Raw genomic sequence first — 72,089 nt, 5'->3', positions numbered from 1 at the left:
TTATTGTTCACCACTTTGAGATGTTTTCGATGAAAAATTTCAGAAAAATGAGTAAAATTCATAAAGAAAATTTGAATCACAATTTTTGGTGATTTTTACGTCTGGTATGTTTTGATTTTGAAGAACTCTACTGCTCTGAACATTTAGTTTACTAGCACTTTGAAGTACTAGGATGTACACAACATAAAATTGAAACCTCCCAAGACAATTGTTAACATATCATGGCAAAATATTTACAGTTTCAAAAGAACGGACTACTAGCCAAAAGCACCTCACGCAGGAGGGAGACCAAACCAAAAGATCAGGGGGTCATGCAGCAGAAGAGATGATCAATCCACCATCAGCAGGACTCTGTCGACCACGATCTTGCGGTAGAGCTCGTACGAGACCCAAGCATCAATGGCTGCATACTCGATGTCCATATTTGGAAGTGGGAAGTCCCCCCACAGTCTGTGCCGATGGTGGTGGAACTTCTTCTTCATATCACCGAACCATGAATCAATGAGTCTTGCTGCCATGGTAGCCATGCCAGCCCTCGCATGACCAGTGTACTTGAAGTACTCGTCCTGGAGATCGACGTAGTACTCACAAGGAATCTCCATGTGCCATGTCCTCCACAGAACTCTCTTGTCACCACGGATGTCAACACTCGGAAACGTAGCGCCTTCTCGAAAGAAATCGCAGATAGCCGGAGACTCCCACCAGTTAGCACTGCAGTAAACAAAGTAATGTGCTAGTCACAGATCAGTTACAAATATGCAAGAACCTACAGAGGAGACGAAGATGAAACAAATTAATAAATCGGGAACAATGTGTAGCAGATTTAGATTGGGAATGTACTGCTTTTCTGGAACAATGTCTAGCAGATTTAGATCGGGAATGTACTGATTTTCGGGAACAATGTCTAACGAAAGTCAAAGAGAGACAGAATGGCGGCAAGTAAAAAACCCCAATCGAAAGATTAAAAAAGGGGATTAGTTCTTACGCTACGTAGTGGAACACCAGCACATGTCGACGCATGCAGTGTTGAACCACGGCGATCTTCTTCTCGTCCTCGGCTCGATGGTTGGTGTACTCGAAGTCAAGGCCGACGAACTTGTGCTCGTCCTCCATGAGCCACTCCGTGTACATGTCGAGGACGCGGCGCACTTCCCAGGGGTCATTGGTGTAGACCACCTCCAGGTCCTCATCGTCGTGGATGTGGACTGCGTGCGTGCTAGTCCAGTTGTACATTTGCTGCTCATCCATGTCCATGGCGACGCAGCGGCGGGAGACGAAGATAATGAGGGAGAGGAGACGACGAGAAGTGTGGAAACCAGGATGCGGTGCGAATATTGAGACGGTAGGGGAGGGGGAAGGGGATAAATATCATCCCCATTAATTACTCCGTGCGAATATTGACACGGTAGACGAAGAGAAAACTGACGCGGGTCTAGTCCAACTGACGCGCATTCGATCGTGTTGTCACGACAAAACCCAGCACCGCCCATTTGCACTCCTCTTGACCTACTGAAATTTACTCCACGATATAACTTGCCATCATATCACGACCTCCTTCAGCTGCCGCCAGATCTCGCCACGTCTCTCGCCGCCACAGCTCGCCACGTCTCTCGCCGGCGAGACTTGTAAGACTCTCGCTCCACGTCGAGACCAAGGATGGCGCCTACTAGTGGAGTACGTAAATAACATGTACGTCTCGCGATCGATCGTTGTTTCCGATTTGTAATCTTTCTTCATATTTTTTGCAGTGTCCAGTTTGCTTTGACAAGAAGGGGATGTGCGGCGGAGGGGGAGTCGCATTAGGTTTTTTCGTGCAAACACTACAAGAGGGTTTTGAGGAGAAGACGGTACATGCACTTATAAGTTTAAAATTCATTCAGATGTTTTATTAATTCGCCGCCACATCAAAGTTTAACACGTGATCCTAGTAGTTATTGCTAGTTTAGTACTATTATTCAGATGTGTGTAATAATTGTTGGTCACCATATGTATTAACCGCTTATTTATGGTTGAGTTTTAGGATAGTTGTGATAACTTTTACGTTCATACCAGTTTTACGATAGTTGTAGCTGTTAGAGATAGAGGTATCGGTAGTTCAGTCCTATACCGATAGAAGTTCAGATATGTGCTGATAGAAGTTCAGATATGTGCTGATAGAAGTCCAAATCTGAGACTCGGTGATTATCCGAGTAGACGCATATTTAACTTACTTTTGTATTAACTCTACTGAATTTAGGTCATCCCTTGCTACTATAGACCGTATTTCCTTAAGAAGTATGGTGTCCAGACCTCCCACAGGACAACTTTTGAAGCTGCACTCAAAACCAAAGATGGCCATGCATTTGTTGTTAATGTTACCAACAGAGCTGGCAGAACCTATATCAACGGAAGATTTTGGAACAAATTTGCTAGAGTGTACAATTTTAAGGTTGGCATGGAGTTAATTTTCAGAGTTAACTCATCTGGTCAGGATACTCTTGTAATAACTGGAACTGAACCACTAATCCATCCAGGTAATTTTCCACCTTTGGACAGAATGATTGATCATATTAATTATTCCATCTTATGTCAGTAATTTTAATTATGCAGCTTACTACCAATTGTCCCGCATTTAAGCGTGACATTGTTGACTCGCTCAGTAATCGATGGAACAATGATAAATTGGAGGATGATGCATACCGTCATTCTTCAGGTGGACAACTTGGACTACCTTGTTGAGTACCACAATGCTGGAGATTATGATCAAGGAGCACTAGTTGTCCCAATGCTGCATACTCTGAATTGGACAAACAGCGAAAATTACAACAAACACGTGGTAAGCAGTAGATCATTTCATTTCATTAAGTTTGCGACCTACATTACGTACAAGTGTTAACTAAACTATGTCCCTACTGTTGGAACAGAAAATCCCTAGCCGTTTGGTTCCTAAAGATATGGAACAATATGGTGCAATCAGTATTGTGTGCTATCCCAGTACTTTGGTGCGTGCGTCCTACGCAATTTCTTCAGACGATGGTCGTCTCTGCGTCAGTGGGTGGAAGGAGTTCATGGACAAGGAAAAGCACCTTCAGATGGGTGACAAGATGCTGTTCTTGCTTTACCTGGGAAATGCAGGGGTTTACTTGTTTGCTACCCATGTGTCTGAAATCGATCTGGAGTAGCTAGTCCGTGATTCATGGTGCCCGTGTGTCCAACTATGCAGCCCCTTTAGGTTTAAATTAAGTTGTAAGACTCTTTATGCGATTGTCGATTTTGCTTGTGTTAAAACAATAGTTAGTCATATCGTGCTGCTGGTTGTAATCGTGTCAAGTGTCGATTAATTAAAACCATTGTCAAAGTTATGTTACCGACATGTTGGCTTTCTTATATTTGTCCATATTTTTGCTTATATTAATTTGCTCTTAAACCCTTCTGGATAATTCAATGGCAAGTTCGAGATCGTAAACATCTAAATAAGAACATTTCAAATGTTTGGAACAAAACATATAGTTGTATGCATTACATGTTTCTATCAATCTAAATCACTATCTTCTTCTGAATTTTTTCCCTCGTCATCATGTATGTTCTCTTCCAATATGAGACTATCTTCCTGATTCTCTAGTTCATCTTCGCTCATATCCATGTCAACTTCATGAATATGTCAACATTGGGACTATCCTCCTCTGCTTCCACCTCTGCTTCCTCGTCTAGGTCGACAACATCATGAAATGTATGGTCGACTGAACCTTCATCCTCCTGGTATGCGTCTTCATTCCGTACAAATGCATCATCGTTACCATCTTCTAATTCTGGAACGTCGTACACATGTCTATGGCTGAACTTCTGCACCACTTTCCACGGATCACCAAACTTTGTATCCTCCAAATAGAAGCATGTTTCAGCTTGACTGGCCAATATGAATGGTGAATTCTTGAACCATAGGATAGAAGTGTTAACGCTTTTAAAATAACCATCATCTTTTATCTTGGAACCCTTGCCCGCAAGGTCGAACCAGTCGCAACGAAACAAGTACACGGACCTGTCACCGTGTTTGTTAGTCCCGTACTGCAGTTCAAGAACTTCTTGCAGAACACCATAGTAGTCGGTCTCATCTGCATCACCAAAAGATCCCTTAGTCGCTACGCCCGAATTTTGAGTCTTCAGGTCTTTTTCCCGAGTAAGCGTGCGAAACCTCGCACCCTTTACGTTGCAACCAGCGTATACTACTACACGCCGGTCTGGCCCAGCAGCCAGAGACTTCAAATCTTGTGATGCATTGTCCAACTGTCTCACATGGTTTGCAAACCAACCTGCAAACTCTCTCTGAACCGTCTCCTCGATGTCACGCACACCCCTACATCCCAATTCTTGTCGGAATTCACTGAAACATAGAAAAAACACATATGAAATACAGGACAATTATGTCTGCAACATTGAGAAGTAGTTATTAAAGTGAAGCTAACTACTTACTTGATATAACGTTCTACATCGTCACAGTTGTTCAGCACATACCAAACCATTTTGTCAAATTCCTTGTCAAAATGTTTCAAAATGGATTTCCCAAGACCTTTAGCTCCAACTGAAAATACTTCCATCTCGTCACGATCAGGTTTTCTCCGTATGTCTTGGTTCCTCTCATCTTTGTTAAATCTTGTTTCTGTGCCATCCTTGAAAAATCTAGAGCAAAAAATCAAACACTCATCAACAATGTAGCTCTCTGCGATAGAACCTTCTGGCCTTGCTTTGTTACGGACCGTAGACTTTAGATAACCTAATCTTCTCTCAACTGGATACATCCAACCATAATGAACAGGACCCCTCAAGAGAGCCTCCTCAGGAAGATGAATAGCTAAGTGCACCATTACATCAAAAAAAGCTGGGGGGAAGAGCTTCTCAAGTTTGCATAGGATCACAACAATTTCAACCTTCAATCGATTCAGCACATCAACTTTCGTGGTTTTGGCACACAGCTCCCTAAAAATCTTCCTAGCTCTGCAATAGCCACATACATTTCCTTAGATGCAATTCCCTTGAGCCCAGCCGGCAACACTCGCTGCAGAAGTATGTGGCAATCATGCGTCTTCATACCGGTAACCTTACAACCATCAATATTCACACATCTTCCCCAGTTTGCGCAATAACCATCTGGGAACCTAGTGTTTGCCAAATACCTACACAAATGTCTCTTCTGTTCCTTCGAAAGCGTCCACGGTGCAGGGGGCTTCGCATAAGTTACTGCTGCATCATCATCATCCTTCACAATTTTCTTCAACCAATACTTCTTCCACATTTTGAATTTCTTCAAATCAATTCTAGCACTAACAGTGTCCTTATTCCTGCCCTCAAGTTCAAGTAGTGTACCAACAATATTGTCACATATGTTCTTCTCAAGATGCATCACATCTAAGTTGTGAGCTATCTTAAGTTACGCCGATCACGATAGATGATGTAAGCTGACTTTCAGGTGCCATGTTGGTTCACCGGGTACAGTTGCACGCTTCCGCTTTCTACTTATTGGATTTTTCCCATGTTCAAAATCCTTAACCCTTTCTACCTTCCCAGCTACCTCTTTGGGTGTGTACTTCCTTGGTGGATCTCTAGTCTCAGTTGTACCATTGAAAAGTCTGCTTTTCCTGTATGGGTGATTTTTATCAAGAAATCGCCGATGCCCAATATATCCAATTTTGTTTTTCAAAGGTTCAGCGCAAGGATTCTCATCGCAATGCACACACGCATGAAATCCTCTTGTGCTTCGGCCTGACATAGTGGCATATCCAGGATAATCATGAATAGACCAAAGAAACGCATCATGCAATGGGAAATATTCCTCTGTGCATGCATCAAATGTCTCCACACCACTCCATAGCTGCATCATATCTTTTATCAGTGGCTGCATAAATACATGAAAATCTTTCCCTGGGGAATACTTTCCGGGGATTAGCAATGCCATCATGTAATTCGATTGATCCATGCACATCCATGGTGGGAAGTTGTAAGGAATCACAAAAATAGGCCACATACTGTAAGGATTACTCATACTTCCAAAGGGACTGAAGCCGTCTGTGGCAAAACCTAGTCTTATGTTACGAGGATCTTTAGCAAACCAATCAAACTTGCCATCAAAGTGCTTCCATGCCTCACCATCAGCAGGTGCCTCAAGACATTGGGCTCAACAACCCTCTTCTCTTTGTGCCATCTAGTATGTGTCGACATTTCCTTTTTAACAAATAGTCTCTGCAACCTTTTAATTATAGGAAAGTACCTTAACACCTTGTGAGGGATTTTCTTTTTCCAAAGAGGGTCTCTATATCTTGATAATCCACAAACATGGCAGTTCGTATCGTCCTTGTGATCTCCCCAAAATAAAGAACAATCAAACTTGCATGCATGAATTGTCTCATAACCAAGCCCAACATCAGAAAGAACACTCTTAGCATCAGCATATGATTTGGGAAAGTCCACATCTGGCAAAGCTGTACGTAAAAGCTGAAGTAAGAGATCAAATCCTCTGTTTGTTATCCGGCCGTATGATTTGACATGAAGGAGCTTAATAATGAACGACAACCTAGTGAAAGAGGTGCATCCCTCATAAAGTTCTTTTTTCGCTGACTCAATTAGATTAGCATACAGATTTGGCAGGTCAGGACCTTTATTTCAGGACTTCATAGCTTCATCGATCATACTAGACGAATCATCAACATAACAATCACCATTGTCTTCCTCTTCATCGTTGTCACTATCATACGCACCATCATCGTTTCTATCCCGCCCTTCGTCATCACTAAAACCTTCCCCATGTCTAGTCCATCTTGTATACGTCATGGACATACGAACAATTGCGGTGATCCTCGATTGTTTTTATATCCCGACGTATCAGATTTAGGCAGTCCTTGCAAGGGCACAAGATTGGTTCATCTGTATTGTCCAAGTGTTCTCGCGCAAACTTGATGAAATCCCTAACACCTGCCATGTACTTTGTTGTGAACTTCTTGGTGCCATCAGTTATCCAACTTCGATCCATTGCCTACAATTCAGTTAAGAACATGCCAACGTTCTTCAGAACAGATCTTGACAACTGATTAAAAAATCTAGACCTAACGAACAATCAGGAGAACTCACCGATGATGCGTCTCGCCGCCACCACAATGGAGCCTTCACGGAATTCTTCTCACCTCGATGAGAACCCTAGTCGATTCGACTGTTAGCAAGAGCACCTATATAGGCCGTGTCTGCTAGCGGCGCGACTTAAACGAGGCACCCTCGGCCAACATAAATATTAATAAGGGAATTATTATGTCGTAACATCTAGATCACACCATTGAAATAAATATGTAGAATAGACTAGTTACGGATCCAGATCAAAATTCCATATCTACCTTAGCGGTAAGACTCCGCGTCGGTCACGCCAAAGCCCTTGTTCGATTCTTCCAAACCACAATTTTTACTTAATTAAATATGTTCCTGACAAGTGGGTCACGCATGATATATAAAACTAATAATATTTAATAAAGTAACTTAGTATTATTTCGTCACCACGATCTTTGATTTCGTCACCTATTAACAGACACGATGGAAGCCCTTCCCGCTTGGGTAATGGGTGACGATTTTTTGTTGACGAAAAATCATACCGTCAAGCATTACCTTAAATGCTTGACGAAAGATGAATTCGTCACCTATAAGGACACATCCATGACGGTATGCATTTTTGTCACCAGGGTTTTCGTCAACAAATCCCCCATCTCTTGTAGTGGGTGCTGCTCGATCGTGGCACCGTGATCAAGATCTTCTACGCGCTTTTGCAAGCGGCAAGTGATCGTCTACCGCAGCAATAAGAGCCTACTCTTATAGGCTTTGGAAATCTTCAAGGGTGAGTCTTGATCATCCCCTCGTTGCTCCCGTCTTCTAGATTGCATCTTGGCTTGGATTGCATTCTCGCGGTAGGAAATTTTTTGTTTTCTATGCAACGAATCCCTACAGTGGTATCAGAGCCGTGTCTATGCATAGATGGTTGCACGAGTAGAACACAATGGTTTTGTGGGCGTTGATGCTCTTGTTGTCTTTAGTTTGAGTACTTTGCATCTTTGTGGCATAGTGGGATGAAGCGGCTCGGACTAACTTTACATGACCGCGTTCATGAGACTTGTTCCTCGTTCGACATGCAACTTGTATTGCATAAGAGGCTTTGCGGGTGTCTGTCTCTCCTACTATAGTGAAGATTCAATTTACTCTTCTATTGACAACACTAGTATCACCGTTGTGGTTCATGTTCGTAGGTAGATTAGATCTCTCTCGAAAACCCTAAACCACGTAAAATATGCAAACTAAATTAGAGACGTCTAACTTGTTTTTGCAGGGTTTGGTGATATGATATGGCCATAATGTGATGATGAATATATATGAGATGATCATTATTGTATTGTGGCAACCGGCAGGAGCCTTATGGTTGTCTTTAAATTTCATGTTGAGTAGTATTTCAAAGTAGTTGTAATAGTTGCTACATGAGGTGAACAACCATGAAGACGGCGCCATGGACCTTGACGCTACGCCGACGATGATGGAGATCATGCCCGAAGATGATGGAGATCATGTCCGTGCTTTGGAGATGAAGATCAAAGGCGCAAAGACAAAAGGGCCATATCATATCACATATGAATTGCATGTGATGTTAATCCTTTATGCATCTTATTTTGCTTAGAACGCGACGGTAGCATTATAAGATGATCCCTCACATTAATATCAAGATAATAAAGTGTTCTCCCCTCGTATGCACCGTTGCCAAAGTTCGTCGTTTCAAAGCATCTCGTGATGATCGGATGTGATAGATTCAACGTTCATATACAACGGGTGTAAGCCATGTTGCACACGCGGAATACTTGGTTTTGCTTGACGAGCCTAGCATGTACAGACATGGCCTCGGGACAATGGAAACCGAAAGGTTGAACACGAGTCATATGGATGATATGAGCAACATGTTGATGTTCACCATTGAAGCTACATCATCTCACGTGATGATCGGTTTTGGTGTAGTGGATTTGGATCGTGTACCACTTAACAACTATGAGGGATGTTGTATTAAGTGGGAGTTCATTAGTAATTAGATTAAAACATGAACTAATTATCATAAATATAGTCTGAGTAGTATTTTGAATTAATTTTGTAGTATTGGCAACCGTTTTTCTACCATGCGCTAGTCTTGTAATTGAGATAGAAATACTGTTAAAATCTGACAAGAAACTTTACGGACTGGTACCGTATTGTTAAAGTATCAAGAAATGATTAAGTCCTATTGCAAACTTTTAGTAAACCTCACATTGCTGATTCAAAGAACTATGGTTTCATTTAGTACCTAAAGTTATCTTGTCTCCGTGAAACTTGAAGTTCAAATCTGTTTGAAAAATAAGGAGCTGAAAATTTAGTTTTCAGAAATAATCAAGGTATGAGATATATGTGATATCTAAGACCTTATTGCAAGATAATAGAATATAATTTGGTGAGACTACATAAACTCATAAGTTTTATGGGAATGTACGAAGGTTGAAGACGCAAGGCGTCCCAATCCTCCAACTATTGGGGCACTAACGATATTCGCATATCCATGAAGTTATCGTCCTTAGTATGCACCGTTGCTAAGACTCGTCGTTTCGAAGCATCTCGTGATGATCGGGTGTTATAGATTCTACGTCTGCATACAACGGGTGCAAGCCAGATTTGCACATGCGAATACTAAGGTTAAAATTTATGAGCCTAGCATGTACAGACATGGTCTCAGAAAGTCGTCATGAATTGATGGATAAAATTATGAGTGAAATTGTTCATCATATTACAAAGTTACTAATAGTGAAATCTGAAACACTTGTCATAAGATGATTAACTTCAAAGTAAGAACCTCAAGGTTATTGGTATTTGACCAACAAACCTAGAAGTTATAGAAGGTGAAGTGTTTTCTGAAAATGAGGAAAGCTAAAAGAGAAACTACAAAAGATATTTTGGCAGAAAGAAAGAAAAGACTAGAAAGTCTAGCTCAGGTGTATATAAATGATATACATGTTATGGATGTATTCCTCGCTTGGTCACACAATGAAATTCTTGGGTATTTGTACCATATTGTTTGGTATGAAGTGTCATACAAAACAACACAATACGAGAATACAATGGCCTAAGTGACTGACAAGGAATATGATAGGAATGCACGTCTGGAACAAAAATAAAGTGTTATTATGTTCATCGTTGGCATTCTATCTAGCCCTTAGAATTTATAATAAAGAACTTAATAATTGTTATTTTGTTCTGGTCAAATGAAAACAATGAGTTGTCCAAATTATGACATTACTCCATGTACGATGGATAAGTTATTATAAATCTTAATGGTGAAACACACACACATAATACTGACGCTAAAATGCCATAAGGCAAATGATTTGAATTCCACTTATTTGTGGAACCGCCATTTAGGTCATGTTAGAAAGGAACGCATGAAGGAACTCCATGCAAATGGAATTTTGGATTCATTTGATTTTTGAATCATTTGGCGCTTGCAAATCTTTTCTAAAGAGAATGACTAAAATACCGTTCATAGGCCAAGAGTTGAACGGGCAACTAACTTAGTGAAAACATACATGATGATATATGTGGTTCACTGGGCATAGTTGTGTGCGGGAGATTCTTCTACTTCATGAAAACTTCCAACAATGAATTGAGTATATATATGTGGATATATTCGATAAGGAAGAAGTTTGAAACATTTGAATGGATTCAAATTTCAGCATGAAGTGGAAATCATCGTAATAGAAAAGTCAAATATCTATGATTGGATCATTGGGAAAATATTTGAATTACGAGTTTTAGCAAACATCTAAGAGACTTATGAAATTGTTCTACAACACACATTTCTTGGAGTATCATAGTGATGATATAATATCCGAGAGATGTATCCAAACCTTGTTGGATTAATGATGAGATAAAATAAAATAAAGCCATTATATTTTTTGTGGATTATGCTTTAGAGACTACGCTTTTACACTGAATAGAGCATCATCATGATCCGTTGAAATGACACCATACGAGTTATGGCATGGGTATGAACCCTAATAGTCATTTCTTAAATTTTGGTATGCATAGCATAAGTAAATAAGTTTACAACTAAAATCGGATGAATGTCTTTGTTGGTTATCCCAGAGAATTGATTGGGAATTCTTTCCACTATGGAGACAAAGACAAAAGTGTTTGTCAACGTTTCTTATTTCCAAGAAATTGTTTCTAGCGAAGTATTTGAGTGGGAGGACAATATAATTTGATAAGGTTAATGAACCTGAGCATAATGATCAGAGTAGCGCATCATCGGAATTGGTTCCGGAAGCGGCCATGACGATCATGGCTCCCATGACTACAAAGTGTTTTAGCCATGAAGATCGAAGTAAATATTGAACCTTGTAGGTATGGTTTACTTTGTGATCAAATAAATGATTTGTGAACAAAGGATTGATTTTGAACAATGATAAACCAATTACAAACAAAGAAATTATGATGGGCCTTGACTCCGTTAAAATGGCTATATGCCATGGAAATCCAAGATAGATGAATATTTTTTTTGAAAGTAAATGGATCTATAAAATGGATGGACTTGGATGAAATATCCTTGAAGAAGCTTGACTTGTCGAAAAATTGTTTACGACAAAGTTCAAAGAGTTGACTACGATAAGATTAGATCTTCCGTAGCAATGCTTATAGTCTATGTGGATTATTCTAGTAATCACTACATATTTCTTTTATGAGATATGTTAGTAGGATGGCAAAATACATTACTTATCAGAAGTGTGTATTAAAGGTGCATACAAGATACAACCAAGAGTTTTGCTGGTCCGTGGAATACTAGATAGATATACAAACTTCAATTGGATGAAGTGAGTATCACGGAGTTGGAATCTTCACCAGATGAAATAGTCAAAGAGTTTTTGATTTCATCAGAGACGATGAAGAGGCTTGCATTTGCAAGAAATTAAGTGGGAGCACTGAGACATATTTATAATACTTATGTAGATGACATATAGTTGGTTATAAATGATGTAATTATATACTTGATTAAAAGGTTTTATTGAGAAATTAACTTCAATGAAAGGATATGGACTGAAACAAATTTTGTGTCAAGATCTATGAAGATAGATTGAAACACATAATATGTTTAAGTCAAAGTACATAGAATGGATATTGAAATAGTTCAATATAGAAATATTAAGAAAATGTTCTTCTCATGTGAAGTTTTAACAAGACTTAAGTGTATCTGACACTCAATGAGTAAAAACACATGAGTGATTATAGATCACGAATAATATGTACACAATCAGATGTCCCGTGCTCTAAAAAGTGTTATGAGCATGTACTAGAATGATTCATGTGATGATCATTGAAAAACAGTAAGAATATTCTTGAGTACTTAAGAAGAACCAAGGATATATATATATAGTTTTGTAAGGAGAAATGACAAACAAATCGCTGTAAGGTGTTGCACCGATATTTGTTTTGTCACATATAAAAATAAAATTTCAATCTCAAATTAGACTAAGTGTTGTTTAAAAGGTAGCACAATGAGCTAGAAGTTGTCTATGCTAGATTTAGAAGAGTTCTAAATATTGTGACGGATTCTACAAACAAAGGCAGAGTATGTCATTGTTTTGACAATGACTGAGGATGTTAAGTCAAAAGGTTCTTTGAGAACTTGGTGTGGTTCCGATAGTGTCAGAACTTTGAAGCTATATTGTGTATGACAATATTAGTGACATATTTCAGACCGCGGAATTAAGGTTCCACCAGAAGACCAAACATATTTATTGCCGACTCATTTGGAAAATGAGTAATGCGTTGAGACGCAAATGAATTGCAAAATACATACATTTCTGAGCATGTCAGAATCATTGACTAAAATTTTTCCCGTGAGCAAAACATGATAAAGCACCGGAAGGCCAAGGTGTTATATCTTTACAAATGTAAACTAGATTATTGACTCTAGTGCAAGTGGGAGACTGTTGGAGATATGCCCAAGAGGCAATAATAAAATGGTTATTATAATATCTTTGAGTTTATGATAATGTTTACATACCATGCTATAATTTTATTAACCGAAACATTGATACATGTGTGTTATGTGAACAACAAGGAGTCCCTAGTAAGCCTCATGTATAACTAGCTTGTTGATTAATAGATGATCATCATTTCGTGATCATGAACATTGGATGTTATTAATAACAAGGTTATGTCATTGTTGAATGATGTAATGGACACACCCAATTAAGCGTAGCATAAGATCACGTCATTAAGTTAACTTTCGATACATAGTTACCTAGTCCTTATGACCATGAGATCATATAAATCACTTATACCGGAAAGGTACTTTGATTGCATCAAACGCCACTGCGTAAATGGGTGGTTATAAAGGTGGGATTAAGTATCCGGAAAGTATGAGTTGAGGCATATGGATCAACAGTGGGATTTGTCCATCCCGATGACGGATAGATATACTCTGGGCCCTCTCGGTGGAATGTCGTCTAATGTCTTGCAAGCATATAAATAAGTTCATAAGAGACCACATACCACGGTATGAGTAAAGAGTACTTGTCAGGAGACGAGGTTGAACAAGGTATAGAGTGATACCGATGATCAAACCTCGGACAAGTAAAATATCGCGTGACAAAGGGAATTGGTATCGTATGTGAATGGTTCATTCGATCACTAAGTCATCGTTGAATATGTGGGAGCCATTATGGATCTCCAGATCCCGCTATTGGTTATTGGTCGGAGAGAAGTCTCAACCATGTCTACATAGTTCACGAACCGTAGGGTGACACACTTAAGGTTTGATGTCGTTTAAGTAGATATGGAATATGGAATGGAGTTCGAAGTTTTGTTCGGAGTCTCGGATGGGATCCAGGACATCACGAGGAGTTCCGGAATGGTCCGGAGAATAAGATTAATATATAGGAAGTCATTTTCTAGGTTTGAAAATGATCCGGTATTTTCTCTAGAAGGTTCTAGAAGGTTCTAGAAGAGTCCGGAAGAAATAAGGATGGAAGGTGGAGTCCCAGAGGGACTCCACCCATCTTGGCCGGCCAGCCTATGGGAGGAGGAGTCCCAAGTGGACTCCCCACCATGGTGGCCGGCCACCCCACCAAGGAAAGGGGGGAGTCCCACTCCCCCTAGGTTTGGTCACATGGAAGGTTTTTGTTGGGGTCTTATTCGGACACTTTGACCTAAACCTTGGGGCTTCCACCTATATAAAGAGGGGAGGAGAGGGGTTGGCCGGCCACCACAACACCACCATGGCCGCATCCCTCAAGGCTGCCCTAGCCGGCGCCCCTCTCCCAAACCCTAGCGGTTCCCTCCTACCTCTCTCTCCCACATAGCTTAGGCGAAGCTCTATCGGAGATCTCCACCACCACCGCCACCACGCCGTCGTGCTGCCGGGATTCCGAGGAGGATCTACTACTTCCGCTGCCCGCTGGAACGGGGAGAAGGACGTCGTCTTCATCAACACCGAACGTGTGACCGAGTACGGAGGTGCTGCCCGATCGTGGCACCGTGATCAAGATCTTCTACGCGCTTTTGCAAGCGGCAAGTGATCGTCTACCGCAGCAATAAGAGCCTACTCTTATAGGCTTTGGAAATATTCAAGGGTGAGTCTTTATCATCCCCTCGTTGCTCCCGTCTTCTAGATTGCATCTTGGCTTGGATTGCGTTCTCGCGGTAGGAAATTTTTTGTTTTCTATGCAACGAATCCCTACAATTCTTAAGCATGATTTGCCGGTAGAAGATCTGGGTACAACACCGCCACCAAAGGAAGATCCTGTCTTTGATTTAAAACCATTGCCTGATAATCTTAAATATGCTCATATTGATGATAAGAAAATATATCCTGTTATTATTAGTTCTAAGCTTACAGAGTTTGAAGAAGAAAGGTTATTGTAAATATTGAAGAAACACCGAGGTGCTATTGGCTACACTCTTGATGACTTGAAGGGGATTTCTCCCTCTATTTGCCAACACGCCATTAATATGGAAGATGATGCGAAGCCTGTTGTTGAACCTCAGCGTCGTCTAATTCCTAAGATGAAGGATGTGGTAAGAAATGAGGTATTAAGACTTCTTGAAGCTGGTATTATATATCCTATTGCTGATAGTAGATGGGTTAGTCCTGTGCATTGTGTTCCTAAGAAAGGAGGAATGACTGTTGTGCCTAATGATAATGATGAGCTCATACCTCAAAGAGTAGTTGTAGGGTATAGAATGTGCATTGATTATCGAAAAGTTAATAAGGTTACTAAAAAAGATCATTACCCTTTGCCTTTTATTGATCAAAGTTAGAAAGGTTATCTAAAAATACTCACTTTTGTTTTCTTGATGGTTATTCTGGATTTTCACAAATTGCTGTTAAAACTAAAGATCAAGAGAAAACCACTTTCACTTGTCCCTATGGAACTTATGCTTATAGACGTATGCCTTTTGGTTTATGTAATGCTCCTGCTACTTTTCAAAGATGCATGTCTGCTATTTTTCATGGCTTTTGCGAGAGTATTGTAGAGGTATTCATGGATGATTTTTCTGTCTATGGGAATTCTTTTGATAATTTCTTGCGGAACCTTGATAAAGTTTTGCAGAGATGTGAAGAAACTAACCTTGTTCTTAATTGGGAGAAATGCCACTTTATGGTTAATGAAGGAATTGTATTGGGACATAAAATTTCCGAGAGAGGTATTGAAGTTGATAGAGCTAAAGTTGAAGCAATTGAGAAGATGCCCTATCCTAGGGATGTTAAAGGTATTCGTAGTGTTCTTGGTCACGCTGGGTTTTATAGGAGGTTTATTAAAGACTTCTCCAAGATTTCAAAGCCTCTTACTAATCTTCTTCAAAAAGATGTACCTTTTGTTTCTGATGATGATTGTAAGGAAGCTTTTGAAACTCTCAAGAAAGCCTTAACAACTGCTCCTATAGTTGAACCTCCTGATTGGAATTTACCATTTGAAATTATGTGTGATGCTAGTGATTTTGCTGTAGGCGCTGTTCTTGGACAGCGAGTAAATAAAAAATTGAATGTTATTCATTATGCTAGTAAAACCCTCGATGCTGCTCAAAGAAATTATGCTACTACTGAAAAAGAATTGTTAGCTGTAGTCTTTGCTTGTGATAAGTTTAGATCTTATATTGTTGATTGAAAAGTTACTATTCATACTGATCATGCTGCAATTAGATACCTTATGCAAAAGAAAGATGCTAAGCCAAGGCTTATTAGATGGGTACTTCTGTTGCAAGAATTTGATTTGCATATTGTAGATAGGAAAGGTGCTGATAATCCTGTTGCTGATAATTTGTCTAGATTGGAAAATATTGCTTATGATCCTGTTCCTGTTAATGATAGTTTTCCAAATGAACAATTGGCTGTAATAAAGGTGAGCTCGCGAGACAGCCCTTGGTATGCTGATTATGCTAACTTTATTGTTTCCAAGTACTTGCCTCCAACCTTTTCAGCTCAGCAAAGGAGGAAATTCTTTTATGACTTGAGGCATTATTTCTGGGATGACCCACACTTATATAAAGAAGGAGTGGATGGTATTCTGCGAAGATGTGTTCCTGTTATCACCAGAATTTGACCGAGCCAGAGGTGGGCCGCGATCAAGATGAAATTGAAGAATATACATGGAAGAATTACGTGAATCGGCCTGTTATGCTGAGTTTGGGCTAGTCTGCCTTTGTATCTGTAACATATTAGGATACGTGTCGGTTAGTTGGAATTTTACTCGTGCACGGTTAGGTGCACGTCTAAGTTAGAAAGTCCCCTGGACTATAAATATGTATCTAGGGTTTATGGAATAAACAACAACCAACGTTCAACCAACAAATCAATCTCGGCGCATCGCCAACTCCTTCGTCTCGAGGGTTTCTACCGGTAAGCAACATGCTGCCTAGATCGCATCTTGCGATCTAGGCAGCACAAGCTCCACGTTGTTGATGCGTTGCTCGTACTGAAGCCTTGTTGATGGCGAGCAGCGTAGTTATCATAGATGTGTTAGGGTTAGCATAGTTCTTCGTGTAACATGCTATCATAGTGCAACCCTTGCATGTCTAGCCGCCCTCACACCTATCTTAGGTGTGGGGGCGGCACCCCGCTTGATTATTATTTAGTAGATCTGATCCGTTACGATTGCTCCTTGTTCTACAAGGATTAGTTTAATATCTGCAATAGTTAGGCCTTACAAAGGGGTGGAGGATCCAGCGGCACGTAGGGTGTCGTTCGCTGGCCCTAAACAGGATGTTCCGGGGATCAACCTTGTGTTGGTTTTTAGGCCTTGTTTAGGATCGGCTTACGATCACCGTGCGTGGCCGCGAGGCCCAACCGTGAGTAGGATGATCCGATTATGCGGTGAAAACCCTAAATCGTCGTAGATCTCATTAGCTTTATCTTGATCAAGCAGGACCACCATATATTCGTGCACCTCGTACGAATCATGGGTGGATCGGCTCCCTGAGCCGATTCACAGGATAACCTGAGAGCCGATCGAGGCTCGTATTTAATGTTTACGTGTATGCCATGCAGGAAACTAAGCGAGGCATCTCCATCACCTTCCGGACCAGGTAAAGGTCAGGTGGCACGCCCTTGCATCAGCATCGGACGTGTGACCAGAACGCTTTGCGGGCCGTCGCTCGGAGGGACCTCAGCCAGCCGCAGCTCTAGGTTGTTCCCGGCTCTACGGTGTTGCCCGTCGCTACCCGCCGGTGGGTTTCTGACGACAACACATTCTGGCACGCCCGGTGGGACCAGCTTCTACATCAACCACATCGCCATCTACATCTGAGATGGCAGACGGCACGCCAGTCACGTACGAGGATCCGACGGACGAGCTCAAGAAGAAGTATGACTAGATCAATGTCAACCTCGAAGCCTAGCTCATCGGCTCTTTCCACAGAACCCGTTCACATGGCATCAGCTGGAAGGGTTTCTCGCCTAATGGTGCACTAGATGGGATAGACCTCTATGCCCCGTCGGAAGAACGCACCAGGGCCCGGCGGCAGGAGATCAACTCCGTGGTGGCTCACTCGCTACCCCGCCACTCAGAGAACCTGGTCAACACGTTGGAGCGGGTCGCTCCTCGCGTGATCCAGGAGATCATGAGGCACCCGTACTCGCCGTCAGGACCAGCTCTCGGGACGCATCAAGGAGAGTTGCCGCTCCAGTCCCGTCCACCGCTGCCATATGCGTTGGCAGCACCAAGTGCCGGCTACACCGGCATTCGTCGTCTACAAGATCGGTGGTGACCCTAGTGACTACCAGTTCTTGCCCGAGGCGCCTAAGGAGGTCCCTCACGGGTACACGTGCACGTATGTGCTGATCGTGGCAACCGGGCACTCACAAACCAGGCCACAACATCGGGGACTTCGGGAAAACAGGAGGGACGTCGGCCGACGTAGCTTGAGAAGCGTACGTGGCTAACTAAGTACGCCACCCCGATGAACCTCCGAGCTCAACTCCTGCAGTTGGCTCAGTAGCTGGAAAAGCAAACATGGCTGGCTAAGTACGCCACCCGGCGAATCTTCAGAATTCAACTCCCGCAGCCAAGACACGACGGATCAGATCGGTACCATGCGAGAGACCAGTTCGGCATGGTGCCGAAAGAAGGGCCATCGGCTATTCCAAGCCGTACCCGACGACTACGAGATGATCCCGCTACCACCTAAATATCGGCTCCCCGACTTCTCCAAATTCAGTGGATCAGATGGTTCCAGCTCCATCGAGCACGTGGGCCGATATTTGGCGCAACTAGGACCGGCTTCAGTGTCGGATCAACTACGCGTGAGGCTCTTCTCACAGTCCCTCACGGGATCGGCTTTCGGATGGTACACCTCTTTGCCACCAGACTCCATCCGGACTTGGAAGCAGTTGGAAGAGCAGTTCCATATGCAGTACCATTCAGAGGCTTCCGAGTCTGGCATTGCCGATCTAGCACAACTACGTCAGAAGCGCGGAGAAACTGTGACAGAATACATCCAGCGCTTCAGGGAATCTTAGGAACCGATGTTATTCGGTTCGTATAATCGAAAAAGAAGCGATCGAGTTGGCGTAGCAGGCCTTGCAACACAGCTCAAGGACATGGCCTCCCAAGCAGATTATCCCTCACCGGCGCACATGGTTCGAAACTATCGGCATATGAACAGCGCCACCCGGACCTGTACCAAGACAAGTTCAAGCGTGCGATAGTCCTGGTCGATGCAGAGGAAGACGAAGTTCCTGCGGGAGACCAAGAGGTAGCAGTGGCTGAATGGACTCGGGGAGGAACCCCCGTATCCTGCAAATGGGTAAAGCCACCAGGCCCGCCCAGGGGATTTGATTTTGACGTGACCAAGACTGAGCAAATCTTCGACCTCCTGCTCAAGGAGAAGCAGTTGACGATTCCCGAAGGTCTCAAATTCCCCACGGTGCAAGAGCTGAACGGAAAGCCATACTGCAAATGGCATAACTCGCTCTCCCATGCCACCAACGACTGCAGGGTATGGCGTCAGCACATCCAAGCGGCGATAGAAAAAGGGCGTCTAATTTTCAACCAATACGCCATGAAGGTCGACACCCAGCCCTTCCCCGCCGTTAACATGGTAGAGTGCACTTACCCTGAAGGTTGCCAGCCAGGATCCTCGTTCAGCATCAACATGGTAGGACCTGGGAACCACTCTGGCAAAGATAGAGACGAGGGCAGCTGCTCTCATAGCAAGGACACAGAAGAGGCCGCTCCACGCGATCGGCTCTGTCATGATGGCAAGCGCTACGTCACAGAGGGAGAAGTGAAGAACATGAGATATCAAAGACCCCTCTCTGATCACCTCCTCAACAAGTCTGTGAGTCAGTATGACCAACGCCGACGATCCAGCGATGATGATGAGAGAGATCGTCTGGCTAGAGAAGCCAGAAGACATCGTCGGCACGATCGCGATGAGGAGGAGCACGAGCGCCGTGCCACGGAAAAATCAAGGGAGCAAGACGACAACGACAGGCACTGGGACTGCCCCTTCTTCAGACACTGCTGGGATTCAGGAATGAGCCGATTGCCCACAATCGGCAATTGCCCAGAATGCAACCAGAAGAAGAAGGAGGCAGCCAACGTGTCTGTGTTCAAGCGCTTAGGGCCTCTCCCGCCACAAAGCAAACGCGCTGAGTCCCCTCGCTGGGCAGATCTCGAGGATTCAGAAGACGAGGGACAAGAAGAGGAAGAAGACAGGTACCACCGTCCAAGGTGGTGCCCTGATGGACTCAGCCGTTCACAAAAGCGCAGGGTTCAGCGATTGCGCGGCCTGGAGGAAGCCGAAAGGTTATACTTGCATACGTTAAGGAAGGCACGACCTGATCTGGCTGCGAAAGTTCAGCGAACCCTGGACGAAGAGGGTCGTCCACGGAAAATGGAGTGGCGCCCCAAACAAAGGAAAGCCGATGATGAAACATCGGCTGGCACAAACATGGTGTTCATCCTCCCTTCGGAGTTCAGTGCTCCAGGATTAGACGAGGCACCTGTTGCACAACTTGACTGCGGCCCGAGGCCGGTTATCTTTGAGAAGCCACGAGAAAGAAGCTACAGACATCTGAAGGCCTTGTATTTGCGAGGTTATATCGATGGGAGGCCTGTAAATAAGATGCTGGTGGACACCGGAGCGGCAGTCAACATCATGCCGTACTCTATGCTACGTCGGCTGGGACGCTCTAGCTCAGATCTAATCAAGACCAACGTGACATTGAGCGATTTCAACAGCCAAGCGTCTGACGCACAAGGTGTTCTGAACGTGGATCTGACCGTAGGAAGGAAAACTATCCCTACAACGTTCTTCATCGTCGATAGCACGAGCACTTATGTTGTTCTGCTAGGAAGAGATTGGATCCACGCCAACTGCTGCATTCCCTCCACGATGCACCAATGCATAATACAGTGGGATGGAGATGAGGTAGAAGTCGTCCAGGCCGATGATTCAGCCGAAATTTCAACGGCTGGCATGAACGCATGGGAAGCAGCAGGCCAAGAACCCCTCTCAGGTATCAATTTGGACGACTGCGAGCGCATCGACGTGACGAAGGGAAGGGTTAAGCTGGTTTTATCCACTGGCCTGACCATGTAGCTGAGGCAAAGCAATGAGCAAACGGGGCGAGGCTGATCCTTGTGATCGGCCCCAAAAATTATGAAGGAGCATTACAGAACCTTCAGTCAACACTTCAATAGATATGGAGGCCGATTCCAGCGATCGGCCAAAATTATCCTCACCACATGTTCTGCTTGTGTTCGTCCTTGATCCTATCAGGAGCCGACGTGCGAATTACAGAGCCGATATCTGCCATTCCCTGACAGATTCGGCTCGGGGGGCACCTAAACACGATGAACATGGGAACAGGTGCAGGAGGACATGTGTGCAGCGAAATATTGGGGCCGATAGGAGAAAATCGGCCAGTAAAATTTTTTTTTTATTTGGACAGCCGATGCAAGGGCCATCGACTCTAGTGGAATTATGCGAGGTTTACCGAATCTCCACCAAATCCAGGCCAACTGTTGTGCCTTCTGCTTCTTCGCAGGAGTAAAACAATGGAAATTTCTTCAGCTGCTTCGAGCCGATCCGGGTTCCTGAACCTTCTTGTCGAGGATTTCCAATCTTTGGTGCTAGTTCAGCCGTGTTGACAGAAGGGGTTGTCGGCTTTCTAAGGAGGAAAGGTGATCGGTTTTGGTACGTCCTCTCTGACATTCTCGCCTCGAGTAAGGCTCGGGGGGCAGCAGGCCTGGTGGATACTCTGTTTAAGAGCCGATTGGGGTACCATCGGCTGGTCTTTCGTCGCCACCTTCTTCACAAATGATGAGTATTAAAGAAGACCATTAGGTTTGGTTGGAAGAATTCAAAGGCTTCCCTGAAGATTCTACATTATCCACCAGATTTCAAAATCATCAGTTGAAGGATGGAAGGGTGATTTTTAAAGGACCGATGCGTTGCTATCGGCTCATTACGCATTGGCAAAGGGGACAAATCGGCAAGATCAGTATAAGAAGAAATCGGCTAAATTAAACTCAAAGGAAATCGGCAAGATCAAATTGGGGAAAGTTCTTCATTGATAGATTTCTTACATAAAGAGCTGATTGCTCTCAAAAGGAAGTACTAGGGGATACATTGCCCCATCTACTACTACTGGTCCTATACTAGAGGTCCTATCTACGGGCCGTCGCTGCCCTTGTCGTCGCCGTCGTCGCCTCTGTCGGCGCTGCTCCCGGCGGGCTCGTCGTCGCTCCAATGGCTGCCGACCGGGCCCTCATTGTCCTCGTCCTCTTCGTCAGCGTCGCCGTCATCGCTGTCGAAGTCGCTGAGGTTCCCCGGCCAGGGGCAGAACCGCTTGGCCGGCGGCTCGTCGGAGGAGGTGTCGTCCTCCTCCTCCTCCTCTTCTTCCTCCTCCACCTCCTCGGGAGAGGTGAAGTCGCAGGAGAAGCGGTCGTCGTCGCTCTCCTCCTCCGTTTCCCCGCTGGCGAGGAAGCGGAGGTCGCTCTCCCCGTCGGTCAGGGACTTGTCGTCCTCTGACCAGATGGAGAAGTCATGGCTAGACTCCTCCCCGGCCTCAATGGCGCGGCGGATGTTGGCTGTGTGGACCTCCGCCGGATTCGGTTCCGGCGTCGGCTCGCGGGAGGAAGAGGACTGGGTGGAAAGATCCGATGAGGCAGAGGAGGAAGAAGACATGGTGGCACAGGAGGGCTTTTGGAGTGCTAATGCGAAGAAGATGCGGAAATAAACTGTGCGGAGCGGTTAAATAAAAGGGGATATAGTGGAAATTCAATGCCACAGCACCTAAAGGGAAAAAAACTGCCAGGTCACGCGGAGAAGTTGAGAAGGCAAGGCATCATGATGACGGATACTGCAACGGTTCTGCCACGACATGACCCGACGAAGGAAAAGCAGAGTGATTTTGGAATTACCAATTCCAAAACCAGGGGGGCATGTGTTATCACCAGAATTTGACCGAGCCAGAGGTGGGCCACGATCAAGATGAAATTGAAGAATATACATGGAAGAATTACGTGAATCGGCCTGTTATGCTGAGTTTGGGCTAGTCTGCCTTTGTATCTGTAACATATTAGGATACGTGTCGGTTAGTTGGAATTTTACTCGTGCACGGTTAGGTGCACGTCTAAGTTAGAAAGTCCCCTGGACTATAAATATGTATCTAGGGTTTATGGAATAAACAACAACCAACGTTCAACCAACAAATCAATCTCGGCGCATCGCCAACTCCTTCGTCTCGAGGGTTTCTACCGGTAAGCAACATGCTGCCTAGATCGCATCTTGCGATCTAGGCAGCACAAGCTCCACGTTGTTCATGCGTTGCTCGTACTGAAGCCTTGTTGATGGCGAGCAGCGTAGTTATCATAGATGTGTTAGGGTTAGCATAGTTCTTCGCGTAACATGCTATCGTAGTGCAACCCTTGCATGTCTAGCCGCCCTCACACCTATCTTAGGTGTGGGGGCGGCACCCCGCTTGATTATTATTTAGTAGATCTGATCCGTTACGATTGCTCCTTGTTCTACAAGGATTAGTTTAATATCTGCAATAGTTAGGCCTTACAAAGGGGTGGAGGATCCAGCGGCACGTAGGGTGTCGTTCGCTGGCCCTAAACAGGATGTTCCGGGGATCAACCTTGTGTTGGTTTTTAGGCCTTGTTTAGGATCGGCTTACGATCACCGTGCGTGGCCGCGAGGCCCAACCGTGAGTAGGATGATCCGATTATGCGGTGAAAACCCTAAATCATCGTAGATCTCATTAGCTTTATCTTGATCAAGCAGGACCACCATATATTCGTGCACCTCGTACGAATCATGGGTGGATCGGCTCCCTGAGCCGATTCACAGGATAACCTGAGAGCCGATCGAGGCTCGTATTTAATGTTTACGTGTATGCCATGCAGGAAACTAAGCGAGGCATCTCCATCACCTTCCTGACCAGGTATAGGTCAGGTGGCACGCCCTTGCATCAGCATCGGACGTGTGACCAGAACGCTTTGCGGGCCGTCGCTCGGAGGGACCTCAGCCAGCCGCAGCTCTAGGTTGTTCCCGGCTCTACGGTGTTGCCCGTCGCTACCCGCCGGTGGGTTTCTGACGACAACAGTTCCCGAATATGAACAACAAGAGATATTGAGTAAATGTCATGGTAGTGCTTATGGAGGACATCACGCCAGAGATAGAACCGCCCAAAAGGTTCTACGATCAGGTTTTTATTGGCCAACTCTCTTCAAAGATGCAAGGAAGTTTATCTTATCTTGTGATGAATGTCAAAGGGTTGGTAATATCTCTAGACGCAATGAAATGCCTATGAATTATACTCTTGTTATTGAACCGTTCGATTGTTGGGGATTTGACTTCATGGGACCTTTTCCCTCTTCAGAAGGTAACACTCATATACTTGTTGCTGTTGATTATGTTACTAAATGGGTGGAAGCCATACCTACAAAAAGTGCTGATGGTGAGACCTCTTTAAGAATGCTTTTAGATATTATTTTTCCTAGATTTGGAGTTCCTAGATATATTATGACTGATGGAGGTTCTCATTTTATTCATGGTGGTTTTAGAAAAACTCTTGCTAAATATGGTATTAATCATAGAATTGCTTCCGCTTATCATCCTCAAACTAGTGGGCAAGTAGAATTATCAAATAGAGAGATTAAATCTATCTTGGAAAAGACTGTTAATAAAACTAGAAAGAATTGGGCTAGTAAATTGAAGGATGCACTATGGGCTTATAGAACTGCTTATAAAAATCCCATGGGAATGTCACCTTATAAAATGGTTTATGGGAAAGCTTGTCATTTACCTTTAGAACTAGAGCACAAAGCTTATTGGGCTGTTAGAGAACTAAATAAAGATCCTAAACTAGCTGGTAATAAGAGGTTGCTGCAATTGAGTTCTCTAGATGAATGGAGAAGTGAAGCTTATGAAAATGCTAAACTCTTTAAAGAGAAGGTTAAAAAATGTCATGATAGAAGGATTATCAAAAGAGAATTTAATATTGGGGATAAAGTCCTATTGTATCGGTCTCGTCTCAGATTCTTTGCAGGGAAACTGCTCTCGAAATGGGAAGGACCATATGTTGTTGAGGAGGTGTATCGTTCAGGAGCAATTAAAATTAGCTCTCTCCAAGGCAATGCCACACAAGTGGTGAATGGACAAAGACTCAAGCATTATATCTCAGGTGATTCTTACAATGTAGATGTTGATGTTATTCGAGTGGAAACACCGGAGGCCTTCATCAAAGGTCGAATTGACAGTCCGCCAGAACTCGGCTTTGAATAGGTAACAGTACTGGTAATGAAAAGTTCGCAATTTACTTTCCGAACAATGTTTTTGCTGTTTTTGGAAAATATGAAAAATTACGAGATCGAAACGGAGTGGAGGAGACGCACGAGGGCGTGCCCCCATAGGCCGGCGCGGCCAGGCCTTGGACCGCGCCGCCCTATGAGCTGGCCGCCTCGACGCCTCTTTCCGACTCTGGTTCGACCTGCTATATAATCCCCCGGACCCCTGGAGGTCCGTATATCGTTTTCTCGACGTGTTTTGTTTCGAGCTGTTTCTGCCAGGATTTGTTTTCAATCTAGGAGCACCATGGCCTCCAACAACAAGGGCAACGGGCTTTCGGAGGAAGAAGTGAAAAGGGTGTCATCAAAACAAGAGCAGCAAGCCGTTGGGAGTAAGCAAATCTTGGTGGGATCTGTTGACACTCGACGTTCTTTTTCTCATAACTTGCAGGGACCCTTACCACCTGCTCTTAGCCTCGATTCTTTCCCCGTGTTGGAAGAAGCTCTACGGACTACCGATGAGTTTTGTGATCAATACCGGGCTCTGAGGAGAGAAGTGGAGATACTCCAGGAGGAGAATTACCGACTCCGTAGAATGTTGGAATATTACTCGATTCCCATCACAAGGTCGTCATCGCCAACTTCAGATAACAATGAATCTCTTCGAGACTTAGTGCAGAATTGCCAAGCCGAGAAACTGAAGCTGAAGGAGATCTGTAAGAAGCGCGGGAGGAGTTCATCACCACCATCGCCAAAGGAGTAATTCATCATCGGTATTGGCATCCCCTTGGTTTGTTCCAAGCATGGGGGAGTGCCGCGGTATCACATCATCACTACCTTTTACTTTTTACTGTCAAGTAGTGTCATATCATGAGTAGGGAAGTTATCATATAAGATGGGTTGCAGTGTGGAAGTATCTCTCCTTTAGTTGATTGTCTATGTATCCCTTGGTGTGAGTTATCGTTATGGAATATTAATGAGAAGTCTTATCATTTACATATTGCACATCTTATTTTAGTTTGCAATCTCTATTATATTATTTATCTTGTTGTTAGTATTGGTATCACTTTGGGAGCATTGAATAAATCTATTTGGTTTTGGCAAACTTAGCATTGGTCAATAGCAACAACACTTTGAAGTTTAAGTAGAAAAGAGAAATACATGTAGATGTTTCATTATCTTTCTTTCTTGTTAGCTCATAGTTTATTATTCTGAAGTTAAAACTGTTTGTGCTTGCAAGGAAGATGCATGGTTGTTTCTATCACATGTATATTTGTTTGTTTCCCTCGACTCTTATGCTTGCTAATTAACCTTGCTAGCCAAAGACCTGTATTGAGAGGGAATACTTCTCGTGCATCCAAACCTTAACCCAAACCTATGTCATTTGTGTCCACCATAACTACCTACTACATGGTATTTCCTGCCATACCAAGTAAATACTTCGTGTGCTACCTTTAAATAATTCAAAATTTACTATTTCTTATTTGTGTCAATGTTTTATAGCTCATGAGGAAGTATGTGGTGTTTTATCTTTCAATCTTGTTGGGCAACTTTCACCAATGGACTAGTGGCTTCATCCACTTATCCAATAATTTTGCAAAAAGAGCTGGCAATGGGATTCCCAGTCCCAAATTAATTAACCTAAATAGACACTCCTCCATGGTATGTGATTGATGGACGGCACCCGAAGGATTCGGTTAGCCATGGCTTGTGTAAGCAAAGGTTGGGGAGTGTCATCATAATAAAACTAAAATAAAAAGGCACTCCTTCATGGTATGAGATTGTTGGCAGGCACCCGAGGATTCGGCTAGCCATGGTTTGTGAAAGAAAGGTTGGAAGGAGTGCCACACAAAAATAAAATGGGAGCCGCTCTTTGAAGGTTTGTCTGGCAAGGGGGTTAGAGTACCTGCTACCAGTCGTTGACAACAACAAACACCTCTCAAAATTTTACTTTCATTCTCTTTATATGATTTCAAAACTGAAAAAGCTCTAGCACATGATTTAATCCCTGCTTCCCTCTGCGAAGGGTCTGTCTTTTACTTTATGTTGAGTCAGTAAACCTATTTCCCTCCATCTTAAGCAAGCATTTGAGTTGTTGTGATCAAACCATTATATTGTGATTTGCTTCATCATGTCTTTTATTCTTCCTTGTTTAGTACAAGTTTTATCTAAATGAATATAGCTTTGCAAGTTATCAATGATCATGAGGAGACTATTATGATTGAGTATGCAAGTTGTGCCATATAAACCTTAACATGAGAGCGCTGCTCGATAGATAAGTATAACCTGTTAATTGTTCTCTGACCAAGAACGAAGTTTGCCATCACCAATTATGATTTCTTATGCACCTTCATTTGTGATTACCTTATACTTGTTTCAAGTTGAATTATATGAGGAAGATGTTTACTAGAATGTCTTGTGTGAATGAATATGATGCTTCTTGTCCGTATTTTATTTATCGACTCTTCACTCTATAAACATGTGGTCCTGTTTACCGAGTTCAGTTTCGCTTGGGGACAAGCGAAGTCTAAGCTTGGGGGGGTTGATACGTCCAATTTGCATCACTATTTTATATCATAATTTGCTGTTATTCATTGATATATTTCATATTTGGAGATAATACTTATGTTATTTCATCTATTTTGCATGTTTCATGATTATTGGAGGATCGAGCACCGGAGCCAGGATTCTGCTGGAAAAAGCGCCGTCAGAATGCAATATTTCGGAAGATCAACACTTGACGGAAATTATACGACAAATCCTATTTTTCCAGAAGACGAAGTGAGCCAGAAGGGGGGAGCCGAGGGGAGCCGAGGTGGGCCCACCCCATAGGCCGGCGCGGCCCAAGGCCTGGCCGCGCCGCCCTGTGAGGAGGGGGCCCACAGCCCCCTCTCGCCTCCTTTTCTTCGCGTATGCCTTCGTCCCGAAAACCTAAGCTCCAGAGGGTACCTCGCGAAGAGTTACAGCCGGCTCTGCGGGGCGGAGAACACCAGAGAGAAAAGAGCTCTCCGGCAGGCTGAGATCCGCCGGGGAAATTCCCTCCCGAAGGGGGAAATCGACGCCATCGTCACCGCCATCAAGTTGGACATCATCTCCATCACCATCATCATCATCTTCATCATCATCACCGCCGTCTCCACCGCTGCACATCGTCACCGCTGTGGCAATTTGGGTTTGATCTTGATTGTTTGATAGGGGAAACTCTCCCGGTGTTGATTTCTTCTTGTTATTGATGCTATTGAGTGAAACCGTTGAACCAAGGTTTATGTTCAGATTGTTATTCATCATCATATCACCTCTGATCATGTTCCATATGATGTCTTGTGAGTAGTTCGTTTAGTTCTTGAGGACATGGGTGAAGTCTAAATGTTAGTAGTGAAGTATGGTTGAGTAATATTCAATGTTATGATATTTAAGTTGTGGTGTTATTCTTCTAGTGGTGTCGTGTGAACGTCGACTACACGACACTTCACCTTTATGGGCCTAGGGGAATGCATCTTGTACTCGATTGCCAATTGCGGGGTTGCCGGAGTGACAGAAACCTAAACCCCCGTTGGTATATCGATGCAGGAGGGATAGCAGGATCTCAGAGTTTAAGGCAGTGGTTAGATTTATCTTAATTACTTTCTTGTAGTTGCGGATGCTTGCAAGGGGTATAATCACAAGTATGTATTAGTCCTAGGAAGGGCGGTACATAATCACAGGTTCACCCACACAACACTTATCAAAACAATGAAGATTAATTAGCCGTATGTAGCGAAAGCACTAGACTAAAATCCCGTGTGTCCTCGAGAACGTTTGGTCATTATAAGTAAACAAACCGGCTTGTCCTTTGTGCTAAAAAGGATTGGGCCACTCGCTGCAATTGTTACTCTCGCACTTTACTTACTCGTACTTTATTCATCTGCTACATCAAAACCCCCTGAATACTTGTCTGTGAGCATTTATAGTGAATCCTTCATCGAAACTGCTTGTCAACACCTTCTGCTCCTCGTTGGGATCGACATTCTTACTTATCGAAGATACTACGATACACCCCCTATACTTGTGGGTCATCACCGCCGCGTCGAGTTCATCGTGTTCTTAACTTCGGTGAGCCACCGCAGCGAAAAACCTGTCGCCGGCGTCTCCGACCACCGCATCAGCCATCTCCGGTATGTTGGAGATATGCCCAAGAGGCAATAATAAAGTGGTTATTATATATCTTTGTGTTTATGATAAATGTTTTCATACCATTCTATAATTTTATTAACCGAAATATTGATACATGTGTGTTATGTAAACAACAAGGAGTCCCTAGTAAGCCTCTTGTATAACTAGCTTGTTGATTAATAGATGATCATGGTTTCGTGATCATGAACATTGCATGTTATTAATAACAAGGTTATGTCATTGGATGAATGGTATAATGGACAGACACCCAATTAAGCGTAGCATAAGATCACGTCATTAACTTCAATTTATATTAGCTTCCGATACATAGTTACCTAGTCCTTCGACCATGAGATCATGTAAATCACTTATACCGGAAGGGTACTTTGATTACATCAAATGCCACTGCGTAAATGGGTGGTTATGAAGATGGGATTAAATATTCGTAAAGTATGAGTTGAGGTATATGGATCAAGAGTGGGATTTGTCCATCCCGATGACGGATAGATATACTCTGGGCCCTCTCGGTGGAATGTCGTCTGATTAGCTTGCAAGCATGTGAATAGTTCACAAGAGATGATATACAACGGTACGAGTAAAGAGTACTTGTCGGTGACGAGGTTGAATAAGGTATGGAGATACCGATGATCAAACCTCGGATAAGTAAAATATCGCGTGACAAAGGGAATCGGTATCGTATGTAAACGGTTCAATCGATCACTAAGTTATCGTTGAATATGTGGGAGCCATTATGGATCTCCAAATCCCGCTATTGGTTATTGGTCGAACAGGAGTCTCAACCATATCTACATAGTTCACGAATCGTAGGGTGACACACTTAAGGTTTGATGTCGTTTTAAGTAGATATGGAATATGGAATGGAGTTCGAATTTTGTTCGGAGTCTCGGATGGGATCCAGGACATCACGAGGAGGTCCGGAATGGTCCGGAGAATAAGATTCATATATAGGAAGTAACTTTCCAAGTTTGGAAATGATCCAGTGCATTTATGGAAGGCGCTAGAATGTTCTAGAACTTTCCGGAAGAAATCACCATGGAAGGTGGAGTCCCGGAAGGATTCCACAAACCCTAACCAGTCAACCAAGTGGGAGGGTGGAGTCCATGGTGGACTCCACCTCCTTGGCCGGCCACTAAAGGGGGAAAGGGAGAAGTCCTTGTCCCCATAGGTTTCGTCCATATGGCAGTTTTTGAATTGGGGTCTTATTCAGATCTTTGGGTAAACTCTTGGGTGTTCCACCTATATAAAGAGGAGGAGAGGGGGACTGGACGGCCACATTAAGGCTGCCCTTGGCCGCACCCCTCCCTCTCTCCCAAACCCTAGCACCACTCCCTCCTCCACCTCTCTCCCGTAGCGCTTAGGTGAAGCCCTGCCGGAGATCTCCACCACCACCGACACCACGCCGTCGTGCTGTCGGGAATCCGAGGAGGAACTACTACATCCACTGCCCACTGGAACGGGGAGAAGGACGTCGTCATCAACATCGAACGTGTGACCGAGTACGGAGGTGCTGCCCGACTGTGGCACCGTCAAGATCTTCTACGCGCTTTTGAAAGCGGCAAGTGATCGACTACAGCAACAACAAGATCTAATCTCGTAGTCTTTGGAAATCTTCAAGGGTTAGTCTCATGATCTTCTCGTTGCTACCATCTTCTAGATTGGATCTTGGCTTGTTATTCATTCTTGCTGTAGGAATTTTTTTGTTTTCTATGCTACGAATCCCAACAGTGGTATCAGAGTCGTGTCTATGCATAGATTGGTTGCACGAGTAGAACACAATGGTTTTGTGGTCGTTGATGTTTTTCTTGTCTTTAGTTCGTGTACTTTGCATCTTGCGAGATGGTGGGATGAAGCGGTCCGGGCTAACTTTACATGACCGCGTTCATGAGACTTGCTCCACGCTCGACATGCAACTTGTATTGCATAAGTGGCTCGGCGGGTGTCTGTCTCTCTCACCATAGTGAAGATTCAATCTACTATTTCTATTGACAACACTAGTATCACCGTTGTGGTTCATGTTCGTAGGTAGATTGGATCTTACTCGAAAACCCTAAACCACGTAAAATATGCAAACCAAATTAGAGGCGTCTAACTTGTTTTTGTATGGTTTGGTGATGTGATATGGCCATGATGTGATGATGAATATATATGAGATGATCATTATTGTATTGTGGCAACCGGAAGGAGCCTTATGGTTGTCTTTATATTTTATGTAGTAGTAGTTGTAATAGTTGCTACATGTGGTGAACAACCATGAAGACGGCGCCATGAACCTTGACGCTACGCCGACGATGATAGAGATCAAGCTCGTTGATGATGGAGATCATGTCTGTGCTTTGGAGATGAAGATCAAAGGCGCAAAGACTAAAGGGCCATATCATATCACATATGAATTGCATGTGATGTTAATCCTTTATGCATCTTATCTTGCTTAGATCGCGACGGTAGCATTATAAGATGATCCCTCACATTAATATCAAGATAATAAAGTGTTCTCCCCTCGTATGCATCGTTGCTACAGTTCGTCATTTTGAAGAATCTCGTGATGATCAGATGTGATAGATTCTACGTTCACATACAACGGGTGTAAGCCATGTTGCACACGCGGAAATACTTGGGTTTGCTTGACGAGCCTTGCATGTACAGACATGGCATCGGAACACAGGAAACCAAAAGGTTGAACAAGAGTCATATGGATGATATGATCAACATGTTGATGTTCACCATTGAAGCTACATCATCTCACGTGATGATCGGTTTTGGTGTAGTTGATATGGATCGTGTGCCACTTAACAACTATGAGGGATGTTGTATTAAGTGGGAGTTCATTAGTAATTAGATTAAAACATGAACTAATTATCATGAACATAGTCTGAATAGTATTTTGAATTAAATTTGTAGAATTGGCATCCGTTATCTACCATGCGCTAGTCTTGTAATTGAGATAGAAATAATATTAAATCTGACAAGTAACTTTACGGACTGGTACCGTATTGTTAAAGAATCAAGAAATTATTAAGTCCTATTGCAAACTTTTAGTAAACCTCTCATGATTGATTCAAATAGCAATGGTTTCAATTAGTACCTAAAGTCATCTTGTCTCCGTGAAACTTGAAGTTCAAATCCATTTGAAAAGTAAGGAGCTGGAAATTTTGCTTTCAGAAATAAGCAAGGTATGAGATATATGTGATATCTAAGACCTTATTGCAAGATGATAGAATATAATCTAGTGAGACTACATAAACTCATAAGTTTTATGGGAATGTACGAAGGTTGAAGACGCCAGGCGTCCCATTCCTCCAACTAGTTGGGCACTAACAATATTCGCATATCCATGAAGTGATCGTCCTTAGTATGCACTTTTGCTAAGACTCGTCATTTCGAAGCATCACGTGATGATCGGGTGTTATAGATTCTACGTGTGCATATAATGGGTGCAAGCCAGATTTGCACATGCGAATAGTGAGGTTAAACTTTACGAGCCTAGCATGTATAGACATGGTCTCGGAAAGTCGTCATGACTTGATGGATAAAATTATGAGTGAAATTTTTCATCACATTACAAAGTTACTAATAGTGAAATCTGGAACACTTGTCATATGATGATCAACTTCAAAGTAAGAACCTCAAGGTTATTGGTATTTGACTAATGGACCTAGAAGTTATTGAAGGTGAAGTGTTTTCTGAGAATGAGGAAAGCTAAAAGAGAAACTACAAAAGATTTTGGTAGAAAGAAAGAAAAGACTAGAAAGTCTAGCTCAGGTGTATATAGATGATATACATGTTATGAATGTATTCTTTGATTGGTCACACAATGAAGTTCTTGGGTATTTGTACCAGATTGGTTGGTATGAGATGTCATACAATACAACGCAATACAAGAATACGATGGCCTAAGTGACTGATAAGTAATATGGTAATAATTCACGTCTGGAACATAATAAAGTGTTATTATGTTTGTCTTTGGCATTATACCTAGCCCTTAGGATTTATAATAAAGAACTTAATAATTGTTATTTTGCTCTGGTCAAATGAAAACAATGAGTTGTTAAAATATGACCTTACTCCATGTACGATGGATAAGTTATTATAAATCTTAATGGTGAAACACACATACATAACACTGACGCTAAAATGCCTTAAGGCAAATGATTTGAATTCCACTTATTTGTGGAACCGCCATTTAGGTCATGTTAGAAAGGAACGCGTGAAGGAACTCCATGCAAATGGATTTTTGGAGTCATTTGATTTTTAAATCAATTAGCGCTTGAAAATCTCTTCTAAAGAGAATGACTGAAATACCGTTCATAGGCCAAGAGTTTGAACGGGCAACTAACTTAGTGGAAACATTCATGATGATGTATGTGGTTCACTGGGCATAGTTGTGTGCGGGAGATTCTTCTACTTCATGAAAACTTCCAACAATGAATTGAGTATATATATGTGGATGTATTTATTCGATAAGGAAGAAGTTTGAAACTTTGAATGGATTCAAATAAATTTCAGCATGAAGTGGAAATCATCGTAATAGAAAAGTAAAATATCTATGATTGGATCATGGTGGAAATATTTGAATTACGATATTTAGCGAACATCTAAGAGAGTTATGAAATTTTTCTACAACTCACGTTTCTTGGAGTATCATAGTGATGATAGAGTATCCGAGAGACGTATCCAAATCTTGTTGGATTAATGATTGATACGTCTCAAACGTATCTATAATTTATGATGTTCCATGCTAGTTTTATAACAATACATACATGTTTTGCTCGCACTTTATAATGATTTCATGCATTTTCCGGAACTAACCTATTAACAAGATGCCACAGTGCCAGTTCCTGTTTTCTGTTGTTTTTGGTTCCAGAAAGGCTGTTCGGGCAATATTCTCAGAATTCGACGAAACAAAGACCAAACATCTTATTTCACCGGGAAGGTTCCAGAAGTCCGAAGGGGAGATGAAGATGGGCCAGGGGGGCCCCACACCACACCTGGGCGTGGGCCCAGGCCTGGTCGAGCCACCAGGAGTGGAGGGCACCCTAGTGCCCTTCCGACTCCGCCTCTTCGCCCATATAAGCCCTCGTGACCTAAAGCTTCGACACCAATTGACGAAACTCCAGAAAGACTCCAGGGACGCCGCCGCCATCGCGAAACTCCGTTTCGGGGGACAGAAGTCTCTGTTCCGGCACCCCACCGGGACGGGGAATTGCCCCCGGAAGCCATCTCCATCGACACCACCGCCATCTTCATTGCCGTTTCTGTCTCCCATGAGGAGGAGGGAGTAGTTCTCCCCCGAGGCCGAGGGCTCTACCGGTAGCTATGTGGTTCATCTCTCCCTCCCATGGTGTGATCTTTATGTGATCATGAGCTTTGTATCACTATTAATCTATGTGCTACTCTAGTGATGTTATTAAAGTAGTCTATTCCTCCTCCATGATGTAATGTTGACAGTGTGTGCATCATGTAGTACTTGGCGTAGGTTATGATTGTAATCTCTTGTAGATTATGAAGTTAACTATTACTATGATAGTATTGATGCGATCTATTCCCCCTTTCATAGCTATTGTTGACAGTGTGTATGCTATGTTAGTACTCGGTATAAATTGCAATGGTCTATTATGCACTCTAGAGGTTACTTAAATATAAACTTCGGATGTTGCTGAGCTTGTTTACTCCGGCTTGAGGTGTGCTTTTGTAGCCCTACACAATGAATGGTGTTTGTTATCCAACAAGAGAGTGTAGAAAGTAGCAATTATTTATTCAGTTATGTGATCAATGTTGAGAGTGTCCACTAGTGAAAGTATGATCCTTAGGCCTTGTTTCCAAATATCGAATCACCGTTTATTTACTGTTCTACTGCATGTTTACTTGTTGCCATATTTATTTCAGATTGTTATTACCACTCATATTCATCCATATCACTTGCATCTTACTATCTCTTCGCCGAACTAGTGCACCTATACATCTGACAAGTGTATTAGGTGTGTTGGGGACACAAGAGACTTCTTGTATCGTAATTGCAGGGTTGCTTGAGAGGGATATCTTTGACCTCTACCTCCCCGAGTTCGATAAAGCTTGGGTGATTCACTTAAGGGAAACTTGCTGCTGTTCTACAAACCTCTGCTCTTAGAGGCCCAACACTGTCTATAGGAATAGAAGCGTGCGTAGACATCAAGCTATTTTCTGGCGCTGTTGCCGGGGAGGTAAGGTAAAAGGTATTCACATCCTCCGACTACTAAGCTATTTCCTAGCACTATTGCCGGTGTGTGAGTGCTCGAAGCTATTTCCTTTAGATCCTGCAATTCTATCTTTTTGTTTCTTGTTTTTATTTTCACTAGTTAGGCTTAATGGAAAACAACAAAAAAATTAGAGATCTTTATGAAATTTATCTTGAGTTAGGACATGAGGTGTTTGAAGAGAAAATTAAAAAACCCATGGAACTTTATATGCATGCTAATGGCAATGTTATTAGTATGAATGCTTTGAACACCATTGTTGCTAATGCTATGGAAAATTCTAAGCTTGTGGAAGCTGGTTTTGATGAGCATGATATTTTTAGTCCCCCAAGCATGGAGGAGAAAATTTACTTTGATGATACTTTACCTCCTATATATGATGATTACAATGATGACTATCATATTTTCATCCCACCTACTATTGAGGAGAAAATTAATTATGATTACAATATGCCTCCTATATATGATGATTATGGTGATGAGAATAATAATGATAGCTATTTTATTGAATTTGCTCCCACTACAATTAATAGTAATGACTATGCTTATGTGGAGAGTAATAATTTTATGCATGTAGCTCATGATAAGAATGTTTCATGTGATAGTTATATTGTTGAGTTTGTTCATGATGCTACTGAAAGTTATTATGAGAGAGGGAAACATGGTTATATGCATCTTAATAATATTAAGTTTCCCCTCTTTATGCTGAAATTTTTGAAGTTACTCATGTTTTATCTTCCAATGCTTGTCACTTTGTTCTACATGAATTTATTTGTGTACAAGATTCCTATGCTTAGGAAGTGGGTTAGACTTAAAAGTGTATCTTATTTACTTTTGATGCTCTCTTTTGCTTCAACTCTTATTTCTTGCGAGTGCATCATTAAATTTACTGAGCCCATCTTAATGGCTATAAAGAAAGCACTTCTTGGGAGATAACCCATGTTTTTATTTTGCTACTGGTTTGTTGTGTCTTGGAAGTTGTCACTACTGTAGCAACCTCTCCTTATCTTTATTTTATTGCATTGTTGTGACAAGTAAAGTCTTTGATAGTAAGGTTGATACTAGATTTGGATTACTGCGCAGAAACAGATTTCTTACTGTCACGAAATTGAGCAGCCCCGTCTGTAGGTAACTCAGAAAAATCTACCAATTTACGTGCGTGATCCTCAGATATGTACGCAACTTTCATTCAATTTGAGATTTTTCATCTGAGCAAGTTAAGTGCCCAATAAAAATTCGTCTTTACGGACTGTTCTGTTTTGACAGATTCTGCCTTTTATTTCTCATTGCCTGTTTTGCTATGTTTGATGGATTTCTTTATTCCATTAACTTTCAGTAGCTTTGTACAATGTCCAGAAGTGTTAAGAATGATTATGTCACCTCTGAATATGTGAATTTTTGATTATGCACTAACCCTCTAATGAGTTTGTTTTAAGTTTGGTGTGGAGGAAGTTTTCAAGGGTCAAGAGAGGAGGATGATACAATATGATCAAGAAGAGTGAAAAGTCTAAGCTTGGGGATGCCCCCGTGGTTCATCCCTGCATATTTTAAGAATACTCAAGCATCTAAGCTTGGGGATGCCCAAGGCATCCCTTCTTCATCGACAACTTATCAGGTCACCTCTAGTGAAACTATATTTTTATTCTGTCACATCTTATGTGCTTTACTTGGAGCGTCTGTGTGCTTTTATTTTCGTTTTTTGTTATTTTCATTCTCTGAATAAATTCATGCTTATGTGGGAGAGAGACACGCTCCGCTCGTTCATATGAACACTGGTGTTCTTATCTTTACTTTTAATGTTCATGGCGAAGGTTGAAATTGCTTCGTTCATTGTTATATGGTTGGAAACAGAAAATGCTTCATGTGGTAATTGGTATAATGTCTTGAATAATTTGATACTTGGAAATTGTTTTGCTCAAATAGATCATGTTTAAGCTCTTGCATCATGTACTTTGCACCTATTAATGAAGAACTACCATAGAGCTTGTTGAAATTTGGTTTGCATGATTGGTCTCTCTAAAGTCTAGATATTTTCTGGTGAGGTGTTTGAACAACAAGGAAGACAGTGTAGAGTCTTATAATGCTTGCAATATGTTATTATGTAAGTTTTGCTGTACCAGTTCATACTTGTGTTTGCTTCAAACAACCTTGCTAGCCAAAGCCTTGTACTGAGAGGGAATTCTTCTCGTGCATCCAAATCCTTGAGCCAAAACCTATGCCATTTGTGTCCACCATACCTACCTACTATGTGGTATTTCTCTGCCATTCCAAAGTAAATTGCTTGAGTGCTACCTTTAAAATTTCATTCCTTGTCTTTGCAATATATAGCTCATGGGAAAATAGCCTTAAAAACTATTGTGGTAAAGAATATGTAGCTTATGTATCTTATTTCTTATAAGTTGCTTGTTGAGCGGTAACCATGTTTCTGGGGATGCCATCAACTATTACACCTTTGTTGAATATCATGTGAGTTGCTATGCATGTTCGGCTTGTCTAAAGTAAGGGTGATTTATCATGATCAAATGGTTTGAGTATGCATATTGTTAGAGAAGAATATTGGGCTGCTAACTAAAGCCATGAATCATGGTGGAAGTTTCAGTTTGGACATTAATCCTCAATCTCTTATGAGAATATTATCTGTTGTTGAATGCTTATGCATTAAAGAGGTGTCCATTATCTGTTTTCTATGTTGTTCCGGTATGGATGTCCTTAGTTGAGATTTATCAAAAACGAGAAATCAAATGCGATCTATCTCCTTGGACCTTTGTACAGGAGGCATAGAGGTATCCCTTTGTGACACTTGGTTGAAACATATGCTATGCAATGATAATCCATGTAAATCCAAGCTAATTAGGACAAGGTGCGAGCACTATTGGTATTCTATGCATGAGTCTTGCAACTTATAGGATGTCTTATGCATACCACATATGAATTATTACTAACATTGACAAAATTGTTTCTATGTTTTCAAAATAAAAGCTCTAGCACAAAAATAGTAATTCATGCTTCCCTCTGCGAAGGGCCATTCTTTTACTTTATGTTGAGTCAGTTTACCTACTTCTTTCTATCTTAGAAGCAAACACTTGTGTCAACTGTGTGCACTGATTCTTACATACTTGCTTATTTGCACTCATCATATTACTTTGTGTTGACAATTATCCATGAGATATACATGTTGAAAGTTGAAAGCAACTGCTGAAACTTATATCTTCATTTGTGTTGCTTCAAAACTTTCTACTAAGAATTTACTACTTTATGAGTTAACTCTTATGCAAGACTTGTTGATACTTGTCTTGAAACTACTATTCATGAAAAGTCTTTGCTATATGATTCAGTTGTTTAGTCATTGTCTTTACCATTGCTTTGAATCACTTCATTCATCTCATATGCTTTATAATAGTATTGATCAAGATTATGTTGGTAGCATGTCACTTCAGAAATTATTCTTTTTCTCGTTTACCTACTCGAGGGCGAGCAGGAACTAAGCTTGGGGATGCTTGATACGTCTCAAACGTATCTATAATTTCTGATGTTCCATGCTAGTTTTATAACAATATCTACATGTTTTGCTCGCACTTTATAATGATTTCATGCATTTTCCGGAACTAACCTATTAACAAGATGCCACAGTGCCAGTTCCTGTTTTCTGTTGTTTTTGGTTCCAGAAAGGCTGTTCGGGCAATATTCTCGGAATTCGACGAAACAAAGACCAAACATCTTATTTCACCGGGAAGGTTGAAGTCCGAAGGGGAGACAAAGATGGGCCAGCGGGGCCCCACACCACACCTGGGCGCGGGCCCAGGCCTGGCCGCGCCACCAGGTGGGGAGGGCGCCCTGGTGCCCTTCCGACTCTGCCTCTTCGCCCATATAAGCCCTCGTGACCTAAAACTTCGACACCAATTGACGAAACTCCAGAAATACTCCAGGGACGCCGCCGCCATCGCGAAACTCCGTTTCGGGGGACAAAAGTCTCTGCTCCGGCACCCCGCCGGGACGGGGAATTGCCCCCGGAAGCCATCTCCATCGACACCACCGCCATCTTCATCGCCGTTGCTGTCTCCCATGATGAGGAGGGAGTAGTTCTCCCCCGAGGCTGAGGGCTCTACCGCTAGCTATGTGGTTCATCTCTCTCTCCCATGGTGTGATCTTTATGTGATCATGAGCTTTGTATCACTATTAATCTATGTGCTACTCTAGTGATGTTATTAAAGTAGTCTATTCCTCCTCCATGATGTAATGTTGACAGTGTGTGCATCATGTAGTACTTGGCGTAGGTTATGATTGCAATCTCTTGTAGATTATGAAGTTAACTATTACTATGATAGTATTGATGCGATCTATTCCCCCTTTCATAGCTATTGTTGACAGTGTGTATGCTATGTTAGTACTCGGTCTAAATTGCAATGGTCTATTATGCACTCTAGAGGTTACTTAAATATAAACTCCGGATGTTGTGGAGCTTGTTTACTCCGGCTTGAGGTGTGCTTTTGTAGCCCTACACAATGAATGGTGTTTGTTATCCAACAAGAGAGTGTAGAAAGTAGCATTTATTTATTCAGTTATGTGATCAATGTTGAGAGTGTCCACTAGTGAAAGTATGATCCCTAGGCCTTGTTTCCAAATATCGAATCACCGTTTATTTACTGTTCTACTGCATGTTTACTTGCTGCCATATTTATTTCAGATTGTTATTACCACTCATATTCATCCATATCACTTGCATCTTACTATCTCTTCGCCGAACTAGTGCACCTATACATCTGACAAGTGTATTAGGTGTGTTGGGGACACAAGAGACTTCTTGTATCGTAATTGCAGGGTTGCTTGAGAGGGATATCTTTGACCTCTACCTCCCTGAGTTTGATAAACCTTGGGTGATTCACTTAAGGGAAACTTGCTGCTGTTCTACAAATCTCTGCTCTTGGAGGCCCAACACTGTCTACAGGAATTGAAGCGTGCGTAGACATCAATGATGAGATAAAATAATATGACACCATTATATTTTTGTGGATTATGCTTTAGTGACTACCGCTTTTACACTAAATAGAGCAACATCATAATCCGTTGAAATGACACCATACGAGTTATGTCATGGGTATAAACCCTAATGGTCCTTTCTTTAAATTTTGGTATGCATAGCATAAGTAAATGAGTTTACAACCAAAATCGGATGAATGTCTTTGTTGGTTATCCCAGAGAATGATTGGGAATTCTTTCCACTATGAAGTCAAAGACAAAAGTGTTTATCGATGTGTCTTTCTTATTTCCAAGAAATTGTTTCTAGCGAAGTATTTAAATGGGAGGACAATAGAACTTGATAAGGTTGATGAACCTGAGCATGATGATCAGAGTAGCGCATCATCAGAAATGGTTCTGGAAGCGGCCGCAATGATCATGGCTCCCATGTCTACAAAGTGTTATAGGCATGGAGATGAAAGTACCTATTGAATCTTGTAGGTATGGTTTATTTTGTGATCAAATAAATAATTTGTGAACAAATGATTGATTTAGAACTATGATAAACAAACTACATACAAAGAAGTTATGTTGGGCCCTGACTCCATTAAAATGGCTAAGTGCCATGAAATCCAAGATAGGTGAATACTTTTTGAAAGTAAATGAACCTATAAAATTGATGGACTTGGATGCAATATCCTTGAAGAAGCTCGACTTATCGAAAACTTGTTTACGACAAAGTTCAAAGAGTTGACTACGATAAGATTAGATCTTCCGTAGCAATCCTTATAGTCTATATGGATTATTCTAGTAGCCACTACATATTTCTTTTATGAGATATGTTAGTAGGATGGCAGAAATACATACCTTCCAGAAGTATGTATAAAGGATGTATACTAGATACAAACCAAGAGTTTTGCTAGTCCGTGGAATACTAGATAGGTATACAAACGTCACTGGATGAACTGAGTATCACGGAGTTGGAATCTTCACCGGATGAAATGATCAAAGAGTTATGATTTCATCAGAAAGGATGAAGAAGCTTGCATTTGCAAGAAATTAAGTGGGAGCGCTGAGACATAGTTATAATATTGTATGTGGATGACATATCATTGATTATAAATGATGTAATTATATACTTGATTAAAAGGTTTCATTGAGAATTAACTTCAATGAAAAGATATGAACTGAAACATATTTAGTGTCAAGATCTATGAAGATAGATTGAAACACATAATAAGTTTAAGTTAAAGTACATTCAATGAATATTGAAATAGTTCAATATAAAAATGTTAAGAATGTGTTCTTTTCCATGTGAAGGTTTAACAAAACTTGAGTGTATTTGACACTCGATGAGTAAAAACACATGAGTGATTTTAGATCACGTATAATATGTACAAAATCACATGTCATGTGCTCTAAAGTGTTAAGAGCATATACCAGAATGATTCATGTAATGATCATTGGACAAACAGTAAGAATATCCCTGAGTGCTTTAGAAGAACTAAGGATATATATATGGGTTTTGTATGGGTAATGACAAACAAATCGCTCTAAGGTGTTACACCGATATTAGTTTGGTCACATATAAAAATAAAATTTCAATCTCAATTAGGCTAAGTATGGTTTAAATGGTAGCACAATGAGCTAGAAGAAGTCTACGCTAGATTTAGATGAGTTCTAAATATTGTGACGGATTCTACAAACAAAGGCAGAATATGTCATTGTTTTGACAATGCCAAAGGATGTTTAAAGTCGAGAAGTTCTTTGAGAACTTGGTGTAGTTTCGATAGTGTCAGAACTTTGAAGCTATATTGTGTGTGACAATATTAGTGACATATTTCAGACCGCGGAATTAAGGTTCCACCAGAAGACTGAACATATATGATTAAAGCCGACTCATTTGGAAAATAAGTGATGCGTTGAGACAAAAATGAATTGCAAAATACATACGTTTCTGAGCATGTCAGATCCATTGACTGAAACCTCTCCCGTGAGCAAAACATGATAAGTGATACGTCTCCAACGTATCGATAATTTCTTATGTTCCATGCTACTTTTATGATGATACTCACATGTTTTATACATACTTTATGTCATATTTATGCATTTTCCAGCACTAACCTATTAACGAGATGCCGAAGAGCCAGTTGTTGTTTTCTGCTGTTTTTGGTTTCAGAAATCCTAGTAAGGAAATATTCTCGGAATTGGACGAAATCAACGCCCAGGATCTTATTTTTCCACGAAGCTTCCAGAAGTACGAAAGGGAAACGAAGTGCGGCGACGAGGCAGCGACATGCCAGGGCGGCGCAGCCCACCCCTGGCTGCGCGGCCCTGTTGTGTGGGCCCCTCGTGGCGCCCCCTGACCTACCCTTCCGCCTACATAAGCCTTCGTCGAGAATAGTTCCAGTACCGAGAGCCACGATACGGAAAACCTTCCAGAGACGCCGCCGCCGCCAATCCCATCTCGGGGGATTCAGGAGATCGCCTCCGGCACCCTGCCGGAGAGGGGAATCATCTCCCGGAGGACTCTTCACCGCCATGGTCGCCTCCGGAGTGATGTGTGAGTAGTTCACCCCTGGACTATGGGTCCATAGCAGTAGCTAGATGGTCGTCTTCTCCTAATTGTGCTATCATTGTTAGATCTTGTGAGCTGCCTAACATGATCAAGATCATCTATTTGTAATGCTACATGTTGCGTTTGTTGGGATCCGATGAATATGGAATACTATGTTATGTTGATTATCAATCTATTATCTATGTGTTGTTTATGATCTTGCATGCTCTCCGTTGGTAGTAGAGGCTCCGGCCAAGTTGATACTTGTAACTCCAAGAGGGAGTATTTATGCTCGATAGTGGGTTCATGTCTCCATTAAATCTGGGGGAGTGACAGCAACCCCTAAGGTTGTGGATGTGCTGTTGCCACTAGAGATAAAACATCAATGCTATGTCTAAGGATGTATTTGTTGATTACATTACGCACCATACTTAATGCAATTGTCTGTTGTTTGCAACTTAATACTGGAGGGGGTTCGGATGATAACCTGAAGGTGGACTTTTTAGGCATAGATGCATGCTGGATAGCGGTCTATGTACTTTGTCGTAATGCCCAATTGAATTTCACAATACTCATCATAACATGTATGTGCATGGTCATGCCCTCTTTATTTTTCAATTGCCCAACTGTAATTTGTTCACCCAACATGCTATTTATCTTATGGGAGAGACACCACTAGTGAACTGTGGATCCCGGTCCATTCTTTTACATCGAATACAATCTGCTGCAATACTCGTTCTACTGTTCTCTGCAAACATCATCATCCACACTATACATCTAATCCTTTGTTACAGCAAGCCGGTGAGATTGACAACCTCACTGTCATGTTGGGGCAAAGTAATTTGGTTGTGTTGTGCAGGTTCCACGTTGGCGCCGGAATCCCTGGTGTTGCGCCGCACTACACTCCGCCGCCATCAACCTTCGACGTGCTTCTTGACTCCTACTGGTTCGATAAACCTTGGTTTCTTACTGAGGGAAAACTTACTGCTGTACGCATCACACCTTCCTCTTGGGGTTCCCAACGGACGCGTGTTGGACGGAAAGACATACGTCAACTACGCGCAGCAAGTAGATTTTCTGGCGCCGTTGCCGGGGAGATCAAGACACGCTGCAAGGGGAGTCTCCACCTCCAATCTCTTTACTTTGTTTTTGCCTTGCTTTACTTTTATTTACTTCTTTGTTTGCTGCACTAAAACAAAACACAAAAAATTAGTTGCTAGTTTTACTTTATTTACTATCTTGTTTGCCATATTAAAAACACAAAAAAATTAGTTACTTGCATTTACTTTATCTAGTTTGCTTTATTTACTATTGCTAAAATGGGTACTCCTGAAAATACTAAGTTGTGTGACTTCACCAACACAAATAATAATGATTTATTATGCACACCTATTGCTCCACTGCTACTACAGCAGAATTCTTTGAAATTAAACCTGCTTTACTAAATCTTGTTATGAGAGAGCAATTTTCTGGTGTTAGTTCTGATGATGCTACTGCCCATCTTAATAATTTTGTTGAACTTTGTGAAATGCAAAAGTATAAGGATGTAGATGGTGACATTATAAAATTAAAATTGTTTCCTTTCTCATTAAGAGGAAGAGCTAAAGATTGGTTGCTATCTCTGCCTAAGAATAGTATTGATTCATGGACTAAATGTAAGGATGCTTTTATTGGTAGATATTATCCTCCTGCTAAAATTATATCTTTCAGAAGTAGCATAATGAATTTTAAGCAATTGGATACTGAGCATGTTGCACAAGCATGGGAAAGAATGAAATCTTTGGTTAAAAATTGCCCAACCCATGGACTGACTACTTGGATGATCATCCAAACCTTTTATGCAGGACTGAATTTTTCTTCACGGAACCTATTGGATTCAGCTGCTGGAGGTACTTTTATGTCCATCACTCTAGGCGCCGCAACAAAGCTTCTTGATAATATGATGATTAATTACTCTGAGTGGAACACGGAAAGAGCTCCACAAGGTAAGAAGGTAAATTCTGTCGAAGAAACCTCTTCCTTGAGTGATAAGATTGATGCTATTATGTTTATGCTTGTGAATGGTAGGACTAATGTTGATCCTAATAATGTTCCGTTAGCTTCATTGGTTGCTCAAGAAGAACATGTTGATGTGAACTTCATTAAAAATAATAATTTCAACAACAATGCTTATCGGAACAATTCTAGTAACAACTATAGGCCATATCCTTATAATAATGGTAACGGTTATGGTAATTCTTATGGGAATTCTTAAAAAAATAATAGGAATACACCCCCTGGACTTGAAGCCATGCTTAAAGAATTTATTAGTACACAAACTGCTTTTAACAAATCTGTTGAAGAAAAGCTTGGGAAAATTGATATACTTGCTTCTAAAGTCGATAGTCTTGCTGCTGATGTTGATCTTTTGAAATCGAAAGTTATGCCTAATGAAAATAAAGATATTAAGTCATTTGCTACAGCAAACGCCATCCAAGTTAGAATTAATGAGAATATAAGATTGATGGCCGAATTGCGTGCTAGGTGGGAAAAAGAAGAAAATGCTAAAGAAGATAATATAGCTAAAGTTTGGACTATTACCACCACTAGTAATGCTAATGCTCCACATGTTGCTGCACCTCCTACTATCAATAGTAAAATAATTGGTGTTGGCAATGTTTCTACTTTTAATGCAAAGCCTGCAAAACTGCCGGAAACTGCTAAAACTGTTGAAACTGCATGTGATAAAACTGCTGAAATTTTTTCCAACATTGGGGACAATGATCCCATTGCTTTAGATTATAATGGTTTAGACTTTGATGATTGCCACATCTCTGAAGTTATAAAGTTCTTACAAAAACTTGCTAAGAGTCCTAATGCTAGTGCTATAAATTTGGCCTTTACAAAACATATTACAAATGCTCTCATAAAAGCTAGAGAAGAGAAATTAGAACGCGAAGCTTCTATTCCTAGGAAGTTAGAGGATGGTTGGGAGCCCATCATTAAGATGAAGGTCAATGATTTTGATTGTAATGCTTTATGTGATCTTGGTGCAAGTATTTCCGTTATGCCTAGGAAAATCTATAATATGCTTGACTTGCCACCATTGAAAAATTGTTATTTGGATGTTAATCTTGCTGATAACTCTACAAAGAAACCTTTGGGGAGGGTTGATAATGTTCGCATTACGGTTAACAATAACCTTGTCCCCGTTGATTTTGTTGTGTTGGATATTGAATGCAATGCATCTTGCCCCATTTATTGGGAAGACCTTTTCTTCGAACTGTTGGTGCTATTATTGATATGAAGGAAGGTAATATTAAATATCAATTTCCTCTCAAGAAAGGTATGGAACACTTCCCTAGAAAGAGAATGAATTTACCTATTGATTCTATCATTAGAAAAAATTATGATGTTGATGCTTCATCTCTTGATGTTACTTGGTACACACTTTCTGCGCCTAGCTGAAAGGCGTTAAAGAAAAGCACTTATGGGAGACAACCCATGATTTTACTACAGCACTTTTGTTTTATATTTGAGTCTTGGAAGTTATTACTACTGTAGCAACCTCTCCTTATCTTAGTTTTGTTGCATTGTTGTGCCAAGTAAAGTCTTTGATAGTAAGGTTCATACTAGATTTGGATTGCTGCGCAGAAACAGATTTCTTGCTGTCACGAATTTGAGCAATAGTTTCTGTAGGTAACTCAGAAAATTCTGCCAATTTACGTGAGTGATCCTCAGATATGTACGCAACTTTCATTCAATTTGAGCATTTTCATCTGAGCAAGTCTAGTGCACCTATAAAATTTGTCTTTACGGACTGTTCTGTTTTAATAGATTCTGCCTTTTATTTCGCATTGCCTGTTTTGCTATGCTTGATGGATTTTTCTATTCCATTAACTTTCAGTAGCTTTGTGCAATGTCCAGAAGTGTTAAGAATGATTATGTCACCTCTAAAAATGTGAATTTTGATTATGCACTAACCCTCTAATGAGTTGTTTTGAGTTTGGTGTGGAGGAAGTTTTCAAGGATCAAGAGAGGAGGATGATACAATATGATAAAGGAGAGTGAAATCTCTAAGCTTGGGGATGCCCCGGTGGTTCATCCCTGCATATTTCAAGAAGACTCAAGCGTCTAAGCTTGGGGATGCCCAAGGCATCCCCTTCTTCATCGACAACATTATCAGGTTCCTCTAATGAAACTATATTTTTATTCCATCACATCTTATGTGCTTTACTTGGAGCGTCAGTATGTTTTTGTTTTTGTTTTGTTTGAATAAAGTTGGATCCTAGCATTCATTGTGTGGGAGAGAGACACGCTCCGCTGTTGCATATGGGCAAATATGTCCTTAGGCTTTACTCATAATATTCATGGCGAAGGTTGATCTGCTTCGTTAAATTGTTATATGGTTGGAAACGGGAAATGCTACATGTGGTAATTGGTATAATATCTTGAATAATGTGATACTTGGCAATTGTTGTGCTCATGTTTAAGCTCTTGCATCATATACTTTGCACCTATTAATGAAGAAATACATAGAGCTTGCTAAAATTTGGTTTGCATGATTGGTCTCTCTAAGGTCTAGATATTTTCTAGTAAGGGTCGAACAACAAGGAAGACGGTGTAGAGTCTTATAATGCTTACAATATGTCTTTTATGTGAGTTTTGCTGTACCGGTTCATACTTGTGTTTGCTTTAAACAACCTTGCTAGCCTAAACCTTGTATTGAGAGGGAATACTTCTCATGCATCCAAAATCCTTGAGCCAAACACTATGCCACTTGTGTCCACCATACCTACCTACTACATGGTATTTCTCTGCCATTCCAAAGTAAATTGCTTGAGTGCTACCTTTAAAATTTCCATTCTTTACCTTTGCAATATATAGCTCATGGGACAAATTGCCTAAAAACTATTGTGGTATTGAATATGTACTTATGCATCTTATCTCTTATTAAGTTGCTTGTTGAGCGATAACCATGTTCCTGGGGATGCCAGAAACACTTTGTTGAATATCATGTGAGTTCCTATGCATGTTCGTCTTGTCTGAAGTAAGGGCGATTTACCATGAGTTGAATGGTTTGAGTATGCATATTGTTAGAGAAGAGCATTGGGCCGCTAACTAAAGCCATGATCCATGGTGGAAGTTTCAGTTTTGGACAACTATCCTCAATCTCTTATGAGAATATTATTTGTTGTTGAATGCTTATGCATTAAAGAGGAGTCCATTATCTGTTGCCTATGTTGTCCCGGTATGGATGTCTAAGTTGAGAATAATCAAAAGCGAGAAATCCAATGCGAGCTTTCTCCTTAGACCTTTGTACAGGCGGCATAGAGGTACCCCTTTGCGACACTTGGTTAAAACCTATGTATTGCGATGATAATCCAGGTAATCCGAGCTAATTAGGATAAGGTGCGGGCACTATTGGTAATCTATGCATGAGGCTTGCAACTTGTAGGATATAATTTACATAATGCATATGCTTTATTACTACCGTTGAAAAAATTGTTTCTTGTTTTCAAAATAAAAGCTCTAGCACAAATATAGCAATCGATGCTTCCCTCTGCGAAGGGCCTTTCTTCTACTTTTATGTTGAGTCAGTTCACCCACTTCTCTCTATCTTAGAAGAAAACACTTGTGTTAACTGTGCATTGATTCCTACATACTTGCATATTGCACTTGTTATATTACTTTATGTTGACAATATCCATGAGATATACATGTTACAAGTTGAAAGCAACCGCTGAAACTTAATCTTCCTTTGTGTTGCTTCAATACCTCTACTATGAATTTATTGCTTTATGAGTTAACTCTTATGCAAGACTTATTGATGCTTGTCTTGAAAGTACTATTCATGAAAAGTCTTTGCTATATGATTCAATTGATTACTCATTGCATTTACATTGCTTCGAATCGCTGCATTCATTACATGTGCTTACAATAGTATTGATCAAGATTATGATGGCATGTCACTTCAGAAATTATCTTTGTTATTGTTAACCTACTCGGGACGAGTAGGAACTAAGCTTGGGGATGCTGATACGTCTCCAACGTATCGATAATTTCTTATGTTCCATGCTACTTTTATGATGATACTCACATGTTTTATACATACTTTATGTCATATTTATGCATTTTCCGGCACTAACCTATTAATGAGATGCCGAAGAGCCAGTTGCTGTTTTCTGCTGTTTTTGGTTTCAGAAATCCTAGTAAGGAAATATTCTCGGAATTGGACGAAATCAACGCCCAGGATCTTATTTTTCCACGAAGCTTCCAGAAGTCCGAAAGGGAAACAAAGTGGGGCGACGAGGCGGCGACACGCCAGGGCGGCGCGGCCCACCCCCTGGCCGCGCGGCCCTGTTGTGTGGGCCCCTCGTGGCGCCCCTGACCTACCCTTCCGCCTACATAAGCCTTCGTCGAGAATAGTTCCAGTACCAAGAGCCACGATACGGAAAACCTTCCAGAGACGCCGCCGCCGCCAATCCCATCTCGGGGGATTCAGGAGATCGCCTCCGGCACCCTGCCGGAGAGGGGAATCATCTCCCGGAGGACTCTTCACCGCCATGGTCGCCTCCGGAGTGATGTGTGAGTAGTTCACCCCTGGACTATGGGTCCATAGCAGTAGCTAGATGGTCGTCTTCTCCTAATTGTGCTATCATTGTTAGATCTTGTGAGCTGCCTAACGTGATCAAGATCATCTATTTGTAATGCTACATGTTGCGTTTGTTGGGATCCGATGAATATGGAATACTATGCTATGTTGATTATCAATCTACTATCTATGTGTTGTTTATGATCTTGCATGCTCTCCGTTGCTAGTAGAGGCTCTGGCCAAGTTGATACTTGTAACTCCAAGAGGGAGTATTTATGCTCGATAGTGGGTTCATGTCTCCATTAAATCTGGGGGAGTGACAGCAACCCCTAAGGTTGTGGATGTGCTGTTGCCACTAGGGATAAAACATCAATGCTATGTCTAAGGATGTATTTGTTGATTACATTACGCACCATACTTAATGCAATTGTCTGTTGTTTGCAACTTAATACTGGAGGGGGTTCGGATGATAACCTGAAGGTGGACTTAGGCATAGATGCATGCTGGATAGCGGTCTATGTACTTTGTCGTAATGCCCAATTGAATTTCACAATACTCATCATAACATGTATGTGCATGGTCATGCCCTCTTTATTTGTCAATTGCCCAACTGTAATTTGTTCACCCAACATGCTATTTATCTTATGGGAGAGACACCACTAGTGAACTGTGGACCCTGGTCCATTCTTTTACATCGAATACAATCTACTGCAATACTCGTTCTACTGTTCTCTGCAAACATCATCATCCACACTATACATCTAATCCTTTGTTACAGCAAGCCGGTGAGATTGACAACCTCACTGTCACGTTGGGGCAAAGTAATTTGGTTGTGTTGTGCAGGTTCCACGTTGGCGCCGGAATCCCTGGTGTTGCGCCGCACTACACTCCGCCGCCATCAACCTTCGACGTGCTTCTTGACTCCTACTGGTTCGATAAACCTTGGTTTCTTACTGAGGGAAAACTTACTGTTGTACGCATCACACCTTCCTCTTGGGGTTCCCAACGGACGCGTGTTGGACGGAAAGACATACGTCAACTACGCGCAGCAATAAGCACCAGAAGGCCAAGGTGTTATATCTTTACAAATGTAAACTAGATTATTGACTCTAGTGCAAGTGGGAGACTGTTGGAGATATGCCTAAGAGGCAATAATAAAGTGGTTATTATATATCTTTGTGTTTATGATAAATGTTTGCATACCATGCTATAATTGTATTATCGAAACATTGATACATGTGTGTTATGTGAACAACAAGGAGTCCCTAGTAAGCCTCATGTATAACTAGCTTGTTGATTAATAGATGATCATGGTTTCGTGATCATGAACATTGGATGTTATTAATAACAAGGTTATGTCATTGGATGAATGATATAATGGACACACACCCAATTAAGCGTAGCATAAGATCACGCCATTAAGTTCAATTTGCTATTAGCTTCCGATACATAGTTACCTACTCATTCGACCATGAGATCATGTAAATCACTTATAACGGAAGGGTACTTTGATTACATCAAACGCCACTGCGTAAATGGGTGGTTATAAAGATAGGATTAAGTATTCGGAAAGTATGAGTTGAGGCACATGGATCAAGAGTGGGATTTGTCCATCCCGATGATGGATAGATATACTCTGGGCCCTCTCGGTGGAATGTCGTCTGATTAGCTTGCAAGCATGTGAATAGTTCACAAGAGATGATATACCACGGTACGAGTAAAGAGTACTTGTCAGTGACGAGGTTGAACAAGGTATGGAGATACCGATGATCAAACCTCGGATAAGTAAAATATCACTACTAGGAATAGGCTTATTGCCGGCGCACCAAAAATGCCTATTGTCGGCGCACTAAAGCCCACCGATGCGAACAGGCCAGTGGTAATCGCTTATTGCCGGCGCACCAGTTGGTGCGCCGGTGGTACCTCATGTTATCGCCGGCGCACCGGCTATAAGTTATACAAGAAAACAAAAAAAAAATCAAATCTAGATCTAGATCTAGATCTAGCTAGTCAACAGTGGTTGTCGTCTCTGTGCCGGTGTAGGAGGTCCAGGAGGTGCACGAGGATGGCGGAAGATCCTGAGGTCGTCGCGTCGGTGTAGGAGGAGGAGGAGTAGGCTGGAGGTGGAGGAGCCCGGAGTAGGTGGAGGATGCCGGAGTTGATGGAGGAGGCCGGAGGTGGTGGAGGAGGCCGGGGGTGGTGGAGGAGGCCGGAGGTGTAGGAGGAGGCCGGAGGTGGTGGAGAAGGCCGGAGGATGTCGTGGCCGTCGGTGCAGGAGGAGGATGAGTATAGGTCGTCGGAGTAGCTCGCCGCAGTAGCTCAGTGTAGTAGAGGAGGAGGAGGAGGAAAAGAGAAGGAAAATGTGAAAGTCAGGAGCACGGGAAGGTGTGGAGTATATATATACAATAGGTTACTGCCGGCGCACCTATTAAGGTGGTGTGCCGGGGATAATTTTTCTTTTTTTACCCAAATCTTAAACCTGAAAAAAGTCCTGTTTCTGTTTTCCATTTGCCGAATCCATTTTTTGTCCAAACGACGTCGTTGAATTCGGATAGGAAATTTCGCGTAGATAGATTTTGATATAAAAAAGTTTTTCATCGGAGGCCGTATGCAACCAGAAATCTCGTTTTACCGAAAGATGACGCCATTTCGCATAATATATCGAAATTCATTTTTTCAAATTTTCATTAAAACTAGATTACATGATACATGGGCAGTTCAAAGGATTTTATTTTTTTTATTTTTTATCATTTTCTTTTATTTTTTTCAAAACTGAAAAGGCGGTCCACGGGGGGAGGGGGTGGAGAGGGAAAATTATGCTACCCTTACCGCCGGCGCACCATTATGCTGCAGCACCGAAAATAAGCAACTTACCACCGGCGCGCCAACATGGTGGTGCGCCGGCAGTAAGGGGCTCGATTTTTTCGGTCTGGTCTGGTCCTCTTTAAAATTTATCGCCGGCGCATCTTTCTTGCTTGTGCGCCGGCAGTAAGACTCCATCGCCGGTGCGCCGACATATTGGTGCGCCAACACTATTTGCCACCGGCGCATGGGTTTGCTGGTGCGCCGGTAGTACTATTTCCATCTATAGGTCTTCCTAGTAGTGTATCGCGTGACAAAGGGAATCGGTATCGTATGTAAATGGTTCAATCGATCACTAAGTTATCGTTGAATATGTGGGAGCCATTATGGATCTCCAGATCCCGCTATTGGTTATTGGTCGAAGAGGAGTCTCAACCATGTCTACATAGTTCACGAACCGTAGGGTGACACACTTAAGGTTTGATGTCGTTTTAAGTAGATATGGAATATGGAATGGAGTTCGAATTTTGTTCGGAGTCTCGGATGGGATCCAGGACATCACGAGGAGGTCCGGAATGGTCCGGAGAATAAGATTCATATATAGGAAGTCACTTTCCATGTTTGGAAATGATCCGACGCATTTATGGAAGGCGCTAGAATGTTCTAGAACTTTCCGAAAGAAATCACCATGGAAGGTGGAGTCCCGGAAGGATTCCACAAACCCTAACCAACCAACCAAGTGGGAGGGTGGAGTCCATGGTGGACTCCACCTCCTTGGCCGGCCACTAAAGGGGGAAAGGGAGAAGTCCTTGTCCCCCTAGGAGGATCTACTACATCCGCTGCCTGCTGGAACGGGGAGAAGGACGTCGTCATCAACACTAAACGTGTGACCGAGTACGGAGGTGCTGCGCGACTGTGGCACCGTCAAGATCTTCTACGCGCTTTTGAAAGCGGCAAGTGATCGACTACAGCAACAACGAGATCTAATCTCGTAGGCTTTGGAAATCTTCGAGGGTTAGTCTCATGATCTTCTCGTTGCTACCATCTTCTAGATTGGATCTTGGCTTGTTATTCGTTCTTGCGGTACGATTTTTTTATGTTTTCTATGCTACGAATCCCAACACGGTAAGCCTTCACCTCGAGCTTTTTCATCGGCATTGGTGGGGACGACTAGTGTGTAGCAGTAGTTCCGACTAAGTTAGTTAACTTGCAATTGTAGATGTCTTCTTCTACTCCGCCTCCATTGCAGTCGGAGCCGATCGCGACCATGCCAATCTCCTCCGCCCCTCCGCCATTCATCCCCGTTCATCTGGATCCTACCAAGGAATCCGGCAGGACCATTGAGGGAGCCACTTCCAATCCGGCGGACTTAGCCGAAAAGAAATAGATGGAGAAGATGGTGGAGGAGGTTGCCGCCAAGAAATCGAAGGCCCGATCTTGCGAAGGCGAGGTTAAGGGACAATGGTGGCCCTGCACCACCACAGAGGACGAACTCCGCAGCTTCGAGGCGGAAGGATTTTTACAGCCCGGATCCTGGAGAGTAGTTCCAGGTGCCCTCAACCCGGCGCCCGAAGCCGGAGAATGGGTGCTGACCAGGGCGTTGGAAGAGCGCGGATTCTCCTTGCACCCGAGCGATTTCTTCTCAGAAATCCTCGAGGCATACAAGCTGCAACCCCACAACGTCTCCCCCAACAGCATCCTCGCCATCGCCAACCATGTCGCTCTATGCGAGGGTTATCTCCGGGTAACACCTGACTTGACCCTTTTTCAGTATTACTTCTCCGTCAAGAAGGAGATGGTCCCACAGACTTCATCGCTCGCCACCTGCGGGAGCATTACCTTCAAGATCCGCCCCAGCCGTGTCTACCCCCAAACGGATCATCACGAGTCCGTCAGGTACTGGTCCGGGGGATTCTTCTACGTGAATGAGGTATCGGATCCGGCCAGCCCGAAGGCTTTGCGAGAGTTCAAGGACAGGCCCGCCAGCGAGACCCCCGCCTGGAATAACTGCCCGCATATCTCTGAGTCACCTGCGCTGACAAGGATGGTAACACGGATCTGCAAGCTGACGGAGTCCGGCTTGTCGGGGAAGGCCTGACGCTATCATGGTTCACCAAACGGATCCAGCCTCTCCAACATCGTGATCGCTTGATGTATGAGAACAACGGCCGTGATGATACCACGCGCGCCACCAAGGACAACCTCTCCTTCGACGCCCTGAACAAGCGGCTCCGGGTTATGATCAAAATTCTGCGTGATGTTCACTCTCACGTGTGTCATTTTGACATACACACGGGTGGCGTCGGCACCGCGGTAAGTCTTTCGACTAATCATAATTTCCTTTTTATGCCCGTGAATTTTTCCTAAGGACTTTATCTTGTGTGTTCAGCTCGAAGCCCTCAAGGAACCAGATCTTGGGAACCTAACCCGGGTCCCGCACTCCGGCACCACAAACCCGGAAGCCGCATCTCACGCGTAAGCTCCTGAGGGCCCTCCTCCCGCAAAGCGGAAGAGAGGCGCAGCCTCCGGGTCAGCACCAAAATGTGCGCGCTAGACTACCAGCGCCGGGGACACCAAGAAGGCCGAGAAACAGAAACAACGCCTCAAGGAAATCGACACCAGCAAAAGCTCGCAGGCCAGCCTCGAGCGATTCTTCAACAAACCTGGGTAAAAACTTAGCTTCTGACTTACTCTCTCTTTTTGCAACTTATATCAAAATCTGCTAACTGTCATGCTCATTTTGTTGTGCAGAAAAATTGCCGGAAGCAAGCCCCCAAAGAAGAAGACCAAGCCCTCGCATGCCGCGATGCCTGTCACTCTGGAAGTGGAGGTTCTGCCTAAGCCCTCTTCCTCTGCAGCTCTAGATCCCAAGGATGTCATCAATATTGACGATATTCCGGAGGAGCCTACCGCAGATTCCTGCAAAGACGCCTCCTCATCTAAGCCTCCGCCTGAAGAGCCCGAAACAGCCTCGGCTGAAATTACGGCTAATGATGCCAAAAAAAATGTTGCCAAGCGGTGCTACTTGTACGCCCCAAACGCATTCGGATTTGTTTCCGGTACTTCAAAAGGTTCCCCTGGCGTAGCGTCATGCGGAAATGATCAACTTAATGAATGAAGTGTGGGGGAAGCTGGAGACGGAGCAACAAGATCTAGCAACCCTCAAAGATAATCTCTGGGTCTTCTTTGCCAAACACAAAGCCGTGCACCAGGTAATACTAGCCCCCAAGTATTGATTTAGAAATTTTCCGAGTGAAATTTGTGAACCGATGCTTCAATTGTATTATCTTAGTTGGATCTTGGTGGAAACTTGATATTTCCTAGCACAAGAAGAACTTTAACTTGGCGGCCAGTCTCCAAGATTTTAAATTTCCAGCTAACCATTCCAACTTGCTTCACCGAACACCTATCAACTGCACGAACACCTGCGGACGCTGGTGCTGGAGAAGAAGGCGGAGATCGAGAGGCTGTACAAGAAGGAGGCGGAGGATCGGCAGGCTATCACACTCCTTGAAACTCGTTTGAAAAACAACGAGGGTATGTTTCCTGCCTTACTATAGATTCCTCAACGTGCTCTTTGTTATTGAATATATATGTTTACTTTGAACTTGCTTTCCGCCTTACAGAAAAACTTGCCAACCGCCCCTCCATCGATGCAATCTACGCCATGCTCGAAGTGCTGAAGTCTGAGCATGCATCCCTCTAGCAATCCCTCAAGGAGTCTCATGAAAAGGAGACTAGAACCAAAAAGGAACTAGAGGAGAAGCATGCTCAGGCTATGTCGGAGATGACCGAGAAGCTTAAGACTAGCAATAACAGAGTTAAGACTCTGGTGTCTAAGATGAAGGCTTATGAGGCGGAGGCGTTAGATATTGACGAGCTGATTTTCCGTAAGGACTTCACGTTTCCGGCATGTCCTTTGTATCCTTTTCTTCCCAACTCGGACCGCGCGATTTTTTGTGTGTACCAGTGTGTCTCGGATTTGAATGGACCGAAGATTCCGGACGTCCAGGACTGAAGCCTATGAGGAGACCCGGAATTCAATTGATGATCTCATCGAAGCTTATCGCGGCATTTTCAAGAAGCTATCCTTGAAGAGAGCCCGCACTACAATCATTGATAAAATAAAATGACAAAGCTCGTGAAGCTAGTGCCATATCTGATCGGGGATTGGCAAGAGTCCTCAGCTCATGGAGCTGCCTCCATTGCCTTAGCCATGTGCAAGTCATACTTTCCCGCCATGGATTTCGCGACGATCGCACGCGGAGTCCCCAAGGGCACCAACGTCAAGCAAGCTCTCGCGAAAACTGAAGGTTTCGACACGCTCTTTGCCCAACGAGTGGATCACTCGTCATGGTACAAGAAGCATGACGTTCCGACTGGTTTCTCTGACGAGGATGATGACGAGGCGGAATAATCTGGGTCCAGTGTGCATCAGTCAGATGATGACTCAGGCGATGCTTCTGGCAAGGACGGCACGTACCAAGCCTATGACGATAATTCGAAATCTTCTGAATGATTCCTGTAAAACAATGAGATGGATCATTTTGGCCCCTTCGTGGGTTTGTAATAAAACTAAGTATTTGAAGTATCTAGGACGAAACATATGCATGTGGGCGGAAAACACTTATCCTGCGATCCGTTTAACTTATGTATGCATGTTTCGTTTGTTTGGAAAGCAAGTGCTAGTTTCTAAGTTTTTTTCGGCTTACTTATTTGACCTTAAATGAGCCGGAAGACCTTTAGCCGGAAACGCTCGCCAACGGTGACGAAGCCTAATGGCGATCTGTCAATAACCGCGGAAACAAGCCCCTAGCTAAGGTGCTGGAAGTCACTACCAGGAATCCATAAGTTTGCAACGAAAAAACTTATCCACCAGAAAACTTAAGGTCACGTCCTAAAGGACGATTTTGAAAATCACAACTTTTATACATGCCTAGGAGGAAACATCCAACTCTGCGGTTTTAGTCAGAAAACATACATGATCCAAAAATGAACAAGTAAAGGAGGTAAAAGACTCAAAGAATGAACCATATGCTTTATTTCATTGATCATGTATCATAACTATTACAAAGTATGTAATGCAAAAATTGCTAAGTGTGGAAAGGAAGTAGTTGTGCTATATTCTAGGGATGGTCTGTTTCATCAAATATGTCACCCGGATCCTCCCTCTTGCGTTTCTGATACCAATTGGCGGGTCTATCCTTTAACTCGCGGAAATCAACGAGGTAGTAACATATGTTGTGCAACACTTTGCTGACGACAAAAGGTCCTTCCCATGGAGATTGCAACTTCTGCTCTTTCACCTGTCGAAGGCGGAGGACCAAGTCACCTTCCTTAAACGAGTGGTTTCAAACTCGACGACTATGATAGCGTCGGAGTTTCTACTGGTAAATGGTGGAACATTGATCGGCTAAATTCCAAACTTCTTCGATCAGGTCCACAGATAGCTGTCGAGCCTCGTCAGTAGTTTCTTCATTGTAGGCGGAAACTCGCGGGGATTCATGGATGATGTCGGAGGGGAGCATAGCTTCAAATCCGTATACTAGGAAGAAAGGTGTGAATCCAGTCGACCTGTTAGGGGTAGTTCGTAAAATCCACAGAACATAATCTAACTCCTCAGCCCAAGCTCCGGCCGCTCGCTGCAGCGGTTCTTCAAGGCGAGGTTTGACTGTGGCTAGTATGAGGCCATTGACTTGCTCGACTTGCCCATTAGATTGTGGATGAGGCACTGAGGCTAGGTCAAGCCGGATCCCTACGTCATTGCAATAATCCTGTAGTTCTCCCCGAGCGAAGTTCGTGCCATTATCTGTGATTATGCTGTGTGGGATGCCGTCTCTTACTACGAGGCTGCAAACGAATTTTAGTGTCTTAGCACCATCATCTTTAATCACTGGCTTTGCCTTGATCCACTTACTGAACTTGTCAATAGCGACCAAGAGGTACTCAAAACCGCCAGGAGATGATTTCTTTAATTTTCCGACCATATCGAGCCCCCAGACCGCAAACGGCCAAGTGATAGGGATGGTCTTCAGCTCCTGAGCCGGAGCGTTTGGTTGAGTAGCATAGTACTGGCAACCTCGACAAGTTTTAACTATCTTTTCAGCATCTTTTTTTGCTGTTAACCAGTAAAAATCTTGCCGGAAAGCTTTTGCAACGAGGGACCTGGGAGCGGCGTGATGCCCGCAATCACCTTGGTGGATCTCTCTAAGGATTTCGATGCCATCTTGATTGGAGACGCATTTCAGAAATACCCTGTTTGCACTTCGTTTATAGAGTTGTCCATCAACTATTGTGTAGGACCTTGCTCATCTGACGACCTGTTGCGTCGGAGTTGTTGATGATGGTTGACAATGGAGCTTTCCTCACAACTGTCATGGGATGCTCCTGGAAGTAATGTCTCAGCTTTCGGCTACCTAGGAATACTCTGTAGGCTAGCTTCTAAAAGTGAGGGTATCTTTACTTGGATTCCGTCAGGACCTCGCTAATGTAATAGACTGGTCTTTGGACTCCGTACTCATGACCTTCTTCCTTTCGCTCCACCACGATAACGAGACTGATGACCTTGTTGGAAGCTGCCAAGTAGAGGAGCATAGGCTCTGACTCATCCGGAGCTGCCAAGATAGGCGGGGAAGAGAGAATATCCTTCAACCCCTGAAGTGTTCCATCTGTTGCATCGTCCCAGACAAATTTGTCCGTTTTATTCAGCAGTTTGTACAAAGGTAGTGTCTTATCGCCAAGTCGGCTAACAAATCTACTGATTTCAGCAACGCAATCAGTTAATCGTTGCACATATTTGAGACAAGTTGGCCTTTTGATGCATAGGATAGCCTTGATTTTTTCCGGGTTTAGTTCAATGCCTCTGTGAGATACAATGAAGCCAATGAGTTTTACAGCTGGCATGCCAAAGATGCACTTCAGCGGATTCAACATCATCTTGTACCGTAGGAGATTTTCAAAGGTTTCCGTGAGATCGTTGATCAAGTCGGATCCTTTCCGGGTCATGACCGCGATGTCGTCGACGTAAGCGTGCACGTTCCGGCCAATTTTGTCCTTCAAGCACCGCTGCATCGTACGCTAGTAAGTTGCACCTGCATTTTTCAAACCAACATGCATGGTGACATAGCAGTAAGTGTCAAAGGGTGTGATGAATGAGGTCGCCTTTTGGTTGGACTTCTTCATCCGGATCTGGTGATACCCAGAAGATGCGTCAAGAAAACACAGATGTTCCGCCCCTACCGTCGAATCAATGACTTGGTCAATGCACGGCAAGGGGAACGCATCCTTCGAACAATGCTTATTCAAGGCTAAGTAATCAATGCACATTCTTAGTATTTCAGAATTATTTTTGGGTACAAGGACGAGATTTGCGACCGAATAAGTATGGCTAACTTCTACTACAAATCCTGCCTCTAATAACTTTGCTAATTCCATCCCTATGGTGCTGGCGCTTTTCTTGTCTCCAAAACGTCGCATAGCTTGCTTCACCGGTTTTGCACCCGGATTTATGTTGAGGTAGTGCTCGGCGAGTTCACTTGGTATTCCGGACATGTCAGAAGGTTGTCATGCGAAGATATCCATGTTAGCTCGCAGGAACTCGACAAGCGTGTCTTCCTATTTGGGGTCCAGGCCAGCTCCGACAGACACTTGGTTGGAACTGTCGCCTACCTTGAGGTCAACCTTCTTGGTATCTATCGCGACCTTGAACGATATCTTCTGTTCAGAGATCTGCTTCTTGGTGGTGTGCATCTCATTCGGATCCACCGCGGCCCTATAGCCTTGCAGCTCCTCTCCAGATAGTATTGATTCTGCAAATGCGGCTTCACCCTCCTCGCAGTCTCGAGCTTTCTTGTAGTCTCCGGATACTGTGATCATACCGTTAGGACCCAGAATCTTGATCTTATTGTAGACGTAACACGCCCTTGCGTGAAACTTGTGGTAGGTGGGCCTGCCGAAAATGACATGGTAGGAGCTCTTGAAGGGCACAACCTCAAACGTGATCATCTCTTCGCGGAAATTGTTGACATCGTCCAAGGCCACGGGAAGTTTGATGCTGCCACAGAGTTTACCTTTTTACCCGAAACCACACCATGGAACTCTGTGGTGTTGTGTTTTTGCTGCTCCTTGGTAAGTTTCATCTTCCCTAGAGTCTCCAGGTACATGATGTTCAGGCTGGATCCGCCATCCATGAGGCACTTGGAGAAGTCATACCCATCAATGCAGGGACTCACAACCAAAGCATAACACACTTTGGGGATGACAGTCCGATGATCTACCCTATCGAAGGTGCAAGGGTTTTCCGACCACTTGATGTATTGCGACACGGCCGGAAGCGTGGCATTCAAGATCCGAAGGGCTGATTTTTTGGCCCGGACCGTCGGGGTTCCGAGGAAGGTGTGGTATGCACCTGCGCTCTTTTTGACGAAGGAATTGGATTTGTTAGCTGCGGAACATTCTTTGGGATTCGGCGAAGCTTCATCCTCTTCCATCGCCTCGGAACTATCCTTGTCCTTCTCCTTGTTCTTGCCTTTGCCTCCTTTGCCACGTGGGTGGTGCTTCCGGGCGCGCTTGTATCCTGCTTCTGGGTCTATCTTCAGATCGTTGACCCACTTGCAGTTGCGATTGGTGTGAGAGTACTTGCCAGTAACCGGATCAATATGGGCAAGGCACGGCATGTATGTACTCTTCGTAAGTTTGGGGAGCGCGGAACCTAGCGACGGTGACCTCGTCAGCGCGCTGATGGCCCCTGCTGGCTCCGCCACCACGACCGCGGCATCTTCCACCTCCTTGACCTCCGCGTTGGAAGGTCATGGCTACCATGTCGGATCTGCCGCTCTTTTGGTCGTCAGAGGGATTCTTCTGCTTGTTGTTGTTGCTGCTGCTATCCCGGTTCTTCTTTTGCTGATGCAGGGGGATGTGGTCGAGGGTTCTCCATATGCGTCGTCATCAGCGGCGGTATGAGTACGGGCGGTGTTGATCATGTCATCCAACGTCAGTTTATTCTCATTGATAAGGCAAGTTAGCTTGTGCCAGAGCAGCCCCCCTCTTTGCAAGCCACCTATGAAAGCTAGCATTGTTGTGCGATTATCCACATTCTCGCACTCATTTCTTGTTGCTAACCACCGAGTAAGAAAAGCTCGAGAGGTTTCGTTCTTCATCTAAACACATGCATGTGAGTACCTTGTTGTGGCGGGTCTCTTGTAGGTGCCCCTAAGTGTTTCTCGAAGGCGATCTTCAGGTCAAACCAGCAAAAGATGGAGTTTTCCACAAGGTCGCTGAGCTAAGTACGGGCTGGACCAACAAGGTACAACTGGAGCATGCGGCAGGCCACATTGGGGGTCCCTCCGACAAAGCTTGCGTTGAAGTAGTCATCGATCCAGGTATCGGGCCTTTCCCTACCATCATAATGCTTCAGATTTCCGGGTAGCTTGAGGTTCAAGCCTTTTGGCTTTGGCTCCTCTCGGATCATCCTGCCAAAGCACTTTGGGCCAATTATTCAGCTCTGTACTCGTTGAGACGTTCCCGTGCATCGCACAAACCATTGCGGGCGGGAGATTTTGAGCGGGAATGAGATCTCCGGCCTCCGCCTCCACCTCCTCCACTGGTTGGTGGGGAGGGAGATCTGCGAGGGGCCGATGAGACCTTTTGCTTCCGCTTTCTTGGTCTCCGCGTCCTTCTTGGTGCTGACTTCGGCTTCGGTGGATGCCTTATCCATGATGGCGGCCGCCTCCCTCATTCCGGCTTCTGCGGGGCTCACGCTTGCGTTCTTCGTTCCGGCTCCTGCGGGGCTCGGGCATGCGCTCCCTGTTCCAATTCCTCTGAGGGACCACGTTGTCGCGGATGTTAATTCCACCAGGCCCATGGGGTTTGGTGTTTTTGGCTGGACTCCATTTGCGAGGTGGTGGAGGAGGACGCGAGTTCTGGGGCGGAGGTGACGGGTTCCGGTACTTGTCCCTGCCGGCATACATCGGATCCTTTCCCTTGTTTTTATCCATCGGAGGTGTTTCCGAGGATATGGGGATCGGATTTGGATGTTCACAGGTTCTTCTTCTGCGCTCCGTGGATCCGTTGCGCAATTCTTCGTCACGATGTTCCCTTCGTGAGCCGTTCTTCTGCGCGGTGGATACACATAGATCCAGGTTGGATTCCATCCTACGTGAAGTATCTCCCTTACTCTGTTGCTTCATTACTGAAGCGACAAGTGTGCGGAGGTGGTTGATGTCGATTTCCTCGTCATTCTTGTCCAGAATCTCCACAGCCTTCTGCATGTTATCCTCTGGAGTTGCAAGTGGATGATGATTGGTGGGGGTGTCAAAGTTGATCTTGCAGGGGGCGGATTGCTGATGTCTACGCACGCTTCTATTCATGTAGACAGTGTTGGGCCTCCAAGAGCAGAGGTTTGTAGAACAGCAGCAAGTTTCCCTTAAGTGAATCACCCAAGGTTTATCGAACTCAGGGAGGTAGAGGTCAAAGATATCCCTCTCAAGCAACCCTGCAATTAAGATACAAGAAGTCTCTTGTGTCCCCAACACACCTAATACACTTGTCAGATGTATAGGTGCACTAGTTTGGCGAAGAGATAGTGAAATACAAGTAATATGGATGATTGTAAGTAGTAATTGCAATCTGAAATAAAGATGGCAGCAAGCGAACATGTAGCAGAACTTGTTGGAAACGGTGTTTCAATGCTTAGAAACAAGGCCTAGGGATCCTACTTTCACTAGTGGACACTCTCAACATTGTTATCATAAAGGAATATAAATATAAGCACTTCACTATGCTATTCTGAATTACTCTCTGGCAAGATAACAAACTCTAATTCACCGTGTAGGGCTGCAAAAGCAAACCGTAAAGATGTATTCCCAAGTACTAATAAACACCCCACGCTATCACCGTGAGCATTCATAGGAGGTACTAACACACCCCAATTTCATAGAGACATCCAACTCAAATCATAACCCAGTGAACAAGTATTTTGTGAAATATAGCCTAAGAGACCCACACGGTGCACACACTGTCACCTTTACACACGTGGGACAAGGAGTCTCCGGAGATCACATAAGTAAAATCCACTTGAATAGCATAACGACATCTAGATTACAAAGCTCATCATATGGATCTCAATCATGTAAGACAGCTCATGAGATCATTGTATTGAAGTACATGGGAGAGAGAGATGAACCACATAGCTACCGGTAGAGCCCTCAGCCTCGGGGGAGAACTACTCCCTCCTCATCATGGGAGACAGCAACGGCGATGAAGATGGCGGTGGAGATGGCTTCCGGGGGCACTTCCCCGTCCCGACGGCGTGCTAGAACAGAGACTTCTGTCCCCCGAACTTGACTTCGCGATGGCGGCGGCTCTGGAAGGTTCTCCGTATCGTGGCTTATCTCTTTAGGGTTTTCGCGACGGAGAGACTTTATAGGCGGAAGGGCAGCCTCGGAGGGGTCCTGGGGGACCCACACCATAGGGGGGCGCCCCCCCTTGGTCGCGCCGCCATGTGGGGTGGGGCCCCCTTGGCTCCCCTCTGGTCCCTCTTTGGTGCTATGGAACCTTCCGTGGAAAATAGGACCCTGGGCATTGATTTCGTCCAATTCCGAGAATATTTCCTTTGTAGGATTCTGAAACCAAAAACAGAAGAAAACAGCAACTGGCTCTTCGGCATCTCGTCAATAGGTTAGTGCCGGAAAATGCATATAAACGATGTAAAGTGTGTATAAAACATGTAGGTATTGTCATAAAACTAGCATGGAACATAAGAAATTATAGATACGTTTGAGACGTATCAAGCATCCCCAAGCTTAGTTCCTACTCGCCCTCGAGTAGGTAAACGATAAAAAGAATAATTTCTGAAGTGACATGCTACCAACATAATCTTGATCAATACTATTATAAAGCATATGAGATGAATGAAGTGATTCAAAGCAATGGTAAAGACAATGACTAAACAACTGAATCATATAGCAAAGACTTTTCATGAATAGTACTTTCAAGACAAGAATCAATAAGACTTGCATAAGAGTTAACTCATAAAGCAATAGATTCTTAGTAGAAAGTTTTGAAGCAACACAAAGGAAGATATAAGTTTCAGCAGTTGCTTTCAACTTCAACATGTATATCTCATGGATAATTGTCAACACAAAGTAAAATAATAAGTGCAATAAGCAAGTATGTAAGATTCAATGCACAGTTGACACAAGTGTTTGCTTCTAAGATGGAAAGAAGTAGGTAAACTGACTCAACATAAAATAGAAGAAAGGCCCTTCGCAGAGGGAAGCATGGATTACTATTTTTGTGCTAGAGCTTTTATTTTGAAAACATAGAAACAATTTTGTCAACGGTAGTAATAAATCATATGTGTTATGCATAAAACATCCTATAAGTTGCAAGCCTCGTGCATAGAATACCAATAGTGCTCGCACCTTGTCCTAATTAGCTTGGATTTACATGGATTATCATTGCATAACATATGTTTCAACCAAGTGTCACAAAGGGGTACCTCTATGCCGCCTGTACAAAGGTCTAAGGAGAAGGCTCGCATTGGATTTCTCGCTTTTGATTATTCTCAACTTAGACATCCATACCGGGACAACACAGAAAACAGATAATGGACTCCTCTTTAATGCATAAGCATTCAACAACAAATAATATTCTCATAAGAGATTGAGGATTGATTGTCCAAACTGAAACTTCCACCATGATTCATGGCTTTAGTTAGCGGCCCAATGTTCTTCTCTAACAATATGCATACTCAAACCATTGGATCATGATAAATCACCCTTACTTCAGACAAGACGAACATGCATAGCAACTCACATGATATTCAACAAAGGTGTAATAGTTGATGGCGTCCCCAGAAACATGGTTACCGCTCAACAAGCAACTTATAAGAAATAAGATACATAAGATACATATTCAATACCACAATAGTTTTTAAGCTATTTTCCAAAGAGCTATATATTGCAAAGACAAAGAATGGAATTTTAAAGGTAGCACTCAAGTAATTTATTTTGGAATGGCAGAGAAATACCATGTAGTAGGTAGGTATGGTGGACACAAATGGCATAGTTTTTGGCTCAAGGATTTTGGATGCACGAGAAGTATTCCCTCTCAATACAAGGCTTAGGCTAGCAAGGTTGTTTGAAGCAAACTCAAGTATGAACCGGTACAGCAAAATTTACATAAGAACATATTGCAAGCATTATAAGACTCTGCATTGTCTTCCTTGTTGTTCAAACACCTCACCAGAAAATATCTAGACTCTAGAGAGACCAATCATGCAAACCATATGTAGTTCTTCATTAATAGGTGCAAAGTACATGATGCAAGAGCTTAAACATGATCTATATGAGCACAACAATTGCCAAGTATCAAATTATTCAAGACCATCTACCAATTACCACATGAAGCATTTTCTGTTTCCAACCAAATAGCAATAAATGCAGTAGCTTCCAACTTTTGCCATTGAACATTAAAAGTAAGAGCGAAGAACACTAGTGTTCATATGAAAAAGCGGAGCGTGTCTCTCTCCCAAATAAGCATTAATTTATTTAGAGAGTGAAAACAACAAAACGAAAATAAAACACACAGACGCTCCAAGTAAAGCACATAAGATGTGATGGAATAAAAATATAGTTTCACTAGAGGTGACCTAATAAGTTGTTGGTGAAGAAGGGGATGCCTTGGGCATCCCCAAGCTTAGATGCTTGAGTCCTCTTGAAATATGCAGGGATGAACCACGGGGGCATCCCCAAGCTTAGACTTTTCACTCTTCTTGATCATATTGTATCATCCTCCTCTCTTGACCCTTGAAAACTTCCTCCACACCAAACTCGAAAAAAAACTCATTAGAGGGTTAGTGCATAATCAAAAATTCGCATTTTCAGAGGTGACACAATCATTCTTAACACTTCTGGACATTGCTCAAAGCTACTGAAAGTTAATGGAACAAAGAAATCCATTCAACATAGCAAAAGAGGCAATGCGAAATAAAAGGCAGAATCTGTCAAAACAGAACAGTCCGTAAAGACGAATTTTTCTGGGGCACTTAACTTGGTCAGATGAAAAAGCTCAAATTTAATGAAAGTTGCGTACATATCTGAGGATCACGCACGTAAATTGGCAGATTTTTCTGAGTTACCTACAGATGGGGCTACTCAATTTTGTGACAGTAAGAAATCTGTTTCTGCGCAGTAATCCAAATCTAGTATCAACCCTACTATCAAAGACTTTACTTGGCACAACAATGCAATAAAATAAAGATAAGGAGAAGTTGCTACAGTAGTAACAACTTCCAAGACACAACAAAACAGTAGCGAAATAAAAACATGGGTTATCTCCCAAGAAGTGCTTTCTTTATAGCCATTAAGATGGGCTCAGTAAATTTAATGATGCACTCGCAAGAAATAAGAGTTGAAGCAAAAGAGAGCATCAAGAAGCAAATTCGAAACACATTTAAGTCTAACCCGCTTCATATGCATAGGAATCTTGTACACAAATAAATTCATGAGGAGCAAAGTGACAAGCATAGGAAGATAAAACACGAGTAACTTCAAGATTCTCAACATAAAGAGGGGAAACTTAATATTATTAAGATGCATATAACCATGTTTCCCTCTCTCATAATAACTTTCAGTAGCATCATTGATCAAATCCACAATATAACTATCACATAAAGCATTCTTATCATGAGTCTCATGCATAAAATAATTACTACTCCCAACATAAGCATAGTCATTACTATTAATTGTAATGGGAGCAAATTCAACAAAGTAGCTATCATTATTATTCTCGTCACCATAATCATCAAATATAGGAGGCATAGTATAATCATAATAAACTTTATCCTCCATAGTAGGTGGCACCAAAATACCACTATCATTATAATCATCATAAATGGGAGGCAAAGTATCATCAAAGAAAATTTTCTCCTCCATGCTCGGGGGACTAAAAATATCATGCTCATCAAAACCAGCTTCCCCAAGCTTAGAATTTTCCATAGCATTAGAAACAATGGTGTTCAAAGCATTCATATTAATAACATTGCCATTAGCATGCATATAAAGTTCCATAGGTTTTTTGATTTTCTCTTCAAACACCTCATGTCCTAACTCAAGATAAACACTATAAAGATCTCTAATATTTTTGTTGTTTTCCATTAAGCCTAACTAGTGAAATAAAAACAAGAAACAACAAGATATAATTGCAGGATCTAAAGGAAATAACTTCGAGCACTCACACACCGGCAACAGTGCTAGGAAATAGCTTAGTAGTCGGAGGATGTGAATACCTTTTACCTTACCTCCCCGGCAACGGCGCCAGAAAATAGCTTGATGTCTACGCACGCTTCTATTCCTGTAGACAGTGTTGGGCCTCCAAGAGCAGAGGTTTGTAGAACAGCACCAAGTTTCCCTTAAGTGAATCACCCAAGGTTTATCGAACTCAGGGAGGTAGAGGTCAAAGATATCCCTCTCAAGCAACCCTGCAATTAAGATACAAGAAGTCTCTTGTGTCCCCAACACACCTAATACACTTGTCAGATGTATAGGTGCACTAGTTCGGCGAAGAGATAGTGAAATACAAGTAATATGGATGATTGTAAGTAGTAATTGCAATCTGAAATAAAGATGGCAGCAAGCGAACATGTAGCAGAACTTGTTGGAAACGGTGTTTCAATGCTTAGAAACAAGGCCTAGGGATCCTACTTTCACTAGTGGACACTCTCAACATTGTTATCATAAAGGAATATAAATATAAGCACTTCACTATGCTATTCTGAATTACTCTCTGGCAAGATAACGAACACTAATTCACCGTGTAGGGCTGCAAAAGCAAACCTTAAAGATGTATTCCCAAGTACTAATAAACACCCCACGCTATCACTGTGAGCATTCATAGGAGGTACTAACACACCACAATTTCATAGAGACATCCAACTCAAATCATAACCCAGTGAACAAGTATTCTGTGAAATATAGCCTAAGAGACCCACACGGTGCACACACTGTCACCTTTACACACGTGGGACAAGGAGTCTCCGGAGATCACATAAGTAAAATCCACTTGAATAGCATAACGACATCTAGATTACAAAGCTCATCATATGGATCTCAATCATGTAAGACAGCTCATGAGATCATTGTATTGAAGTACATGGGAGAGAGAGATGAACCACATAGCTACCGGTAGAGCCCTTAGCCTCGGGGGAGAACTACTCCCTCCTCATCATGGGAGACAGCAACGGCGATGAAGATGGCGGTGGAGATGGCTTCCGGGGGCACTTCCCCGTCCCGGCGGCGTGCCGGAACAGAGACTTCTGTCCCCCGAACTTGACTTCGCGATGGCGGTGGCTCTGGAAGGTTTTCCGTATCGTGGCTTATCTCTTTAGGGTTTTCGCGACGGAGATACTTTATAGGCGGAAGGGCAGCCTCTGAGGGGTCCTGAGGGACCCACACCATAGGGGGGCGCCCCCCCTTGGCCGCGCCGCCATGTGGGGTGGGGCCCCCTTGGCTCCCCTCTGGTCCCTCTTCGGTGCTCTGGAACCTTCCGTGGAAAATAGGACCCTGGGCATTGATTTCGTCCAATTCCGAGAATATTTCCTTTGTAGGATTTCTGAAACCAAAAACAGCAGAAAACAACAACTGGCTCTTCAGCATCTTGTCAATAGGTTAGTGCCGTAAAATGCATATAAACGATGTAAAGTGTGTATAAAACATGTAGGTATTGTCATAAAACTAGCATGGAACATAAGAAATTATAGATACGTTTGAGACGTATCAATGGCTTCTTGCAAGATCCTATGTGCCTTCCTGTTGGCATCACCTATGATCATCTCCCACCGCTCTCTGAGTGGTTTGGCCTTCTGTAAGTATTTTATGGTTGTGCGCTCTTTCTCCTCGACTCGTTCCATCAATTCCTCTGCATCTTGCCTTTCCTCTTGCATTACTACTGCGGTATTGGCAAACCTCTGAGAGGTAGCCATCAGTTCCTTCCTTTTGGCTTCTAGAGCTTTCGGGTCTGCGGCTTCTTCCGGAGTTATTGGCTTCGTTAGGATTTCCGAGTCGCAATGGCACCCCGGCCTAATGCCCTAGCGAGCTGTTCTATGGACATGTCTTCCCCATGTTCAAGGATGCGTCCTTCTCCGGGATTCAGCACGGTGCGATAACGCACACGCTGCAGGGTCTCCGGATTTGATGGGCCTGGAATTACGGCGTTGGGCGGAGTCTCGTCTGCATCAGTTCCTTGCTCCAGCCCAGTTAGGTCACGAGTACCTGCTTTGGCGGGGCGGATTCTGCCTCAGCTTTCTCCTCATCCTTCAACTCCTTCATAGCACGATTGTATTCCTCCATGTCCATGGAGGACGCATCGTCAGATAGTGGGCTTAGGGTCAAGTATTGACTCTTCTTTGTCTCCGGCATCCTCTTGCTGATCCGAAACATTGTTGTCTCCGGCAACCTCTTGCTGATCCGGAGTATCGCTGTTTCCAGCAGCCTCAACCAGCATGGGTCCAACGCCTTCCTGAGGAGGGGCGGTTCCTGCGGTATGTGCGAGGAAGTGCACGAAGTGTAAGCTTTGCTTCTCTAACACCTGGGAGACCCAGATGGATCTGCATTGGTCTTCCACCGTTATTTCCTGCTGTCGTTGCCTATTCGACGGTTCCTCGGAGGAGGGATCCTCACGAGGGGGAGAAGAAGTAGGGGCCATAGGGCGGAGAGAACTCGGGACAGTGGTACGCGATTTACCCAGCTTCGGAACACCTGCTCGATGACAGGGCCTACTGCTGCTTGTCTGGAATTATCTATGCGCTTTCGCGTTGTTACAATGGTTGTGGTTGTGCCTCTAGGGCTCCCGGGATACGGCTTATAAAGGCGCACGGATCTAGGGTTTACACGGAGAGTCCTAGCCGGAATACAAGTTGCCTAACTACAGTACAATATCTTGCCGTGTACGTCAAGGATCCGCCTTCCATCAGGACCGTGCTGGATCCGGATACTTCATGGGCCTTCACGGATCCGGCCTCCTTCGTAGGTCGGTTGGGATCCGGCTTCCTGTTCCTAGGCTGGACTTCATCCTTCAGGATCTACAGCAACTGGGCTGCCCGATGGGCCACATGCCACATCACCGTCTATGGGCCACCCGGGCTTACCGGATCTAGGCCATGCCGTTGATATACCCATAAAGTATACCCACAACAGTAGCCCCCGAAGTTCTCCGAGATTCATCATTCCTCCGACTTCAACCAGCTCGGATCCAAAGAGAATCTTGAAGAGCTTCAAAACTTTACTCGTTTCTGATGTCATCTTCTCGGAAATCTTCCTTTCTTCAGTAACGGCAATGTAACAGATGTTCCTCTTTTCCCGCGCACAACTTCCTCTTTTCCTGCGCTAAATTTTCGGAGATGCGAATCTATAGCCGGAAATTTCGGGAGCGCGCAGTCAAGTTACCTCCACGTAGTTTCACCGTTTTTAACCTAAGACACGTGTCACGCATCCAACGGTGTGACTGTTCAGTTTCCACCGTCAGATCCAAAACACGAATCTCCGCGCGAGGTCTATAAATACCCCTACACGCGGTAACTTTCTCATTCTTTCACCTCCTTACCCACTTCGTCTTCTTCCTCGCGCCGCGCCGCCAGTACGATCTCATCTCCGGCGAACCGATCCGTGGAAAGCTTCGCGCGTCGCCAGTCCAAGCCTCCCCTCACGCCAAGATCACCACAATTGATCGGGAAATCTTTCCCGCCGCCGATTCGTGATCAAGCAGCGATGTTTGCTCCAAGTCCAGCGACATTTACTTCACCGGAACTTCGTCGGACCACCGCGCCATTAACGGTATGTGCGCCGGCCTCGTAGAAGAAAGACTTAGCGTAGATCCGGTCACTCAAATTAGCTTTGCATGGGTGCAGCCGGAAGCATGTCACATGGTTCATCAAACTGTACTGGTAGTTCTCCTAATAGCCCGGAACCCAGCACAATAAAACCAATCTGCCTGGATCCCATTGCATTCTTGCCACCATTTGTTTCCGACATCAGGTTACCTCAACCGTTCTCTGCCTCTTCCAGCACTGCACTAGGCCGGATCCCTACTCCCCAAGAACTCCAAGAAGAACTTGAGGGACAAGCCAGGATGGCAACCAAGGTACAGGAGGCGGAAAACAAGAAAGCCTCCAAGGCCCGAATCCATGAAGGAGTGAGGGTTCAGTGGTGGCCTTGTGAAACTACCGATGCAGAGCTTAGGGAGCTCCAGAACGAGGGCATGATCTCCTCTCACTGGAGTTTTATGCGCGACTCCGACGTCCCCAAGCCTGATGCGGACGAGAGGGTCATGACCAAAGCTTGGGTTGAGCGTGGTCTATCGCTCCCTTGTTCGGAGTTCTTCCTTTCTATCCTCAACACATACGAACTTCAACCCCACAACATCTGCCCAAACTCATATCTCCTTCTCTCGAACTTCGCAACTCTCTGCGAAGGGCATCTTGGGATCCGACC

This window comes from Lolium perenne, chromosome 4, assembly GCF_019359855.2.
Source record: "Lolium perenne isolate Kyuss_39 chromosome 4, Kyuss_2.0, whole genome shotgun sequence".
Taxonomy (NCBI): domain Eukaryota; kingdom Viridiplantae; phylum Streptophyta; class Magnoliopsida; order Poales; family Poaceae; genus Lolium; species Lolium perenne.
Note: the sequence above shows the minus strand (reverse complement) of the source record.